General features: G+C 39.4%; 1 protein-coding gene across 1 annotated transcript; it reads right to left on the bottom strand.

Moving 5' to 3' along the window:
• Positions 1 to 4,158: 4,158 nt before the first annotated feature.
• On the bottom strand, positions 4,159 to 41,822 carry LOC136876774 (myosin-2 heavy chain). Its single transcript, XM_067150601.2, has 6 exons — positions 39,703 to 41,822; positions 32,436 to 32,722; positions 28,969 to 29,185; positions 25,599 to 25,758; positions 15,563 to 15,830; positions 4,159 to 5,262 (listed from the first exon to the last, which is right to left on the bottom strand). Exons 1-6 carry the CDS (start codon positions 41,820 to 41,822, stop codon positions 4,979 to 4,981), a joined length of 3,336 nt encoding a protein of 1,111 aa, XP_067006702.2. The 3' UTR covers positions 4,159 to 4,978.
• Between the last annotated feature and the right edge of the window lie 30,267 nt (positions 41,823 to 72,089).

Below are 72,089 nucleotides of genomic sequence, written 5' to 3' on the forward strand. Positions count from 1 at the left end.
TTGTAACAGGAAGAATGTCTTCTTGAATTTTGGTTTCGCGCCTGACTCGGCTGGCTGGCTGTCTGTCTGGCTGAAGTAGGCCTACCGGTAGTGATCTCCCAAACATGCGCTTTTAACATTTCCAGACAGTCGCATGCAGTGCAGTGCTCATTTTGTCAGTAGTGTGTATAATAGTGATAAATACATATCAGTGACATATGTACAATTCTTGAGGGCAAGTGTATTTCGTTTGTGTGGTTCGGGAGTTCGTGCTCGTGCGTGGGGATCTTAGTTCGAAGAAAATGTGCAGAAGGATCATGGCGTGGTTAAAGCGAATCAAACGGTCTTCGGATAGGAAGTTGTTTTTAAATCATACCTCAAGTCCTTACCTCGTTATCTCTTAATTTATGACAGGGAGAACGTCTCGTTTGTTTACGTTTCACGAGTGACTCAGATGGCTGGCCAGTATTGATCTCCCAAACATTGAGCTTTTAAATATACTGACAGCCGTGTGCAGTGGTGTTCATTTAATCAGTATTATAAGATTGATTAAGTAAAGATCAGTGATAAATGTATAGTTCTTGAGGGCAAGTGGATTGTATTTGTTGTGTTTGTGTAGTCTGTTGAGTTGTGAGTTCGTGCTTGTGCTTGTGCGGGGGGGTTCTTAGTTCGAAGAAAAAGTCCAGAAGGATGTACATTGGATCGTCAAATTAAAAAGAAACGTTCCGCAGGTAAACTCAGGGGAAAGGAACGCAATATTATAATGAGTGCCCTGGATTATTTCTTAAAGACTATGAATGTGACTAGTGCAGTCAGTGAAACAGCTAAAGCTACAGGTTGTTCCGAAAGAACAATCTCTATGCTATAAGGAAGGAACACACACATGGTCCTTTGCGAACTCCCGCAAAAAAAAATAAGCAAGAAAGAGAAGGACGGCAGAAGAATGCAAGGAAAATTAAATATGATGAAATTGTGCAAAGTGGAGTGCGTCGGATGGTTCACTCTCTTTTATTTGGTAACATACCACCGACATTGAACGTGATTTTGAGTCGGGTAAATGGAGAAGATTTTTTGCCACGATTTTCCAAAACTATGTTGTATCGCTTCTTACATGATATAGGCTTCCGCTATTTAAGACGGGGTAATAGAGCGGCTTTCATTGAAACCGATGAAATAATTAATTGGAGGCACAGATATCTCAGGGAGATAACACGTTTGAGGGCACAAAATAAAGCTATAATTTACACAGATGAATCGTGGGTAAATATTGGGCAGACAGTGACAAAAGAATGGAAGGATTCGACAGTGAAAAGTGCACGGCAGGCCGCCATTGAAGAGGTGAGTTCGGGACTTAGGCCACCGAAAAGCTGAGGACCGCGATTCGCCTTAGTCTACGCGGGTAATAAACATGGTTTTGTTCCAAATGCTGAACTAACATTTTTATGCCATAAAAATACGGCGGACGCCCACGAGGAAATGACTGGCGAAATTTACGAGAAGTGGTTTTCGGAACAACTGTTGCCGAACACTCCCGAAGGTGCGTGATCGTGCTGGATAATGCCGCTAATCATTCCCGTAAGTTGCAACCTTTGCCGGTGACTTCTTGGCGAAAAGATGACATCGTACAGTGGTTACGTAAAAAGCAAATATCTTTTGAGGACGGGATGCTCAAGCGAGAATTGTTGCACATCGCTTCTCAGCATAGGGCTCTGTATGATAAGCAGAGAATAGATGAAATGGCAAAAGCGGCAGGTCGGCAGGTTCTACGTCTCCCGCCTTATCACTGCGAGTTAAACCTTATTGAGATGGTGTGGTGAAAAACTACATCTGGTATCATAACGTATCATTCAAGAAAAATGATATGGAAAATTTAATAACCGCTGCATATAAGAACATTACAGTGGACAATTGGGCAAATTACGTGAACGAAGTCAAGAAAAATGAAGGAGATTTGTGGAAAGCAGACGAATTACAGGACGATGTCGACGATGAACAGTTTTTAATAAGACTTTCTTCATCTTCCTGATCATCCTCAAGTTCATCTCCCGAATCCAGTTCATCCAAAGCGGGAACATCAGTCCTTGCAGTAATGATAGAAGGTGTACGTCCATTATCTGAGAGTAACGGCAGTGATTAAGGTATGTTGTATTTATTTTACCATGCTACAAATATCAATTTATGAATGAATCAACTTAAAATTACAAAATTACAAACGAAAAATGTGGAACTGTGACGCACTGTTTGAGTCACACTCGAGCGTGATCTTCACGAGTCGATTTCGCAACAGCGCGCTCCATCTACGCTGTACTGCAATTTAAGGTTGGAACGCTCTATAGCGGAAGATGTGCGACATGAGAATTATAATTCTTGAAAATTATAGTAGTTTCTTTTATGCATCGCGTATTTCCTTGATCATTTTAATAGTTACGAAATGTCGGATCAAACAAATACCGGTACATTCAATAATATTTATATTTGTGGTACTATCTAGCGGAAGTATACTTACACTAAACCTGCAGCTTTGTGAAGGGAGCAGGTATATCTAGGTGGGATGAAGGAAAAACATTGTAGCAAAAGATCTTAGAGGTCGACGCTGATTAGGAACTAATATTTAGAGGCCCCATGAAGAAACGAAGAAGAAGATACACTATAATTCCAAACATGACAAATAATTCCTACGAACTTAAGTAAATATACCATTGATATAAATATCTAATGAAGTCAGTCACACCGATAGTATGAGTAACTAAAGCCAGTTTCTGATAACCCGTACGAAGAAAGGGTACTTCTGCTAGTTATCTCTATAAAAATGCTGCTGCTAATTATTATGATGCTTGTTGTTTGAAGGGGCCTAACACCTAGGTCATTGGCGCAGATAAAAAGGAAGTTATACAACAAGGCATTGCTGTACAGAAAATTGTTCCAACCACAACTTCAAACCTACTGTCCGATACTTACCTTCCTTGTTATCCTTTGCAACGACTTCTTCTTCTTCTTCCTTACCATCATACCTAAATACATCAATTCTGTAACTGCCTGTCTATCTAGGTTTACTCTAAATATTCCAGAATTTTGTTACCTTGAGAGCGTGAAGAATTCACCATTCACTCGCGTGACTTCCCTTATAGTTATACATTTGATTGGGATGTGGATATCATCGTTGCGCGTGGAAAAACTGGTAGGTGATAATATTTCAGCTCTGAATTCTGACCAGAAAGGTTCTGTTATGTAAGGTTCAGTATTGCATGAAGTATATAAGAATTTTCGTTCTGTGTGATACATGCACTGCGGACCAGTATTTCTGCCCTCAACATTGTCACATGACGGTATTTCAAGTTGTTTAAAGGGACCTAAGATCACGGTATTTCGAGGCGCAACGAACGATATCTAGTATTCACATTAGTATTTGTTTGTATTACCGGAAATAAAAGGGTGTGACCTGTATTATAGAAGTGTTAAAATTACAAAAGTAGTCCATTTAAAGATCAGGAGTTCGTGCGCGATCAATTTCATAAACGATTGACCACACTTATTTCGGTACTTGCTTAACGTTGCAATTATTCAGGTTTTTAGTGACGAAGAGGTAAACTAGGACACGAAAGAAAAAGGCCTATGACATTATTTGTTACAGCTTCGGCATTTTCCTGGTGAGAAAATGAGAAATCACATAACCCAACGTTTATGGCTGCCGTGGGGCTCCAATTTTCACCACCTGCAGAATTCACACTAACAGCTCCACGACTCATACCACATAATATGATCATTATATGTCACAGCAGAAATCCTCTTAGTTGGTTTCACGAGGTGGAGTGAACCCCTTTTCAGCCCTCAGTCCACTTTCTGACCCCCAACTTGGCAGTTTAGATTCTGGCTCAGTTCAGTGGTATTTGAAGTAGCTCAAATACGTCAGCCTCGTGTCGGTAGATTTACAGGCACGTAAAATAACTCCTGGGGGACTAAATTTCGGCACCTCGGCGTCTCCGAAAACAGTAAAAAGGTAAGTCCAGAATTTAAATCCTTGTATGAGCCGGGAATCGAAATCGGTGTCTCCATGTAAGAGGACGATAAGCTACTGCTACACCATTGGGTTAGTCAAGTTACACTAAGTATCATTTTAGGGTTAATCAGGTTAAAATATAGTGAGATATGGGATCAAATAATACATTTTAATGTTTACATCTGTCGGTTGAAATTCATTCCAGGGAGTAGTTAATGTGAAGAAAGGAAGTGTTGTTGCTCGTACCTCGGAAGAATGCCGATCACAATGTTGCCGACCATGGAGTCCAAGATGAGTCCTTTTAATTTTACCAGACTCCTCACTCTCATAATTTCCGACCGCTTTTCTCTTTGGAACCTAGTTGTCTTCTGCCTCGGATGGAAGCTTTACGAGGCCAAGAGAGACTTACAGATTATTATGTTCCATCGCGCTTCTTGTATTAGGCCATACTTGGAGTGGTTGGTCTTAAAGGTATGGGAATGAAAACATATTACATGTTTATCGTATAATTTTTCACGTTGATTTTTCAACGTGGCTTTCAATACCGCATGCAGAATATTGATTATCAACTATTAGTTTCTGACTTCAATAGATTTATTTTATTTTTCAGTTTGGATGTTGATCTCTTTTCTGTGTATAAGGAGAATTGTTACAAAATACAAGTCCAAACTACTGTAAAACAAGTTATCTAAAGGGAACATTTGAAGTGAATTATACATAAAAGGAGGTTGCACATAATACAGTATTATCCGAATATATTACGTATGTATACAGATATTCAACAATGCTGATTAATATATTGTTCATTAGAACTGCATTGGAGTGCAAATACATCAAATGTAGGACATAATATTTTTCTGAACTGTTTGCAACTATTTTTGTTACGGTGTTCTCTCTTAATGAATACCATATTAATTTATCGTTGTTACTTTTTCTATTAATCATGGAAGAGATAAACCTTACAGTTCATCAAAGATATTTATGATTTGCACCAACCAATCCTCAGCCTTCATCCCTGGGTTGATTTTTGACGGGAATGTCTACCCAACCTTTGAACGGTACTAAAGATGCCATTTCCTTCTTTCTTGAAGCCTTCTTCCACAGGTGTTCGAAGGTGATATAGCCTGCAGCAGCAACCAGGACTATAACTAACACGATGATCATTTTGATGTTCATACACAATAGGGGATGCATGATGTAACTCAGCAAATAGCCCAGGGCCCGGCTGATCCCCAGGTTACAGAATGCTGCCTCTTCGTTGCCCAGGAACACAATACCATACATGGCTGGAGGTAGACAAACAGAGTTTGCAATAATGAATTAATAGCCTCATTAACATCATACCTTATTAACACTAGATAAATTGCCTACAAAATTATATCTATTATATCTATCAAGTTTTAGGTTAATTCAACATGTCGGTCAGTATCTCTCTAGGGGTCTTGGTTTGTTCATAAACGTCAACTTTCAATTTTACCTGATTAGTTTTCAGGCGGTCAGTATGGGATAATTAATAACTAATGGGATACTAATCAATTAAATCAATGTAAAAGTTATACAGAAAAAAAATACGAAATTTATTTCATGAATTAATGAGATAATTGATTTGAAACTGATAGAACAACATTAGATAACGTCAGGGATTAAATAAGACAAAAAGAATAAGTGCCTGGAAGAGAGAGACATATACTGGATGTGGCATAAATCACTTAAAGGAAAATATGTAATGTATTGTAAAATTACTGGTTTATAGAAAAACAGTTGTTGGCCTCCATTGTTATTTAAAAATTTAAGACATTGTTCAAACACTGATTTACATAAATCTTGTCACACAAATCCCCATTATCACTAAACATGTTTTCAAATTTTTTTCAGTCCAATCCATTAATGCTATAGGTTTAGTGGATGTGGGGCAAAAATTGTGTCTTTCGATATCCTCTACACTGCAAAATCATATGACGTGAGGTCTGGTGATCTCGGTGGCCAATTGATTTTTCCTCGCCTTTCTATCCACCCTTCAAAATGATCATTCAGAAAATTAAAGACGTTTAATCCGTAGTGCCGTGTACCACTATCTTGTTGCCAAATAAGGTTGTTTTATACTGTTTCAAATACAGGGTTTTTGTTTAATTTTATGATAACTTCTTTTGTCATTCGAAGGTACCTGTTCGCAGTGAGTATCCAACTGAGAAAGTGATAAATTATCACTTCTTCGCTACATATACCTGCTCAAGCCCTAACTCCAGGAACATTTACTTCCTCTTCAATTACAAACCGGAATTTTGCTAACCAATTATGTTTGTTAACCCTTCCAATTAAACCATGCTTCATCAGACCACAAACGTCTTTTGTAAAATTTAGGATCACTTTCACTACGGACCACAAACCACACACAGAATTCACGTCTTCAATCAAGATCATCCTCATTTGGGGCGTGTAGCAATGTAGACTTGTAACGCTTTATAAGTAACGTTTTAGCATTCTCCAAACATTTCTTTCAGACAGTTGTAGTTCTTTAGAAGACCTTCTTGTTGATTCATTGGGTGATTGAATGCCTGTATTTAAGGCTCTGTATTTACTGATTTTGGGTTGGCACTGCTTGTTAAGCCAGCTACAGAACATGCCTCCTCAAACCTACGATTTAATTAAATATAGCTTGCCTGCATGGTGGCTGAGTATGTGAGAACTTTTCTACGAAAGATTGTCCTATATCTTCATAATTACGATCAATTTTCCACCTCCTCTGTAAAACAAAGACGCACTGTTCTCCGGACCATTATCAGTTCATATTGCAAGTTTCTCACACAAACGGTGAATGCTCAAATGAAGCCAGCTTGTCACTTGTTACTAACAACCCAATCCTGCCACAAATCTTTAAACAAATTTCCTTCGCTACATACAGGTTCTTCCATTACTTAATTAGTTTAAATTTGACCTTCTACAATAATGCGCAGTAATTTGGAGTGGTTAACAGACTTACGCCACACTCTATATTGGATGATGTGCAATGTATAAGGAAAAGGAGGTTTCATGTTCCAATTATAAAGCAAGATGAATAGAAATACACGTTCATGCCTTGTTTTGTAATTTATTTTCCAATTGATATAACTATAGAAGAAAATCACTATTAATTTTACAGTGAGTCAAGTTAACACATTAAAAGATGAGGAAATATAATTTTTTTTGTAGGACGACTTTGTAAGTACGGTATCCAATTTCACTTCGCGACCTACATTTCCTATCGGAAGTTGAATTTGGTTCCAACACAACTAACAGCCTTGTCCACTGTTTTAAGAATTTCCCTAAAGTCTATTACTCAACATATGATGGAGTTCTAAGTGCTGTATTTGTACAGATTGTTAATAACTTGAAGGCTAAACAATGGAAATTGAGGGGGTGGGGGTTCAAAAAACTTGACATCTACAAAAGTATAAATTTTCCGGAGGAATGTCTTTTTAATTAACTCACAAATGAAACACAGTACTTTTACAGATAATATCAGTTTAAAGGAAAGGATATAAACGAAATAGATGGTGGATATTTACATGTTCTATAAGTAAATACTATCTCTAAATTAACCCTGAAAATAACAAATTTCCACAAATGTCAATATTGCACACTTATATTATCAGTTTCTAAACTTCTTAATGAAGATTTTTAAGACAAAACTTACTATCCTTAGACATTTAAAGCATAATGTATAGTGAAAGGAATAATAATAATTCTCAGGCACTTATATGCTTTTGTTCAGATATGTTATAGATTAATTATCCAATAACATTGGTAATAACAAAGTCCTCAAAATAACAGAGTACTTCACTGATAAACACGATATTATGAACTCATATGAAGATTTTTCATCAAAATACACAGACGCTGCTTTATCCTCACCATTCTTCTGACAATCCTGGCACACGTCTACATAAAATGTTAACGCTTCTTGTGAAGACACATCGAAGTACTTCAGTAACTTCGTTATGTAAGCATTCTCTTCTTCACTAACGTGATATATGAATGTAGGATTCACAGCTCTATCAATGGTACTTGTATAAATTATTCTCGGCATAAGAACTTCAATTTCAATACCGGACCCTGGGAATGTTGTTTTAACGAACGTCAGTCACTTTGAATTGAAGTTTCTTCTTGAAAATATCCTGCCATTGATATTTAAAATCAAATATTTTTCAGTCTCTACCAATAACTAGGCACTTCCCGTATTTTCCTAATATCGCATTATATTCTGATGGTGAAGTGATCGTGTATACTCTTCGATACTCTTTCTCAACATTTCAAAAGATCTGGTATGGAGGAAAGTAACTGTGACCTCGGACGGAGAAAAATGGAGAATCTTCTTGAAAACAGTAGAATTACCTACTATTTTCATGAGAATGGAGAAGACTGTAGAATCTTTGTTATGTGAGGCGCATGAATACGAGAAGAGCCGTAGGACAAGGTTCTTTTCCTTTTCCTAAAATTTTTTTCCAATTCAGTTATGTAGTGGTTCCGTGCAAATGCGATTTCGTTTTAAATATATATTGCACCCATAAGCGACCTTTAAAAGGGCACAATATATAGGCCTATATATACCAATTTTCAGTAAGTGCAGTGTAGAAGTTCACTTTTGTAGAAACCCGTTGCCAGTGGATGTTATGTTTTGTGAAAACTCCGTAACTTCATCCACCTTTAAGTCACCAGATGTTAAGTTTAGCTAAATTTCGACTACCGCCAATGAATTCAGCTGGTGTTAATACATAGGGATACAGTGCCAATAGAGATTGGAATGCAGAATTTTTATTCTATTATTGGACAGTAAGGAATCAGTCTATCAATTCATTAGATATAAACATTCATAGATGTTGACAGTGAAAAGAAGATGATGTATGAGCCAACTATACCATACTTGTCAGATAATGGCGTATGGCCTCCTTATAGGCGTGGTTCAGGTCTTTCCAGTTGATTTGTAATAGGCGACCTGCGTGCCTTTCAGGATTGAGCCTTACGTAAGATGTATTCTAATGTTGTATAGGGCACAGACACCCAGTTCCCGAGCCAGAGGAATTAACGAATGAAAGTCGAAATCCCCGACTAACCCGGGAATTGAACCCGAGACCCCTTGGACCGCCTCAAGACCAGCGTGCTAATCATCTAGCCATGGAGGTGGACATTAATTCGTGCCCTCGTCCCTAAATAGTGCAGCTATTTTGAGGCGAGGTATAGGCTATATACCTTCATAACCTTTTGCCAGCCCTCCTAACAGTTTTAAAAGTTTGGAATTATCGGGAATCAAACCCAGGACACTCATGACAGCAGCTAATAGCACGTATCGTTACACTACGGAGGTGGACATTTACAGATGAATTTATTATCAAATATCTTAAAGTGATCGCTTTAAATTTTGGCGAACTACAAAGAATTATTTATTAAAACGTATTCAAGATATTGTGACCAGAATTACTGTATAATACATATTGTAACCATTCTCAAGAATCATTTTCTCATGTACTAATACGAAGTCTATAGAATTATTTTCTAAACGAATTTTTATCAGCTTGTCCTAGGCATTTCTGAGGTGACTTGAGCCTCCTAGGCTCATTTTGGTTTTTCTTGGGGGTTTAAAACCGAGTGCCGTCCCTTACACCATGTAAATCATCAGATGAAAATTATATTCCAGGATCGACCTGGATTTGAGCCTCAACCATCCAGGTGGACAGCCAGAAGCTCAGGATCGACCAGGATTTGAGCCTCAGCCATGCAGGTGGACAGCCAGAAGCTCAGGATCGACCAGGATTTGAGCCTCAACCATCCAGGTGGACAGCCAGAAGCTTAGGATCGACCAGGATTTGAGCCTCAACCATCCAGATGGATAGCTAGAAGCTCAGGATCGACCAGGATTTGAGCCCCAGCCATCCAGGTGGACAGCCAGAAGCTCAGGATCGACCGAGATTTGAGCCTCAGCCATCCAGGTGGACAGCCAGAAGCTCAGGGTCGACCAGGATTTGAGCCCCAGCCATCCAGGTGGAAAGCCAGAAGCTCAGGATCGACCAGGATTTGAGCCTCAGTCATCCAGGTGGAAAGCCAGAAGCTCAGGATCGACCAGGATTTGAGCCTCAGTCATCCAGGTGGACAGCCAGAAGCTCAGGATCGACCAGGATTTGAGCCTCAGTCATCCAGGTGGAAAGCCAGAAGCTCAGGATCGACCGGAATTTGAGCCTCAGTCATCCAGGTGGACAGCCAGAAGCTCAGGATCGACCGGGATTTGAGCCCCAGCCATCCAGGTGGAAAGCCAGAAGCTCAGGATCTACCGGGAGTTGAGACTCAGCAATCCAGGTGGAAAACAAACAGCTCATGATCGATCGGAATTTGAGCCTCAGCCATCCAGGTGGAAAGCCAGAAGCTCAGGATCGACCAGGATTTGAGCCTCAGCCATCCAGGTGGAAAGCCAGAAGCTCACGCTCGACCGGAATTTGAGCCTCAGCCATCCAGGTGGAAAGCCAGAAGCTCAGGATCGACCGGGATTTGAGCCTCAGTCATCCAGGTGGAAAGCCAGAAGCTCAGGTTCCACCGGAATCTGAGCCACAGCCATACAGGTGGAAAGCCAGCAGCTCAGGGTCGACCGGGAGTTGAGACTCAGCCATCCAGGTGGAAAGCAAGCAGCGCAGGATCGACCGGGATTTGAGCGTCAACCATCCAGGTGGAAAGGCAGCAGCTCAGGATCGACCGGGAGTTGAGACTCAGCCATCCAGGTGGAAAGCCAGCAGCTCAGGGTTGGCCGGGATTTGAGCCTCAGCCCTCCAGGTAGAAAGGCAGCAGCTCAGGATCGACCGGGATTTGAGGCTCAGTCATCAAGGTGGAAATCCAATAGCTCAGGATCGGTCGGAATTTGAGCCTCAGCCATCCAGGTGAAAAGCCAGCAGCTAACCCATTAAGTTAATCAATCACTCCTTGATGAAAAGGCAGTATCTTTCATAACGACTCGTCCTGTACTACCGTTCTATTGTGTCCCTTTGTTGTAACCTCTGGGTTTGTTAAGCTTAAGTTATAACGATGGCCTGGATTGAATACCTCGTATCCATTATTTCCCTTAAGACTGGTCACGTCTTCCAGCCACATTTCGGTATGCAGTCCATCAGAACAATGTTCCTTGGGTTTATTTTTCTATGCTTGCGAGTAAACGAAAATGAACCTTATAAAAATTATACTATCTTAAGGGAAATCATGGTTAGAAAAAACTTTGTGAGATACGAGGTATTCAATCTAGGCCATCGATAAACTGATTTCTTCACTGTTGCACGTCACATGCCAACATTCTAAGCTAAACTAACCCAAGTCCCTCATTTCGAAGCTCTATTTGAATCCAATTTATAGTGACGGATTTAATGCATCTAACCAAATGACGTATGAAGTGCGTAATTTAACTGCAGAAAATATGAACCTGATTGGAACTCGATTTTAATGACATATTAGTACATTATAATATATTGTTTCCTTGAGTTCATGTTTTAATCCTAGGCCACCTTGGTTAACATTTCCGTCTACGTGGCGTGTAAGATTACATTCATAGCCTACAGGACTCTGTGGTGCAATCGTTATTTGGAGAATTTTGGAACTTCCAAATAATCAAATATATTTTCTCGCGTTATGTTTAGCATCTTTACAGTTTCGGTTCCTACATCAATATTTGGAAATGAAGTAGGTTAAATATGTCTAATTTTATGCTTTAAAGTGGCTAAATAATATACACAAGTATAACACCCATTCAGTGTCGTTAGGTTACTTTTACGAAGAATGAAACTAAATTGAGGACATTACTAAAGATGAATATATATATATATGAGAATAAACACCTTATAACTGCTACATTGTGGTTATTATTGAAATATTTCATAAATTACGGATCGGAAGATGTCTCTTCACTCTACTGAGTGTGTTGGCTACGCGGCACATTTGGAATAACAATTAGCTCACGTTCAAGAGGTGATGGGTTCCAACCCAGGCATCGGCAACACGTGAAATGGTTTTTCAAGGTTTCTTTCATTCATATCAGCCAAATGCAGGTACCTGTACCTTAGTTAACGCCGCGGCCACATCCTTCCAGTACAAGTGCTTTTTCATGCCATAGTGATGCTTAAGTGCAACGTTAAACCGAAAACAAGGAAGCAATCTTTTAGTTTTACAATACGGAATGTCGACATTATAAACTTACTCACGGTTCTTAAAGTTTAACGTGGAATCGCACCTTGCATACGCCCGGATCAAATCACGTCCTCCTTCGTGAGAAGGCGGGAAATTAACCACGCTCTTATGATGACCCTCGACTTTGAACCACTAGTAATACCCTATTTTTTAGGCCAGGCCTTGATTGTAATGTATCAACCGAGTTCAAAGAAAGTTCTTTGAGAGAAAGAAGGACTCAAATAAGAAATACTGTAGATTTGGCTTACAGAACATGAAAAGTGTATCTAGCACCTTGAGTGCCACATTAGCAGTAAAAGGAATTTCCATCCAGGCCATTCTCTTTTTTTTTATTATAGAGTATAAAATAGTGCATCTTATTACAAAAATGTACATTTTAGTCATCTTGGGGCAAATTTGTAGCCATAACATTGTGTTGAAATTGTAGTGACACATTGGTCTCACGCGGCCACTGACACTACCTTCCAGCTGTATAGGCTGCGTGAGACCAATGTGTCACCACGTATCCTAGCACAGTTCTCACCTCCGTGACACACTGGTATACGTCTGTCTCATTAGCTCATGAACTACTAAAGAATAAAATTCATATCTTTGGAACATTAACATCTAATCAAAAGGATAATCCAACCGATGTTACTGAAAGGAAGTTAGCAAGAGGAGAGACAAGAGCCCATGAAAAAAACACTGGTGTGGTTGTTCATAAATGGCATGATAAAAGAGACGTGTTAATTTTGACAGCTAAACACACTGGTGAGTTGGTCACTATTCAGAGGAGGGATGGTGAAGTGCAAAAACCATGGAGTGTTACAGAGTATAACAAATGCAAACCATACATTGATTTATCAGATCATAAAAAGAGCTATAGTACTTCCATGAGACGGGGAGTAAACTAGCTATAGAAATACTGATCGGCACAAGTATAGTAAATGCCATCTATATTTACAATCAACTTGGGCATGAGAGTATATCTGTTACCTAGTTCAAAGAGGACATTGTTGAACAGTTAACATGTACCAGTACCGGTATCAAAGATTTTCACATTCCCCCACAAGTACCAGAAGAACAGGTATTACCCCACCGACTGGAGGATGTAGGCTGACAGGGAAGACGGAGATTCAGTAAGTGTTATGAAGAGATCCATCGGGAATCAGGAAGGCAATATGCCATGAGGAAAACTCCACAATCATAGTTCAAATGCCCAGCTTGTGAAAAATTCTTGTTTGGACTGTTTCTTCAAAGTGCGCAGATTTGTAGTGTGATTGTGAAACACAGTTTGAATTATATTTTTTCAGAAAGTCTCATTTGTTATATTTTAAATTCGTATGCAAAAAGTGTACCAATTTGTGGTGTGATGGCGAATGAGACAAAGTTACAAATATTTTTTCTAGAAAGTTCATGTAATTTTATGTCCTATGTTTTAAATTCGTCTATAGACCGTGATATGAGACAATGAATAATGAGAACACTATACAGTACAATCTTTTGTTATATGTACACATGACATGATCTGAAAAAAAATAAAGTCATCAAAATTTATTTATTGTGGTTGATATATTACAGTGTCCTACAGGCTACGTGGTGCCACATCGGACTCGCAAATGAACGGGCCAAGAATAGATTCATGACGTACTGGCCACCTACTTTCATTTAACATACGTTTACATGTCAAGTGTGATGACAGTATGGCACCACGGGGCCTGGGACTTGGAGAGTGCGCGTGACTCCACAGCGGACTCACGCAGCCCGAATGGCATTAAGCTCTGTGAGTCAACGTTGGTCTCACGTGGCACTCAAGGTGCTAGGCACAGGGGAATAGATAAAGTATATTATTGAAAATATTATCTTACTATGTTGCACAGTTCATACGAAGGCATGTTCCATAATAATAATAATAATAATAATAATAATAATAATAATAATAATAATAATAATAATAATAATAATAATAAACTAATTCGAAGAACTGATGAAACAGCCCACTAGGTCTTTGAAGTGTCAAGATAGCTGCTCAGTCATATTGCCTGCAGGTACAAGGAATGCCTTATGGTCTGCATGAAGCCATACACGGACATATTGCTTGGCTTTTACGGCCTGGCTCGCTGCCTATCGTATCAGACAGCTCTTCAATTAGCCTCATTCCATCACTCATTCTAAAATTAGAATCCATGGACTGGCCGGGAATCGAATCCGGATAATAATAATAATAATAATAATAATAATAATAATAATAATAATAATAATGGACGTATTTACAATCTCATTTAGGCAATTGAATAGTGTTGTACTTCTGTTTACTACATAGCAGTTTCGGTTGTTGCTTGGGTTGATAGCGTTTGAATGTGTTTTATAGTTACAAATCTAAACCATAAACTTTAGATACGTTAAACAAATCAAATATATTATTTATAACAATATCAATGAAATAATAACAATAAATTGACTACGTTCAATGGTAATTAGAGATATATTTACACCATCCTTTGTGATTCATCCGTCTGGTCTAATGATGTCTCATAAAACCACATATGTAAATTAAACCCGAAATACGTGTGCCTGTCTGTCTAACAGTCTGCCTGTCCGATTTTACCTTCAACCCACTCGGTGCATCATAATATTTTGCACACAGATTCTCAGAGGAAATTGTCACAGTATTTGCAACTTCATTTGCTAGCTTAAAAATGATTTTTATTATCAGAAAATTTTCCTATCACTTGTACCGCATGCAAAGAGGTCTTTGAGTTATTAATTAAACTGATTTCGAAGGATATAAAAATTACGGCTTACACGTCAACAACGGGAAAAAGTAGAATTCACTTGCATCGCAAACAATAATTGTTCCATCAACGACAGTTACGTTCTTCTAATGGTAACTAATTACATTGCCATACAGCTATAAGAGTTGATAAACGTAATTTTGCAATGATGGATTATATTGATAAGACAAAGTAAAAGCACAGGGTAACGTGTTTAGGGAGAGATTTATCGATGCAGTAGGGAAATGAGCCTGCTTAGTGGTAAAGTATAAGAATGAAAATAATTAGTCATCAAGTCCGCTTCCAGAGTAATCAATGAATGAAGTAGCGTATGGCTTTTAGTGCAGGGATGTGTTCTTTGAGGACTTCGGCTCGCCAGGTGCAGGTCTTTTTATCCGACTCCCGTAGGCGACCTGCGCGTCGGGATGAGGATGAAATGATGATGAAGACGACACATACACCCAGTGACCGTGCGAGGGGAATTAACCAATTTTTGTTAAAATTCCCGACCCTGCCGGGAATCAAACCCTAGACTCCTGTGACCAAAGGCCAGCATGCTAACCATTAGCCATGAAGCCGGACAGAGTAATCAATACGTGTGGTATACAGTGTTAGCAAAAGAAATAACGTGTACTCTTACCTGTTATGATTACAGTAGAAGCGTCAGCTATTCCCCAGAATCCAGCAATGACGAAGAAAACTATGCTCTCCTCCGGATTGGGTGCCCAGAACTTGAGAGCAGCAAGCACGCCCAAGTAAAGTGTGAAACATACTATCATCAGCGGTAGTCGACCAACTACTCTCACAGCAAAACAGCCCAGCAGTAGTGTGAAGCACAGTAGGAGTATCCCGTAGCAGATCATGACGTAGCCAATGTAAGGGATACCCCAGGCGCATGAGATATAACCCTGTAAGTGTATCACAGCATATGTAGAACATACCACATCTTTTACAGCGGTATATGAAAAAAACAGTTTATATTTGTTAACATTTTGGGAATATTTAGTGGATTTATCTCTCCGTTTTAAGGTATTTACTGATGAAACTCTAAAAGAAGCCACTCGTCACCTGTTCCAGTTCATACGTTGTTACGAACATGTTAGAAATATGTACCTCAGTGATGTGCTTACAGGAATCACTAGTCGATGTTATAGACCATAGGTCAGTTGGAAGGTATAGTACGTGGTTTACTACACTCATTGTAACCTCTTGGATACGCTTGTCTGTGCTGCATATGAAATAAGAAACAGCTGAGCAAAGACAACTACCGTCTCTCCTGATGAACACCACATAATGAGAAATTTCTAGCTCATCATTAAATAAACATTTTCTCAGGCATCTCTCATTTTCTTCCGGACGGAACGAGATGAGTGGAGTTGCCAACTACTTCAAATCAGACTATGGTCTGCCTAGCACAATATAGAGAAAGCAATGGGAGGAGACATGAATGCCATCAAGCGACATAAAGCCTATTATAGCAGGGTGCGAGTTATCCTCGCTACAAAGCGACCTATCATTACATTTTGTGCTTTCATCCCCTTATTCTGAATGTTTCAAAAAGGTTACTTATGACCAAAGCAGAACCTCTATAACAAGTTTCAATTTCAGCTGTTTGGTAGTACCACCCGAGATCTTGTGATGAATGATTGAGTGAGTGAGTGAGTGAGTGAGTGAGTGGTATTTCGCATTTACAGATATAGATATGTTTATTCATTTTTTATATTCATATTTTCTAAGGTACACTGTACTGCTGGATGGAGAACCACTGGTGGTGACTGACGTGTTAAAATACCTCGGATATAATCTTCTCTACTGGTACAACAAGAGATGCTGACGTCATATATCCCGTTAGTAAAAAAATAGTAATTAAATTAGTTTTCTTGCACTGTTCAAATTGATGGTTTCGGCACAGAATAATGCACAGCAATTATTGTATGTTTCGGCGACATGAATGCTGTAATAATCGAGTGTGGTCACTCCGACAGACTGACTTGCAAACATTGATATACAAAGTACGCTGTTTAAAGCTGCAGCTTCTACATACACGAGAAATTACATTCCTTCAGTATATACGCGGCATGCGCCTAATGCATCTCATTATATCCAGCGCACGGTGGTTATTGGGAAGCAGCTTCGTCAGTGTGGTAAATGAAAATCGAATCCCTGCTGTACATGGAACAAGTGGCAAAAGATCTGACACAAAACAGGAAGCAATACGGACTAAAAATGTGATGCTCTTTGATCTGATCACTCTTTGGGAGTATTAACATTCTCAACAGTACATGTACATACATGCATTATCATTATAGACCGTTTTGCCTTTCAGCGTTCAGTCTGCAAGCCTCTGTGAATTTACTAAACGTCTCCACAATCCTCTATTTGCAACTAGTACTGTGGCCTCATTTGGTTCTATACCTCTGGCTTACATGTACTGACATTTTAAGCAAGCCAGTACATGTAAAACCAGAAAATAATGTTCTATTCATAGCTGTGTTAACAAAGATTGAGCGGTTTCGTGACAAAGGAAGAAAATAATAATGTAATTGAAAATTTCATCTGTAATGCCGATAAGTAGATAGCAGGTAGGGACCCTCTTTGAAGGCAGCCGTACCCAGAGAGTGGTGCCCCTGCCTGTATGAGTCCCAGAGCACACTGACCGGATGTATAACGTCTGTTATGGGTCCCACCTCCGAGTTACGGGTGAAAACCTCAACGGAATTTATGGCGTAGATGGTGGACTTCGGTACGGTCGAGATGGGGGAAGAGACAAGCCCGGACTCGAGGATAAATACGAATTCGATTTAAAGAATCCCGGTATAAGTGGTCTCCCTCTACAAAGGGCCAACAGCCTCTAAAGGAGGGTGGATGAGCTGGTGGAGAAAAGGGCACTCTCTTATCCTTGGGGTGAGAAATCACCCCTAAAGGCGGATGAACTTATTGGAGGTCAACGGCATAGGATGCGGAAGTTAACGGGAAACCACCGCATTAAAGATTCTTGCAGTATCTCTACTCCAACTGGACAAAATTTATTTATATGGCTGTTCCTGAGAAGAAATTCGATTCCGGAGTAATACACCCACATTCGGATCTCCGGGTGGGCGCTGTATCAGGAGAACATTGCCATATGAAGACTGAGCGGTATGGGAAGAAGAAGACATCTGAAATGTTGAGGATTGGTGATTGGAATATCAGAACGATGAACGAGAAAGCTAAACTGGAGAATGTGAAGAAGGAAATGGAGAAATACAACAATATTTTTGGATTATGTGAACTGCGATAGGAAGGAGAAAGAGAGCTTGTATCTGGAGATTACAAGTAACGGAGGAGAACACAGCGAAGGAGGTTAGGACTATTGTATAGAAAAGTTCTAGATAGAAGTATAATTAAGGAGATGTCTGTAAGTGATAGGATACTGGCAACCAAGGTGCAGAGTGAGCCTTGTGATGCACTGATCATTGAAGTGTATATGCCTACAACGGATGCGGACGAGGAAGAGGAAGACCGGATTTATGAGCAGATAGAAGAGGTGTTTGAGGAGAATGGAAGTAGTCCAGTAAGAATTCTGATGGTGGGAGATTGGAATAGTGTACCTGGTAGTAGAAAACAGAGTAATGTGGTCTGAGATTATGGGTTAGAGAGAAGAAATGAAGAGAAAAACTAATTGATTTCTGCAAGAGCTTTGACCTTTGGATAGTTAACACCTGGTTTAATAATCATAAACCGAGGCAGTATATATATGAGCCCTGGTGATGCATACAGATATCAGACTGATTTCATTATACTCAATCAACGGTTCAAAAACCACATCAAAATGACTCAAGCATTCCCTGGGTCAGAGCAAATACTGACCACAACTTGCTAGTTGCAGTTATAAGAAAGCGACTGAAACATATCAGAGGTAAACACCCTGGAAGGAAGTGAGACGTAACAAAACTGAAGAATGAAAATGTCGGCACTTATATAAGAAGGACTGAAGAAAAGTTGGAAAACTCGAGAATGAGTATGGATATATCACAGGAATGGCTTACCAATAGGACTGCAGTAGTAAAAACCTTAGAAAAAGAAGTAGGTAAAGTCGGAATAAAAATCAATAAAAAGGAATGGATAACGAAGGAGGTGTTAGGTAAAATAGATGAAGGCAGAAAATGGAAAAATACTCCTCAGATGAAGGAAAAATACCATACAGAAAACTGAACAATGAGCTGAGATGGACAACTGATAAGGACAGCGAAGAATGGATGAAAAACCAATGTGAAGAAATAGAAAAGTTGGAAAAGGAGGGAAAAATAGAAAAAAAGTATCAAACAGCAAGGAGCGTGATGAGGATATATCCAAGGAAGATAAGCAAGCAAGGAATAATGAACAAAGAAGGAAAGATGACATAAAGTTTAGAAGAAAGTAAGGAGGTTTGGACGGAATATATAATAGATCTATATGATCATCAAGCTGATCATGGAACAATGAGACTGGAGAATAAGCAGGTTTGTGACGAAGAGTCCCGAGGATCAAGGATAGAAAAATGAGAAGTTGAGAAGTCAGTCCAGGACCTAAAGGAAACGAAGGCGATCGGCTGTGACCAGATACCATCTAAAGAATTAAAGGCTTTAGGAAATGGAGAAATAATTTATATAGTTTATATGTTATGTCACTAAGGCATTGATCAAGACAGTGCTAAGAAGAATAGAAAAGAAAATAGAGGAGAATATGGGATATGTCCAGTTTGGTTTTAGATAGGTAAGAGGAACCAGAGATGCAATCGGATGCCTAAGGATGATTGCAGAAAGGATGTTAGAAGTGAATAGGGAAATGTATATATGTTTCATTGACTGCGAAAAAGCGTTAGAATGAGTGAACTCGTGTATTATGATGAGGATTCTGAAAGATATTGGTGTAGATTGCAGAAGACTGATAAAGGAGTTTTATAAGGATCATAAAGTGATGTTTAGAGTAGATGAATATGAAAAAAATAGAAGAAGTGGGTATCGGAATAGGAGTGAGACAGGGATGTTGCATGTCACCCGCTGTGTTCAATATATGTGCAGAAAAACTTTTACAGAAGGCCCTGGAAAAAGCAAGAGGCGTTGTAGTAGTGGGTGGAGAACCAATGACGACCATAACATACGCAGCTGATGAGGCGGGATTAGCGGAACCAGAACTATGTTACCAAGCCATTCCAAATTTTAGACTGATCTTAATTAACAAAAAGGAGCTCACAGAATATGGTGAACATCGGAAGAAATTTTTAAAACTTACAAAACTCACTGCGGTCACCTCTTAATTATTTGTTATAGTGTAATTCATATTTTCACTTAATTTTCGTTGCTGTATTACTGTTAGAAGAAATTTCCATTCAAATACTTTCAGTTGTTAATAAATAGTGGGTATATAGTCGAAACAAACGTCATATTCGAGACTGATGTGACACAGCCAGTAGAAGTTGACAAAGAGATAAAGAACGCATACAATTCGTGTATCTCCTACTGCATGTATTAATGGATATCACCTTAAGAACATATCTTCCATGCCGGGACGAAACCTCCTATGTGATAATATCTTTGGAAATATACAGACCCGCAACACATATATTATGAGGAGCGAGAATGCCTTGACAATATTGCACCTTAGATGACAGAACCTTACCGGCCAAAGTTCTAAGCTAAAATATCCCACATAGGAGGTTTTGTCCCGGCAACGACGATATGTCTTTCTTTTTTAGCTTCTCCAGTAAACCCTGAATCAACAATGATGTTCTCCACATCGTTTCCCTTTTAGCATTAAAGAAATAAATCTATATAATTTTATAAAAAATCAATATAATTTTATACTATCTGCACTTCATGTTCACGCACTCAGTGTGATGCAACCGCAAATCGTTCTCTTTGATATTACTATTTCACTTTATCCATAACCTCTGTTAGATATTCATTTATATACTTTCTGTGGCATTCTGGGTCCTTATGGTCACATGGAACTTGAAGCATATTAACAAAGAATGAGTTTTTCAACGTTATTGTGACACGGCTGTCATTTGTGTTGCTTCGTAGGCTTGACGTGCGTCCTTGTGTGTCCTTGCATGTGAAGCCCTGATAATAAGTGCGGCCACGTTTTACCGCCCACAACTGAACTCAGCATGCACATATCCACATTTACTTGTTAATTTGACTGGAACTAGTGTGGCGAGAAACACATTAGAGCTCTGGTTCCTATTTTCAATGTTGAATCTTTTCGCATGAACCGAACATCCTAAATAGACCGGAAAAGATATTCACGGACTCTATAAGAATTTTAAGCTATTATTTATTCTATATTAGCATGATGGATATAACCCTACATAGGGAAAGGCCACCACAGTTCGTCCGTACGCATCCATCAATCGATTCCTAATTTAACTTTCATTTCTGAACTAAATAGTAATTACGAATTTTGTTTATACGAAAACACACACATTTTCCGCGTCCACTCTACAAGCCATTATAAATTAATTTAACGACTGCATAGAACCTAAGCTTAATTTCCACAGTGGATTGGTGTAGTTCTATATCCCGATCTTTGAAACCAAAAAGAATTGAGTCCCCTTCGTCTCCCCGTGATTCTCTCACCAACAAAAGCAGGGCGCATTATTCCATACGATAACTTATTCTCCACCTTTCTCCTCACGTGACTCCACCACCATAGCTTGCTCGTACGCATTTATCAATCGATTCCTAATTTAACTTTCATTTCTGAACTAAATGAAAGAGTGGCAAGCAACATTTTTGATAAAACTGAACTGTCGGTGCCATTTGTTGAGGTTTATGATAAGCTACCAGTAAACACTGGAAACTTGCATAGAAACACATTCAAGTGGCACATTGCAAGTGACTTTCATCTTGTTGCCCCCAACAGTTCTTAGAAACACTCGGAGCAAAACAGTGTCAAGCAACCAGGAGACCCAGATTACCATGGATTGTAGGAGGAAGCTTGTGTTTTCGAGTGATTCTGAAGAATATCTCAGTGATCCTGATGTAGACGCTATCTTCCTCACATAGCATGTGAAATTTCCTCTCAAAGCGGAAGTGAGGTAAGTGTTGCTTGGCATTATTTTGACCATAACTAAAGTTTCCTCCATTGTTGCTTGGGTTATGTAACTTATTAAGTCATTAGGTTATGTTTTAGGAACCGTTATAACACACTCTTGGATCTATAGCAAGTGGCTTTTTCAGTTTAAAGTTTACTCAAGTTAGTTTAAGGCCTTTGTTGACCAACATTCGCAAATATTCATTATGTGGCTTGGCACTATATTGCTCCAATTTTAAATCTGTTGCTGTCAGTCATCATTTTTCTCAAGAAAGGTTACATTGTCACTTGCGACCAGAGGTTTATACGAGTTAATAGAAAAACTAGTGCATAATGTTGCAGCACTCTTGTTAAAGTGTCGCTATTAGTTACATAACAGAGGATACAACTTGGGTATTTCTCGTACTAAGACTTGGTGTTTTGCACTGTTTAGGATATCCTGGATCATTCAAGGATACCTTAACATTCGCCTGAGAAAGGCTCGAATTCTAGGAAAAGAAATAGACGTATTAAGATCAAGATGAATAAGAAGAGGCGAAACGAAGGAAGAGACTATGTAGCGCGTAAGACCGGAAAAGTTGTTCCAGGAGCAAAAGTTGGAGAGCTATGTCGCTGTCCCCTGAGATGTTTTGAACTTGATGAACAACAGATATTGTCAATATTTAATGGGTTTTGGGATCTCGCTGATTTTGATAAGCAAAATGCTTATTTAGTTGGATGTATTGGAGCTATTCCTGTAAAACGGAGATACAGGACACCTGAAGGAGAGCCAAGCTACGGAAAATGTGGACATACAATGTAGGCATTCATGACTGTGGTAAAGACTTAGTGTGCATGTTTTTGTGGGATGAGAGTATTGTAGGAGAGGCAGTGACGAAATAGGTAGTGCAGTTTTGAAGCATCTGAAAACAAACGCCGTCGATGCTAAAAAGCTTGTGATTTTTTTTGATAACTGCGGGGGCCAGAATAAAAACTGGAATATAATGGCACTCTGGCCTTATTTAATTCACACTAAACGATTTAATGAGATCGAACACTGGTTTTTAACATCTGGCCACACATTCTTGCCATCAGATAGAGACTTTGTAAAAATTGAGAAGTACCAACGAAATCAACCGCCTGTGTACGACGCTGCCGACTAGAAATGTATCGTTCATGAATGTGGGAGAAAGAAGAAAGAAGAAGTTCAGTGTGACAGACATGAAACAAGACGACTTTTATGACAAGGCAGCATTAAAAGTTGGACTCCTGAACACCAGTAAAAAAATATGTGTAAGTGGCATGGAATTTAAATTCACAGACGTAATTTGATCAAATTTGAAGCAAGTAATCCATGGCTTATCAAACTAAAAACAAGAGTGAATATGGATTTTGAAGACTGTAGCGTGCGAAAAAGAAGCGACACCACAACGTTGAGCTTGAAACGAAAGTACACTACTGTGCGAAAAATAAAGAAAAATAAACTGCAAGATGTGTTGAAACTCCTGGACTATGACCCACCTGTCCATCACCAGTTTTATCTCAGCTTGATTCCTTATTCTGAAGACACTAATGAAGCTGAAGAAGTGTAGGAAAGGAGCAGCTGATCTTTTAGTTTTAATATTATCATTTAGACTTTCACGGCCCATGTAACTATTCATGAGTTGTATTTTTGGGCTTATGCCGTGTAAATAATTATAAACACACTCAACGTTTCAAAAGGAACGTTGCCTTTCTTCATCAGGAGACAAAAGAGAAGAGAAACGACGTATTGATGGTTGCTAGGAGAAAGCAACAAGAAAGCTTCAAATGGTGCCCAAAGATGTAAAGGGGACGCCATTTTGGCCCAATGCTAGAGACAATGAATAGTAACAGCAAAGCATTACTCTCTAATGGTTCTGATTATAGGTAGCCATGATTCACTGAGGTTGTAACCTGTATCGCGGTTGAAATTATCTGGATGTTTACGTATTTCAACCGCCTCCCTGATAATTCTTGAGCGATATTGCTTTATACGGGCAAGAACATCCACTTCTTGGAACAAGACATCATGACCAGGTGTTAGGGCATGGTCAGCAACAGCTGATTTATCAGGTTGGTTGAGTCTGATACATCTGGTATGTTCTTTGATGCGAGTACACACCGTTCTCGAAGTCTGCCCAATATAAACCTTGCCACAAGTACAGGGAACTCTGTAGATACCAGGTTGTTGTAATTTAGGCAAACTATCCTTAGTTGGTCGCAGGAGGTGCCTAATCTTAACTGATGCTCCAAAAACAGTTCGTACATGGTACCTACGTAAGATTTTAGCAATACGATCCGTCGTGTTATGTATGTAAGGTAGGTAAGCAGTTCCTTTTACATCTTTTTTCTTAACAGACGTCCGATTATGTGCCGATTTCAGAACCCTTGAGATCAAAGCTCTGCTGTAACCGTTGCTCTCAAAGGTGGTTCTCAAGGTGTTAATTTCCTCTTGTAGATCTGACGCTTCACAAATCCTCCTGGCCCTGGTAGTCAGAGTTGTAAGGATACCATGTTTCTGGGCAGGGTGATGGTGAGAATCTGCATGGAGATATCTATTGGTGTGTGTAGGTTTACGATACACGCTGTGTCCTGCAGATCCATCCTCTTTCTTGGTGACGAGAACATCTAAAAATGGTATCTTGCCGTCAGATTCCATTTCCAAGGTGAAACAAATGGAAGGGTGCTGGCGATTAAGGTGATCCAGAAAGTGACCAAGATTGTCTTCACCTTCTGTCCATACGACGAACGTATCATCCACAAATCGCCATATTTTGAAAAGAACATCATAGTTAAAAGATACAAACAGACCTTTTTCCGTGATGGGTTTATGTTGATTTATTTACATTTCTTTTCATGTCCAGTTCTACCCCGATTTCCACTGCTACCAAAATAAATATTATTGGTGGAAATGTTATTTTAATTGAAGATTGGTGTTAGTTTTCATTTCTGATTAAAATAGTTGAAATATCAGACATTGTTTCATTATCATAAAATAATATTCCTAAGACAAGTGGGACTCCCATTGGGGCATTAAAGTGCCAAGCCACAGTATTCTGTGACGTGGTATTAAATGTATTGACTTTTACTCTACAAATAGCAGCCCAAAAGAAATTATGCCTGAAAATCACATACAATGAATATTACTGATCCTTTCAAAGCTATTATTACATCATTCCCGTCAATGGTACGATTTCACGATTTGAACAAACTTTCTAACTGCTCTCCCTTAAAGTTAAGAAAATGTTGCTTGGCACTCTTTTGCCCCGACACCTTCTAAATAGTAGTTACACAATTTTACACGACGTCCAAGATATCGTGTCATGGTGATAACCAACATTTTAACATCAACGATTATACTAATTATCAATCTACTCGGATAATTGCATTAAAACAGGTGCATTTGTTTAGGTTACAATGGAAAGGAAATAAAGAGGATGTGTGATGTTAGTCTAAAATCATTCAAAATAGCAGATACAATGGCAAAAAAACCTATGTTCTATATATGAAGCACTCTAAAATATTAGAAATATCACGCTTGCAAGAAAACTGAGATTGCATACACGTTTATGAATTTTCTTGGTAAATGTATTAGTGATCTCTGGAGCGCTTATACTTACGTAATTAAAGTCCGCCTCCAAGAAGCCTTCAGATACACTACCAAGGGCGCTGACTGGTATAAGTAGCAACTGGTAAGGGTTTCCAAGATGTTTAACGCTGGAAGCTAACAGCTGACAGCCAGAGAAGCCCCTCTTCGTTGCACGTTCATTTTCGTTGTACCTGAAAAACACGCAAGCAGGGATTGAAAACTGGACAGATCATAATACCTAATACTTGAATGAACTCTCAAAAGGCTAGATTAGCAGTGTGATTGAAGCTAATTCATCTTGATGATCTTCATGCTACCCATCCTGCATCATGCTACTGTTGTGTGTCCTTACTATTTTCAGTATAATTAGCGTCGGGATATGCATCTCCTTCAATACTCTTATGAAGAATGTAATTTAAACTAGAATATACGTTATTTGAAAACAGTTATTTCAATGAGAGTAGAAAGGATGTATGTACAATTTTACGGAACTATTACAGACCATGATAACCAGGAGACAAGCCATATACAGTGGGCATAATGAATCATTTTTACTAAATGACAAGAAAATGCATTGGTACAGAAAACTTCTTAATCAGCTTACCCTCCAGGGTTGGTTTTTCCCTCAGACTCAGCGAGGGATCTCACCCCTAACCGCCCCAAGGGCAGTGTCCTGGAGCGTGAGACATTGGGTCGGGGGATACAACTGGGGAGGATGACCAGTACCTCGCCCAGGCGGCCTCACCTGCTATGCTGAACAGGGGTCTTGGTGGAGGATGGGAAGATTGTAAGGGATAAACAAGGAAGAGGGAAGAAAGCGGCCGTGGCCTTATGTCAGGTACAATCCCGGCATTTGCCTGGAGGAGAAGTGAGAAACCACGGAAAACCACTTCCAGGATGGCCGAGGTGGGAATCGAACCCACCTCTACTCAGTTGACCTCCCGAGGTTGAGTGGGCCCCGTTCCAGCCCTCGAACCATTTTTTTAAATTTAGTGGCAGAGCCGGGAATCGAACGCGAGCCTTCGGAGGTGGCAGCTAATCACACTAACCACTACACCACAGAGACGGGTGGTACAGAGAACTACGAATTGAAATTCACAAGAAAAAAAATACGGAGCTGACACATACAGAGAATAAGTTGAAATTCACAATAGGTAAAAGGTGGAATCGACAAATGCAATAACATTATATGTGAATAGCAAACATCGAATTTCAGTAAAATCCCTTGAATTAAACGTTAAAAATCTACAGGAAGAAGGGCTTTTTCATGACCAAACAGAAAGTCAAAAATCATTAATATTCTCTGAATGCACCCTGGTATAAAATATGTTGGTATTTATAAAAATGATAGGTAAGACAACCATTAACAATTCGTCGTGAAGGTGTTAATAAAAAGTTTTAGTTCGTTTTGTTTTATTTTGGAAAAAGAGCTGGACGGAATTTGTCGTAACTAGGCATTTAAGTTCAGAGATAGTCGGGTGGTGCTCTAGGCAATATACTATTTGTTTAGCAGCGGACCGATATTAAAGGGGCTAAAGCAGGAAGTGTCAAATTTCTTCAGTAATATAGGGGAATCCAAAAACTGTACATAGGAAAAGTTGCATAAAATATAATTTCCCATCTCGTGGGTTATTATATTTTCCACAAATTTCCAAATATCTCAGGAAATGGTAATTGCATTTAAAATGTCTATATGACAAAAATATACATAGTGTATCCGGGAGGATGGAGGACGGAAAATGGATCAATTTGAGATAAGGAACAATATACCGGAAGCTATCGAGTCAAAAGTTAAGCAAAATTCTACTCTTTTAAGACCGTTTACTTGCACAAGCAGCTCCAATTACAACAAATGTTCGAAATGGCGTCGCCCTGTGTCAATACAGGCATGGTATCGTCGTATAAAGTTCCGTCGTACCCGTTCGAATATCCCCCTGTGGGTGGAGGCGGTAGAATAACACCCACGGTATCTCCTGCCTGTCGTAAAAGGTGACTAAAAGGGGTTCCAGGGGCTCTGAACTTTCGAGCGTGGGTTGGCGACCACGGGGCCCTTAGCTGAGTCCAGGCATTGCTTCCATTTACTTGTGACAGGCTCCTCACTTTCATCTATCCTATCCGAACTCTCTTGGTCAACTCTTGTTCTTTTCCGGCCCCGACGCTATTAGGTTTGCTAGGGCTAGGGTGTCTTTCATTTTCATGCCTTTTGTGGCCCTTGCCTTCCTTTGGCCGATACCTTCATTTTTCGAAGTGTCGGATCCCTTGAATTTTTTCCTCTGATTAGTGTTATATAGAGGATGGTTGCCTAGTTGTACTTGCTCTTAAAACAAAAATCACCACTACCACCACCACTCGTTTGAACAGCGTCGCAGGTAGCGAGATTTCTTGCCAAGAGATCCTCTTCAGTCTCGAAAGGTGTTTCATAGCCATGGATTTTCACATGACCCCACAAGAAGAAATCACAATTATCAGATCTATTTTTGCTATACCTTTTGACTGCCGGCCGCAGTGGATAAGGCGTTGGTCTACTAATCCCAAGTTAACGGGTTCAAACCCGACTGAGGTCGGTGTCTTTTAAGGGTATATAAAGGTGGTAATCCCATGTCGTTGGCTTGCGGCACGTTAGAGAACTACTGTGAAATGCAATGTTGACACCCCAGCGATTGTTTAGATCGGGCTGACGTTAAACGACTTGGATTATTAAAAACTTTTGACTCAAACGTTTCCGGACTAAGACTCCTTATGTCAAATTGATCCCCGTGTTGATCTCCATCATCCCTGAAAGTTAGTAATATCATCACGGATACACCGTGTATAAAATGTAATTTCCAGTCTTTTATATCAGGGCCTCTCAGGGTGCATGCACTGTTCACGGTGCAAAAGACGACTTTGCTTGGTTGACCAGAGTGCAGACCCTCACTCCTCGATTTGTCTCGCTCGCTCCGCCTGTCCCCCTCTTCCTCACTTGCTCCGTAGCGCTCCAAATCCAAGCCGAGTTGAGCCGAGCTTAGCCAAGTAGCCCAGAGACGAAGCGTTGGTCCAAGCCGAGCCGAGTGGAACCGATGCAATGTGCACAGGAACTCTGCACCTCAATTTGCACGCGTGAGATTTAGGGCGTTTGAGAGGCCCTATTTTATATCGTATATATTTTACTGTGTGAGGCTTTAATAATGGAGAAATTAACGAATTTGATCTCACTCTTATCCTCCTGCATAATCGCACGATCGGAATAACACCATCTGGGCCTACGGCAAGGAATTTCATGTCAATAGAGTGATGTCTAATTAGATTCTCCTGCTAACGCTATGTGAGTTATTCACAAACCCGTCAACAACGGGTGGTACAGATACTACTGTAGTTAATAATTGGGGTGAATATATTTATGAAGGAATTCTGGTTTTTACCTGGTGAGAGAGTCCACACCTAGCACCAACACAGCTGCTGCCACGAATATCAAGGCCAGTAGAATTCCCCAGATAATGAATAATTGCTGATCAGGAGGTCGCAAAAGATTCACGTTACTCTTCGTCAACGGCGTATCAGGACAGAAGCTAGCACCACAGAACTGGGTCAGTTCGGTAGACACAGAAGTATGTGACGTAGAGCTTCCAGTCAGGAGTACTGCAAAGAGTTAAGATAAATATATTCTATTGCTTTGGGGATATCGGGTCGTGTTACAATTAACTGTTGTACGCTCACGCATTTCAATCTTGCCACCAAGATTAATCGGGTATTTAGCAGTTTCTATGGCCTTACAAATGATTCTTGGTGTAAAATGTTTCTCCTTTCAAATGACAGATGTTGCATCAAAAATTATTTCTTTGCTGCGCGAGCAATACCGCGTATCTGACAATGCTAGTCCTATTTTCGTTGTGTTCATTTTCCTACGCTAAAGTGTAGAGGAAAATGAACCTTATACTGCAGAAGTGCGTAAATACGTCTTGCAAATATACATTCTAATTGTGCGGTACGGTAAGGTTCATTTTCCTTTACACGTAGGTATAGGAAAATGAACACAATGAACATTGTCCAGATGGACTCCATGTCCGTTTTTGGCTGGGAAGCATGACCAGTCTGGTAAAGACGTAAGTGACTGCGATTTCCCCAAGCCTAGTTGCTACCTTCCTATGTATTTGTCCATCATAAACAAGTCCACAGGAACAAGGAATCATAAATATTCAAGCACAGCCTAAAATTCATAGTTTACAGTACGATTGATTGATTGATTGATTGATTGATTGATTGATTGATTGATTGATTGATTGATCGATTGATTGATTGATTGATTGATTGATTGATTGATTGATTGATTGATTGATTGATTGATTGATTGATTGATTGATTGATTGATTGATTGATTGATTGATTGATTAGCAGCTTACCAATTACCAGGAGTGAGAGGGACCAAGTTTTAGCAGCAAACACAAGTGTGCTTTTCCTTGAATTGTTTCCTAGATAGTATGTTCAAACCCCACTGCCGGCAGCTCTGAAGATGGTTTTCCGTGGATTCCACTGTTCACCCCAGACAAATGCGTGGGCTGTATCTTAGTTAAGGCCACTGTCATTTTCTCCCCACTCCTTATACTTTCCTATCCCATTATCATGTATATAGTCCTAATCCATGAAAATGTCAGCGTCTTGGCCTTGTGTCTCCGCAGTACCTGGTTTGATTCCCTGCCGAGTCGAAGAATTTTATCTTAAACGGTTTATCCACGTGTTCGGGGATTGAGTGCTTGTGCTGTTCCCAACCTTTTTGCAATTCATACACTACACAACACTATCCTCTATCACACTAACACGCAGTTCTTCGTACAACTGCAGACATCGCCCACCCTGGACGGAGGGTCTGCAGTACAAAGGCTGAACTGGAGTGGTAATAGCCACATGGAGTTGCTATATACAAGTGTATGGGACTGATTGCGAATAGTAATCTTAGAATCAGTGAGTAGATGTGACCAACACGTACGCACACGTGGGCACATAACCTCGTACTCTGTATACAGCCAAGAATTCTGTCGTGGCTCAGATATTTAATATTGAAGAAAGTATTATTGTACGTAAATGCTCAGGTAAGAAAACTAACAAGAATGTGCTCTATCCCGGTGAACTTAAATGGTAATTCACTGTTTTTTTGTCTGTTGATAATTTATTTTATTATTTTTACTTTTGACAAGGTGATTCAGAAGATAATATCCTAGTTCCATCTGCAAGGAAATACGATCGAAATTCATCAGCAATAAAGATAATTTTATTTACAATTATTTGACCTGTTTTAGTGACGATTAATTTTTATGGTACTGTTGTAGAAATGTTTCTTCCTCCTGACTGATTTCTCCAATTTACCATGTGGATAAAGAATATTTATTTTTTTACATTTGAGAACATTTTTGAATACCCTAGGAGGCCGTAATGAAGCGTATGAAAATAAAATAAGTTCTTATAATAAGAACGATTTAGTTATGTGAGTTCCATCGAGGAGCAGCAGAGATTTTGGAATTCTTGGTAGTAGCACGTCTAAAATAAAGCTTTTCATTTCAAAATAATCCTCCTTACGAATGACAGAAGATGACGTGGAATATCTAAAAGAAACAATTAAGCCTGCGAAAGGAAATTGAGATATGTCATAAAAGTATATGATGTGATGCAATGTCGTGCGGCCTTCGGAGAGGCCTGATGCTGGTTTATTGTTGACGCATATGGTGTTACTCGACACGAGTAGGCTATGTGCCGACACCGGCTTTATGACTGTGATATTTATGTGTAACAACCTTGTAATTCTTATAGAGAACTGTGGAACATAAGAAACTATTTATTTTTATATGTGTTTATTTATTTAATTTTTTATGTCATGCCTTCATCTGTAGCGAAGTTAGGACTCACAGCCCTTTATTACACTTAACTGTATACTACTGAACATAACCTGCAGAAGAAATGATGAATTAACAGCCGAAAATCCTTATCACGTTCATGCTTTCATTCATACTAACATTCTCACAACATTCTGATATACAAGAGGTAATATCGACAAGGACACTTAAAAGAGACTAAAGAGGTGCAATTTTTAACACTAACTGGAAGGGAATTCCATAGCCTTGCACCGAGCAATTGAAGAGCGATGGAGTGTAGATGAATAATGCTCAGGTATTGCAAGTATAGAAGTCGATCGTGTGTTATGTTCTTGAGAGGAGAAGCGGAAATTAAACTGTGAGGATAGATACCAGGGTTTTCATTTATGCAACGGTCGAATTAAAAAATTGCAACGTGCAGTAATCGTAGTTTGTCGATTTTAGTGAGGGAGACAAGAGGTGAGAATTACTTGAAAATATAAATCTAATAATGTACATGAGTAAAGCCCGGATTGATATGCAGTAACAAGTTAGATTGAAAACTAATTTGGTTAGTAGGAAGTGTCGGCTACCCTCTCGTCCATAAAGTGACAAGAGTAACATAAACTGTAGGGATTCTGATGGGCCGTACCCCTAATGTTTATGCAAAATCTGCAGCATAATTGTTCTGAAGGTAGACTATACTTGTTACTCACTTCAGTAAGTTTGCATTCTAACCTATTAATTCATAAAAGTCCAGGCTCTATACATGAGTTATTGCTATCTGTAGTTTCAGTATTGGTTCCATGGTGACATCAGCATTTACAACATCATAGTAATTAAGTATGTGAAATATGAGGGTCTGGATAAGGTTAGTTTTCATGCTGTGGCGAGTTTTGAGACAGTGAAGTAACAAGTGCAGCTATAGAAACTAGATGGCTATAGAAAATTACGACTATTGTGGTCGGTGTTCATACTCCATTATTTCTAGTTTACTCAACATTTTTATTTTGAAAATTATTTATTACTAGGTGCTCGTGGCTTACCTTGAGCTGAGATGAGGTTGCCCCATACTAGTGACATCATGTATAGGAAGAAGAATATCCCAAAGAACAGCATCATTGTAGTCTCCTTGTCCACTCCAGTCACAGTCATGTAGGTTTCGGCCATCACACTAGCGTAAGTTCCCTGTGCACAGAAGAGAACTCCTGCGCCCATTCCTGCAGCTGCAGATGTTGGTAGGAGCGTATAGAATTTGGGATAGAACTGTGCTACAATATACGGTGCGAACAGCAGGCACGAGGTTACCATGGAGCCTTTACAGCCTAGCCACCTGGAAGTAAACACCACATAATATGTCCAGCAAGGAGGGAAATGTTTATTATGAGTGGAATTAAAATATTTTGGAGGATAATATCAATGCGATAGTATTTATGGGACGCACGTCCCGAAATGCAGAAATAACAAAAAGCAAAACAAAGTCACCTCCGTACAGGCCATGAAGGCCTTGGAGTAAAGGCATCCACCATTGTTAACCTCGGCACGTGATGGGGTAGAGTGGTCAGCTCTACTCCCGGCCGCCTTAGCCCCCAGAAAATAACCCGGTACTCATTTTTGGTGTAGGCTGAGTGAACTTCAGGGCCATATGCACCTCCGGAAGTGGAAATCTCGTATCTTATATTTTACGACTTCCTGGCGGCGATTCGAACCCACGTCCTTCCGGGCGAACCGAGCACGCCTTTACCGCCTCGGCCAGGCAGCCCCTCAGAAATAAACACCAGCAATGAATTATTCTTCCTGATAGCCAAATATGGAAGCCATTAAGGTTATTTACGTGGAATGTAAATTTCCTTGATATATCGAACATAAACTTTATACACACCATTTAAGATGCCAGTTACGCTTTCTACATTTGAACAGAGCTGTTCAGAAACTGATAAGAAAATTAATTGAGAAAGTTCAACTACAGAAAGGTATATACGTACACACACTTGAGAAAACTTTTCTGATCTAGTGAATCGCACCCCAGAATTTAGGTTAAGAAAGTGAAGAAAATGGATTTATATTTCATTAAGTGTGAATGGTAATCTGAAAACTTTATGTATCATACAAATAAGCAGAACAGTTTTAAATACACTCCCGAGAAGAATTATACCGCCTTCAGCGTATGTGCTAAGTTCTTCAGTATTACGCCTACAAATACTTTACATAGTTTAAAATCAATAGGTCACCTAATTGATTACTGGTCCATCACCTATATGGTAGAGAAACACTGATCATTGAATCTGACAAGTAGGATTTCTAAAAATGACGTTAAATCAAAACACCCACACAGGGGAACACGGTTATTATTCTTTCAGTCTAAATATCCAAGCTCTTATTTATGCCCAGTTACTTTACGAACATGCTGCATACCATCCTTAGGGTACAAGAAATACCTGCGCTTTATTTATGGATGTGTTGTACATTACCCTACTGTGATCAGCGTGTTTTTCACCTGTTGATGTAATTCGATAACATCGACCCATCGTGCTCATACTTGTTTACTAAGGAAAAAGTCTGGTGACTGTTCTGATCAGGGATGTTATCGGGTACACTGAGTCGATCTCTAGTGTATCAACTCACCTTTCTTCGGCAGGTACCAAGATAAAGCTTGAAAAACGACACTGGTCAATGCTCCCTTCATTTATTAATGTCTCAAAATGAGGAAATTTTATATGAGTCGTAAAGTAATAATCATATTCCATAATTAAAACATATACTATGGTACTACAGCATTGACGGACCTTGATCTTCAACCGATCCCTGCCCAGCGCGAAGGCCTGCAGGTTTCGAGGATCAATGCAACAAATCCTCTCGGTCAAAATTATTAGCTTTCTAGACCGCCAATACTAGTTACTAGATAATTAGTATTGATATTCGTTTATATTTATCAGCTTATTCCATTGTGACGATCAAGTCTGTGCACCTATTTCAAATGGGAAATCACTGCACTGCGTGTGATAATATTATTGTGTATATATAAATTTCGTAAAAGTCAGTTTTGTGTATTAACATTCCTGAATAATTAAATAGTTTGCTTTTAAACTCTGATTCAGATAAGATAATCAATCTTCGAATGAGTCCTGGTGTAATGATAGGTATTTAAATAAGTTCTCTGTTAGCTGAGCTGCGAACAGCATAGTATTCTATGAAGGACACAGAGTGAGTGATAACGAGTCACATGTTAAGACAAGGCCAGGACAGATACTTTTGAAATTTGTTCAAAATACAACACACTTCACACGACTGTTCTGCCCTGTAGAGGTATCTTATGTCCATTTGATGACAACCCGTACTTCACTCAAAACGGACGCTGTGAGAGTCGAAATTCGAAAATTCTCAGTATACAATTTTTGACGTATGAACAATGCTTTTAGGAGATTACATTTAATAATTCGCATTTGCCTTTTATAAAACGCCGTTTCTGAAGCGATTCATTTTTGACGTTCTTCTATTAAACCGAAGCTAATTTTGAAATTAAATTTAAATTTAAATAAATTTAAATAAATAAAATGTATCAAAATATAAATTTCTTTTCTTTTTCTAAAATATCTATAGATAAAATTTTGGTTTCTGCAATTGGCGTGGTTTATAACTTCACTGGGCTATAATCCTTGCTATCGTTGCTATAAAACTTGTCAGAGTCACTGCGACGTAAGACCAGTAGCAAATATTCAATGTTACCGCCATTCGCTCGGCTAGGTCACGTTATGGTTATCTGAAAGAGTGGTGTAGGATTTTAATAAAAATTGTGCGCAGTTCACGAATAATGCATTGAATATATATTCTACAGTATATAAGAAAATATTTTTAATTTCTTACGGCCTGATGATTACGAGTTGCGTGAGAAGTAACGAATGTAAAAATTACAAACCATATTGTTAGGAACTCACAGATAGCGAGTACACGACTTAAAGATTACGAATTATCCGTATATAGCTGGAAATATAATTTCCATATATTTAAAGACCTTGGCATTCTACTTATTTTCTATTTATTTATCAAATTGAAATTCTCTCGTTTATTTCCAACGCTGAAGCTTGGATATATCATCTCTGAATCCGGTACATTAAACTAATTGATCTAGCTGTAATATGTGATACACTTCTTGTCTCCTACCGGGAGTTTTCCTACCTTATATTCATTATTAGTATTCCAAGTTCTGTTAAATTATATACCTACGTCATCTTCCAAATGTTAAAATGATTTCCAACAATAATCAGAGCCTCCAGTTGGAATTTAAGAAAAATATATGAGTTATAGCACCTTAGTAGCCACACCACCGTTAACTCCCTTGTGTTCAGTTTCAAAGCCACTGTACATAAAGTGCACTTTAATGAAATTCAAGAGAGAAAACAGCTTTCTGTATCAAATACCAACTTTAAAGATGATTTCGAATAGCTAAGTTTTGTTGTATTTGCTTCATTTAATGGTTATAGACGCCTCCTTTATCAGGGCCTTGTACTTCAATGCGTGGAACTAATACACAGCATGAGTTAATGTGATTTTGAGGAAGGTTTTTTAGTAAAAAGCTACACTTACTAGAGTTTACAGTACCGAGCTCGATAGCTGCAGTCGCTTAAGTGCGGTCAGTATCCAGTATTTGGGAGATAGTGGGTTTGAACCCCTCTGTCGGCAGCTCTGAAGATGGTTTCCCATGGTTTCCCATTTTCACACCAGGCAAATGCTAGGGCTGTACCTTAATTAAGGCCACGGAAGCTTCCTTCCCACCCCTATCCCTTTCCTATCCCATCGTCGCCATAAGACCTATCTGTGTCGGTGCGACGTAAAGCAGCTTGCACAAAAAAGAGGTTAGGGTTGCTTAAGAATCTAAATACGATTTACTATCATATCCGTACTGCACTCAAAACAGACAATGTGAGAGCGAGCAGGGTTTTTAGGATATTACTGTTAATAAATTGCATTTACATTTCAGATAAACGGCGTTTCTTAAGCGATTCATTGTTGAGGTTCTTCTATTAGATTGAAGCTTACTCTGAATACCCTACATCACTAAAATTAAATTTCCCAATGTTTAGATTTCTTTTATTAAAATATCTAGGATAGAATTTCAGTTTCTGCATTGACGTTTATTACAATTTCACTGAACTGTAATTAATTGATCATTAGTATTTCAATACGACTTTTCGAAGGGCCCAAATATTGTATTGTGTAGGAAAAATGTTTTGCTACAAATTTAATTCAGTGGATCGTTCAATTAGTCAAACCCAATTGATGAAATGTTCATTGTTGTTCCTTCGCTATTTTTTGGATATAATTCATACCGTAGGGTGTATATTAAATTTCAAATGTTGTAAATTGCACTTCAGTAACTATTTCCATTTCCACTGTCGAAAAAAGATACTGTTACAAAGGTCATGTTACGAGGAGCCCTTCCGTTGTCTTGAAGGTTTCCTTGGAACTAATTTTCAAGAACACGTGTGTGTACAGACGAGTTCGATCTTCGAATTAATCAAAACAGAATATATTCGATATTGAAGAGAATGACAAAAATATTTCTACAGTCCTGGAATGGTATTTGTTGTGAATAATATGAATATTTACGCTGAACGTTCGATGTATCGCAGTATTTTTATTTTTTATTTTAGCTATTATCTATCGACTGTTAAGTGTAGCCCTCTTCAATAATGTTCCACTTTATCATAAAATGCACCTTACCGTAACACCACTTCCTATCCACTTTTTAATGCAAAAGACCACCGCTTGGGTCTCCATACGCCCTTCCTCTGTCCTCTTAGTTTCTATACAACAATTCCTAGAGTTCTGTCTATTGCGGTCTAGTGTAAGAGCAACCGAAACTTTGGTAACTCTCTCCAGGAAGTCCGTTGTCGGTGTCCTTCGCATTTTCTATCACTGAATGTTGTTATTAGCATCCGCTTCTCCGTAGTACGTTGAGTGAGCTCCAGCTTATAAGGGCTAGCCTATGTCAGGATGTGACAGATTTCTTTTTTTTTTTGCTAGTTGCTTTACGTCGCACCGACACAGATAGGTCTTATGGCGACGATGGGACAAGGAAGGGCTAGGAGTGGGAAGGAAGCGGCCATGGCCTTGATTAAGGTACAGCCAGAGCATTTGCCTGGTGTGAAAATGGGAAACCATGGAAAACCATTTTCAGGGCTGCCGACAGTGGGGTTCGAACCTTCTATCCCCCGAATACTGGATACTGGCCGCACTTAAGCGACTGCAGCTATCGAGCTCGGTGAACAGATTTTAATCCATCGGTAAGTCGTTAATGAATATGCTGCATCTCGTTAACGTTACATAATAGAAAGCTTGTGCTCACTGCAGTTAGATGTAAAACTAAAGTAATTACTAAATGTGAGTGAAAAGTTCATTTAAATTAACCATAATATATTTCGCATTTTATTTTTCTTATTCTGGATATGTTTCATGCCCAAGTGGCTTAACAGAACAGTATTCATTAATATCTTATTCATGTACAGACCTATTTTCCCTAATTCTAACATGAAATTGCATTACAATATTTTCAAAAAGATTTTTGAAAACAAAGTTTTATTTCAATTATCATAACTAAATTGATAAAACAAAATAAATAAAAACAAATCTGACTACGAAGAGACGTGATATAGGATTTTGGGCTTACGCCTTGTCAAGAAAATAAGGTATAATTCTTTACGTTTCGCAAAGATCCTTGCTCTGCGTCATCGGAAGAAAATCTCGACTGTCCACGAGAAAGGCTTCTTAAACAATGAACCTTTGATATTTAGACGTTATAATAGAAGTGGAAATGGTACGTTCATTCGCCACCAGATGGCAGCTCGGACGCGGTACAACGCTAGCGTTCGAAGCGGTAGCTGACGGAACCATCAGATTCAGTCTAGGTCACATAACATAACATAACATAACATAACATAACATAACATAACATAACATAACATAACATAACATAACATAACATAACATAACATAACATAACATAACATAACATAACATAACATAACATAACATAACATAACATAACATAACATAACATAACATAACATAACATAACATAACATAACATAACATAACATAACATAACATAACATAACATAACATAACATAACATAACATAACATAACATAACATAACATAACATAACATAACATAACATAACATAACATAACATAACATAACATAACATAACATAACATAACATAACATAACATAACATAACATAACATAACATAACATAACATAACATAACATAACATAACATAACATAACATAACATAACATAACATAACATAACATAACATAACATAACATAACATAACATAACATAACATAACATAACATAACATAACATAACATAACATAACATGTGTATGTAACATATGACATTGACAGGTGTATGACATTGACACAAGCCCGGAATGAAACATCTGGCCATAAGGAACGTACGGATTTGGAAAACACCGAGACGAAAAAACAATAGTGAAGGGACAGGGAAGGGAACTACCCACGAAAATCCTTAATGGCTGGCAACCAGTTATTACTTAATTAATAACCAGTGTCCCTGTTGAAATTGTAAGGATTTCTACGTATTTCCAAAGCTTCCCGTATAATCCTGGACCTGTAGTGTCTAATGTGGGTAAGAGCTCGAACATCTTGGAACATGACATGACCCGACGATAGAGCGTACTCAGCTATTGCTGATTTGTCTGGCTGGTTGAGAAGAACATTACGTTCATGTTCCTTGATACGGGTACCAATGGACCGGCATGTTTGGCCAATGTATACCTTACCGCAAGTCCAGGGAATTTCGAATAACTATACTAGTAGAACGTACTCGTCGTTGACAGCCAATAATTTGAGATGTCCACTTTTGTACATGACCGAATTTTGCACACATTGGACTTTATTTTTTTATAGGACTAGGCCTAACCATTTGTCATTTACTTTGGTATTTAGCTAATGAAACGCGTGCAAGTTCAGTAAATACCTCCATATTGAAGGCTGCCATTTAAATATGGTTAATTACTACAAAATTAGAATAGACTTGTACTGTAAACAAATTTCAACGTATTAGGTTGTACTCAGTACAGTACTCATTGTAGAGATCCCTCAACATTCTGATTTCGCGTCGGATGTTCTTACCATTAAGCTATGGCGGCCTAGTGCATTTCTGTTATGTTGCGAAGGGTCTGTTAGAAGAAAGGTGTTTTGAGACTGCATATTGAATTATTTATGTTAATAAATTACATGTTCAAACTTAGAAAGAAATCTGGACAATATGAGAGTACTTACTTGGTTATTATGACTGGTAGAAACATGTTGGATACCATCAGAGTGAAGTAATAAACCACCAAAGACCAGGATCCGAGACCTCGCTTGGAGTTGATAGAGCTCTGGAACGCTTGAGTTGTGTTAAAAGCCGTGAAAAGGATCATGAAGGCCAAGCTAATGAACACAAGATTCTTCAGTATTCTCCACTTCTCTGATGGGGGATAAATTCGTATATTCAAGATATCATCAGAACTCTGAGATATGAGTTGACTTCTTGATCGATTTAATGTTGAAAACTGCTCTGAATCATGTCTCCCTGTTCTCGAAGATCCCTTACTCAAATCTATATTTCTGCTAACTGACTTTAATATTCCTAAATCAATTCCATTTATGGTTGAATTTATCGTTCTTCTCTCGTCAGTATTATGATTTATTGCAGAAGATACATTTTGGACATCATTGTAGGATAATGTACTCGTATCCTTAGATTGTTGTGACGTTTCACGTACCTTTCTGCCCTTTAATTCTGGCTTTCGAGCGAGTTTCTCAGCATCTGCGACCGATATTCTGGGATAATCTTGCTTTGTCGCCTCAGCTGACTTCCCCCTACTAGGCGAATCATCACCTATCTTGAAGGTACTGCTTCGAGTCCTAATGCTCCCATTGTTGCTCAACCCTTCGCTCACACCTGAAGATAAGTTATCGATGGTAGCGAAAGCCTCCTTTATTTCCATGTCTAAGTCATCAAAATCTATTTCTAAATCATTAGACGCTCCTTGACCAGCAACAGACATGTCATCGTCATCATCGAGGTCAGTAACTTGAATATATATCCTTCTACATTCCATATCGTCTGTTGGAAAATGTTCCGTTTCTTCAAAATATTCATCTTCAGTGTAGGCGCAGTATAGTGGCAAAGTGTGAGATTCAGGCTCGGTTCGTTGAATTTCAATTCGTGACGATTTACGTTCTTCTATGAAAGCTTCAGCCCTTGCTGTTACCTTTAATTCATTCATATTTATGCTTCTCCTGACATCATCGGACTTCTGATTTGTAGATGTTTGACTGTCTGTTTCCTCTTCATTCTTTTTCTTCCTTCTGTCAACAGTATTCCTACCGTCTTTATGGGTGCCAGTGTTACGTTTCAGAGTTCCTTCATGTTTGGCAGATTCTTTTCCTGTTAATTCACTGTCCACTTGCTTTGCATTAATTTCGTTTCCTTTTGCTTTATCACCTTGCCCATCATGTTCGTCATGCAGTACAGAACATTGAGTTGCTATGTTTTCCTTTTCTGTTTCCGGTATGGTTAACAGATCGCTTTTCCTCCTTGGTCTTGTATTAATATGTACGTTAAGGAAATTATTTCTCTGCTCAAGATTTTCCCTGTTTCCATCTTCAAGTTTATTATTATTTTCAAGTTTCATATTCTCGGTTTTGGAGTAATGATTTGCATCACTAGCGCTCTTCCTTCTAGGTTTTACTTCACTGGCATCACTTACTGAGGCGTCTTCATGCTTATATTTCATCTTCTCCTTGTCGGATTGTTGCTTAACATCAGTCGTACTCTTTCTTCTGGGATTGAAAACACTAACGTTTCTTACAGGAGGGTTCACATGATTATTCATCTCCACTCCATTATCAACATATTCTTTTATCAGTTTTACTTCATCTTCATCAGGAGTGTTCTTCTTTATACGTTCTACTTCACTGCTGGAAGGAATTTGACCATCATTAGTCAAAGTCTCTGAAATCGCTGTTTCTTCAAGCTTTACCTTCTCTTTGTCAGAATGAACTTTTTCATCATTTACACTACTTTTTCTAGATGGTGTTTGCTTATGATTATTTACGCTTGTATTCACATTATCATCTTCACCTATTTCTACTTTGTTAATATTCTCATTTCTCATATTTTCGTCATTGAATTTAAGGTTTGTATTTTTTTGTGCAGTATCATTGCTTATGTTACTGTCGGAAACAGCAAGATCAATGATTTCTTTCCTATTGTCCACAAATACATCACCACTGTCATAATTATTGTCCAATTTATCTTCAAGAGGGAGATCTCCAGGTTTGGTAATTTCATTTAAATTTTCTTTCACTTCATTTTCCCTACGGACAGATTTTCTGCTATCGCCGTCCATGTTTTCTTCTATACTAACAGCAACCAAACCTTTAGGTAGCTTCTTGTCAGAATTAAATGACGCTCTACCAAATTCAGTGCAGCGTCTCCCGATCTCAGCAAAATCAAACTCATCTCCCATGTCATCTAGGTCAATTTCCACTACATCATGCTCTTGGCTATCATCATGATCAAAAGGAAGTTCATCCTTGAATGATGGAGATATTTCGTCAGTTTCGATCTCTTCCTTTGAATGACTTTCCTCAAGTGACTGGTTGCCTTGGTCAGATATGCGGTTCGTGTCTTCCTCTCCGTAATGTGACGCACCCGTAGCAGCTTGACTAACTTGCTGCTCAGCTGCACTTCCTCCAGTAAGCACTGTGCGTGGAATTTCATTTTCACTTCCTTCCATAAATTTACTGTTCAAATTCTCAGTTTCCTTGAGTGTAGCAGACATACTCACACGAGACAATAATCCATCACTTATGTTATATCGCACTGCTATGAAATAACACAACTACTCAAAATGAGATCACAGTAACGTTCATTAATTAAATGGCCACAAACTGATTTTGAGTTCTGTTTCACTGATATAATTAGGTTGTTTGTCATTAACAAGTCTTGAGATATTTATATTATACACTATCCTAGATTTGTCTTACATTATCATTAAATACTATGATCAAACCTGGACAAATACATTTTGCGAATGACAGGTGGAAAGACTGACGGTGTTTGCCTGGCAGCTAAAGAGACCTTCCTGTAGAACTGTAGGGCACCTATCCAGTGCAGAACTGGCCTCTAACTATAATTACCTGATAACCGTGTGGCAGTGAATAAGCGCCCAGAAGGTGGCCTGTCTGATAAGTGGATAGTTACGTCTTCACAAAGGAAATCCAGAAAATCGCCAACCAAGTGTCCTCACCACGTAACAGCTGAATTTATTGGAATGATTACGAACATTATTATTCTTAACAAAATAGTGTCTGAATCAATAATACGCCAGGATTCAATCTTAAAATGCAATTGATTCGCACGAAATAGTTATAAGCATGCGGTACTGCTTCTTTACTTTGGACTTAATGACCTTGAAGTTTATTCTCTTCAAAATAAAGGGAGGTGGATGTTTTTATGAATTAATGTCAGAGGCTTGAGACATACATTCATATTCGTGTACTGTAAATGTATATGTCTGATAAATGTGCTTCTGTGGAGTCAAATTAATGTTCGCAGCAGCTGTCATTAGTTCGATCTAGTACTGGAATTGATGCGTCATACTTTAGAGAAAGCAACATTTAAGCATATCTCTGGAGTTATTTTGGAGTGAAACTTGAGATAATTGCTGTCAGATTTGAAGCCCAAATCTTTCAACAATGTAGTTTCCTAGTCTTATCGTAAGCATGTGTTCATCATTTTAGCATAAATAGCAGTCTGATAATCTGTAAAAAATAATAAACCTCTACAATCACTAAACACGTGCTAATGTACGAAATGAAAATGTAAAATTTAACATGAGCATTACGATTAGGTCCACCCCTGTCGTGTAGTGGTTACTGTGATTAGGTGCCATCCCCGGAGGCCCGGATTTGATTCCCGGCTCTGCCACGTAATTTGAAAAGTGGTACGACGTCTGGAACGGGGTCCACTCAGCCTCGAGAAGTCAGCTGAGTAGAAAGGGGTTCGATTCCCGCCTCAGCCATCCTCAAAGTGGTTTTCCTGGTTTCCCACTTCAGAAAATGCTGGGATGGTACCTAACTTAAGGCCACGAACGCTACCTCGCCTCTTCCTTTTCCGTTCCTTCCAATCTTCCCATCCTACAAAAGGCTCCTTTTCAGCATAGTAAGGGTGTCCACCTGAGGGAGATACTTGTCCTCCTTCCCAGATGTATCTCCGACCCAAAGTCTCACGATTCAAGACACTGCCCTTGAGGTGATAAAGGCGAGTTCCCTCGCTGAGTCCGTGGGAAAACTTACCCTGGAAGGTACACGGATTAAGAAAGAAAGAAAGAAAGAAAGAACTAGGATTAGAAGATATCTTTGTATCATTGGTTCTTTATAGTAATATTGCAAATTAAATTAAATCACGCATTAAACAATAAAACAAATTACGTGAAATAAAATATTACTAGTAAGTATATCAAACGAGAAACTACGAAAATGAGGAAAGACATGGCTATTTAAAAGAATACATACAGGAGCAACGTAAAAACACATAATATTTACAAGCGATCGTATCGCAATTCGCATAAAATTTACAAATAAAAATTAAAATATTCCCTTTCAAGTGGTGTAACGTAATTTCGGCAGAGTTCTTCAGAAATTTATACAAACATTATAAAATATAACTTAAAATATTATCTTACTATTAGTGAAGCAAAATAGTCACGATGCATGAACACAGAAATTCACAAACGTTCTGAATACAGTATTTCTAGCACGATTTTCAGCCTATTGACGAACTACTAGCTTAACATGGCATTCATAACAAAAACACACAGAAACTGAAACAAAATTTACAACACACTAATGTATTTTCTTGAAGTATGCTATTTTTCTCTTTCCTTCTTCTTTTTGTTTTGTTTTGGGAACGCTCTATGACTTCCGCAGGTAAAGCATTCAAACATCAATTTCCCGATTTTTAGACGAAAATTGATTATAGTTGGTTTTCGGTGGCCTTACTTTTACTTTACTATCAAGATGCTGTGAGCAAACAGTCAAGTTAAATAATAGAAAAACTATTCGAAAGATAGAATAAAAAGCAAGATGTAAAGGTGATCACGTCAAGCAATTGATCAGTAACAAGAATGAAAGGTAGAAAACAGTGAAAGAAATGAAATAAATAATACAAATAGATAACACATGGAAGATGTCTGTTAGTTCATCATCCCGAAGACTGGTAGGATCCTCAACTATCACCACCGAAGGTTATGCCGTTATAGGGAGACTGCTAAACGAAATTAGGCGTAGTAGGCAAATGAGGCGTGAAGTAGTTTGCCATTGCATTCCTCACTGGTCCAGAAGGTGATATTGCACCTCTACTGACCCTCTGAGTGGAACTTTTCATATAACCCTCAGATTCGCGAGTCGTGATCCGAATTCCATTACTCAGCACCACTCATGTCTCAGTAGCTTTCATCCTATCACAGCCATATAAATAAAACTGGGCAGGTGTGGAAGCTACATTTTTCCTAGTTTGTGCCAAGACATACATACATACATACATGCATACATACATACATACATACATACATACATACATACATAATAGTTTCGTGTGGCTATTTCTAGCCGAGTGCAGCCCTTGTAAGGCAGACCCTCCGATGAGGGTGGGCGGCATTTGCCGTTTGTAGGTAACTGGGTGTTATTGTGGTGGAGGATAGTGTTACGTGTCGTGTGTGAGTTGCAGGGATGTTGGGGACAGCACAAATACCCGGCCCCCGGGTCACTGGAATTAACCAATTAAGGTTAAAATCCCCGACCCGGCCGGGAATCGAACCCGGGACCCTCTGAACCGAAGGCCAGTACGCTGACCACTCAGCCAACGAGTCGGACTATACATACATACATACATACATACATACATACATACATACATACATACATACGTAAAACATCATTATAGATCGTTATGCCTTTCAGCGTTCAGTCTGCAAGTCTCTGTGAATTTACTATACGTCGCCACAATCCTCCATTTGCAACTAGTGCTGTGGCCTCATTTACTTCTATACCTCTTATCTTGAAATCGTTAGAAACTGAGTCTAACCATCTTCGTCTTAGTCTTCCTCTACTCTTACCATCCATAACAGAGTCCATTATTCTCCTAGGTAACCTATCTTCCACCATTCGCCTCACATGATCCCACCACCTAAGCCGCTTTATGCGTACAGCTTCACCCATCGAGTTCATTCCAAACTTAGCCTTTATCTCCTAATTCCGAGTACCCTCCTGTCATTGTTCCCACCCGTTTGTACCAGCAATCAATGTCTGTTACTTCTAACTTATGAATAAGATATCCTGAATCCACCCAGCTTTCGCTCCCGTAAAGCGAAGTTGGCCAGGAAACAGACTGATGTAAAGATAGTTTCGTCCGAGAGCTGACTTCCTTCTTACAGAACACTGCAGATCGCAATTGCGAGCTCACTGCATATTAGCCTTACTGCACTTTGATTCAGTCTCACTATACTACCATCCTGGGAGAAGACACATCGTAAATACTTGAAATTATCTACTGGTTCCAGTTCTGTATCTCCAATCTGACATTAAATTCTGTTGAATTTCTTACCTACCGACATCAATTTAATCTTCGAAAGGCTATGAAACAGATAACAAATAATTATATAAGACATGTACATACTAAACATTCATCTTATAGTAAAATTCTACTGTACATATTTGTTTATATTTCATTATTTTGAGCATTTTGTCAGTTATATATATAACCACCGTGATATTTTGCTTGTTTCCCTCGAATACGGTGTATGGCTTCCTACGGCTTGATTTGATCATCTGCCTAAATACGATTTGAAAGTTATCACTCACCGAGCGAGTTGGCAGTGCGGTTCGGGAGACGGTGGGTTAGAATCCCACCATCGGCAGCCCTGAAGATGTCCCGTTTCCACACCAGGCAAATACTAGTGTTGTGCCTTAATTAAGACCACGGCCGCTACCTAGTCCTTTTCCATCCTTCCGTCTCCTAAAACCTTCGATAAGTTACTGCGTTGTTAAAGGTTATCACATGATAAGATGGAAGAATTGAAATTAGTATGAACCTCTAACTAAAAACATTGAAAAACTTGGCCTTTGAAATAACCATGAAAATCACTTGTATTTAGTTCAAATTCATCTAATCATCACTTTCCCTTTCCTGACCTTCTTCGCAACGTCTCGCCGTTGGTACATTGTGTGGATTCGGTCTGGTTTTACGGTCAGATTCCCTTCCTGACACCGACTTTAGGTGAAGAGATGTATTCGCTATTACAGTACGTGCTTCGCCGAGCAAGTGGTTGCGTGATTTGTGCCACTTAGTTATCACGTGGTATTCGGGAGATAGCGGGTTTGATCCCCACTGTCGGCAGCCCTGAAGACGGTTTTCCGTGGTTTTCCGTTTTCATACCAGGCAAATGCAGGGCTGTACCATAATTAAAGCTACGGTCACTTCCTTCCCCTTCCTATCCCATCGTCGTCATAAGACCTACCTGTGTCGGTGCGTCGTACGCAAATTGTAATATACATAATATTTGTTCTGTGGTGGTTGGTAGTGTGTTGTTTTGTGTGTAGTAGGAGGTGTGTATTAAGAAGTTTTAGAGCTACAGGAATTAATCTTGCGAGGTTAATTCTCCGACCCGATCTGGAATCAAACCCGGAGCACCCTGAAATGAATGGGTACGTTGGGCCTTCTAGCAAGTGACGACCTCTAACAGGCCAGAAGATGTATTGCGGTGTTCTGAGGTGCGAAAAGTATCAGAGAGGAATGGCCGTGGTACAAAAGGAACTGTCCCCTCATTCGCCGCAGTCCGGAGAATGGGAAAACACAGAAATCCATTGTCAGTACAGCCCACTGCCTCCCGAATGCAGAGCTGTAACGACACGATAAAGCCATCGCAATTGTTAGCCGTAGCCACCCTACTCGGAGTAACGTAGAAACTACTACTGCTACTAACATTTTTTAATTTCCTACCATGATTGGGTAATGTAGAAGGGGAAGGTGGGTTTAATTTCATACCGGGACAGCGTATGGTGGCCTTCATAGACAGTAATGCCGTCTCTCAGGCCAGAGAGATTTGTTTCGGCGATGTGATTTGAGGATAAGGTAAGAGGGACGCGGCCATGTCTTACATTAGGAATTGTCCCAGCATTCGCATTAGCCCATGAGAATTGATAACCACGGAAATATATTTTCAGGACAGCCGATGAAGCGGGACAGCCCCTTTCCCCACCCCTTCCCTCCCAAACGTACACCTACAAGGCTAGCTAAAACAAGCCTCTGTTAAGCCGAAGCTTACTTTACTCGGTCAGGTAGACGACGACTACTACTACTACTACTACTACTGCTACTGCAGCACAGGGTTTCCTTCTACATGGTAACGCTGTCTCTCAGGACAGCGATACATTTATATATTTATTTATTTATTTATTTATTTATTTATTTATTTATTTATTTATTTATTTATTTATCAAGTGGTGATTTTTGAACTATTGGCCTCTCTCTTACACTTAACCACATACAAATGTCCGGCTCCATGGCTAAATGGTTAGCGTGCTGGCTTTTGGTCGCAGGGGTCCTGGGTTCGATTCCAGGCAGGGTCGGGAATTTTAACTTTAATTGGTTAAATTCTTTGGCACGGGGGCTAGGTGTATGTGTCGTCTTCATCATCATCACGACGCGCAGGTCGCCTACGGGAATTAAATCAAAAGACCTGCATCTGGCGAGCCGAACTTGTCCTCGGACACTTCCGGCACTAAAAGCCATACGCCATTTCATATATTTTTACCACATACAAATGTTATATTTTACAGCACTGATTTTAAATTTCGTGGTAATCAACTACAGTTAATCAAATAAAAATGAGCAAATCAGACAAGGAGTAAAAATAGTCGTATTTATTACGATTATTATTAATGAAATATTATAGGACAATTACGGAATATACATTAACAGAAAATGTCAAATTAATACGTAAAGAATTATTCTACTAAGTAGCTTTAAAAGAAACCTTCTAATGTGAGGCAAAATGAGATTAACTCTATGTTACAAACTGAGTTCACTAAGAACCATGTTACTATGTTATCTATTCCCAGGAACAATGCATAATCTTAAATGAGAAGAGTAAAACTTAAATGGGCTAGCCTAAGAAAAATTTAATATATTTTTTTTTTGGTTTCATTCACACGTCAATCACTCTTACAGTACATTCATTCAAGTTAATTGTATGTACGGTAGGCTGTTTTAAACGCTCTAGACGAATAAGAGTTTTTAAATTCTACCGTGATCATATTTCATAACCTCGAAGCAGTGTCCAGGAAAGAATGGCTGTAGGTATTCGTTCGATGTGGTGCTATTTCAAGCAGAGATCTGGAACGAGTATTCATTTCGTGGAATGAAGAAAGAAGTCTAAAATTGGATGATAGGCGGGGCTTTCTGTAGAAAGCAACTAGAAGATGAGTGTCTTTTGTTGGGTTTTTCTACGGTCGTTTAAAGATAACCAGCCTAACGTTTTGCAATATGGTGTTATATGATCATCGTGGAAAGCTGATAGGCATGAGTTCTGGAAACGTTGTAATTTTCCTGCTTGGTCACAGGTTAGGTCAATCAATACACAGTCACAGTAGTCAAAGATTTTACATAGAAGTTGTTTGTGTAAGTTTTAATTTATGATCCAGGGGGAAAACATTCATAAGACGCTTTATAAGATAAAGATTGCACGAAGTTTTCTGCACACATTAGTTATAAGATCATTCCATACCAGAGTCTCATTTCAGGTGACCCCATTTTAGGTGCAACCGACGGTGATGACCATTTCCTCATCGTCTCCCGAATGCAAAATCTTGGAGTATGGCACTTCAGTATCATGGATGGTAATTGGAGAAGGTGCTTGATTATTATTTAGAGCATAGTAATGTTTAGTGTCCAATTTGATTCGGTGGAGGAGATGTTCTGAGGAGGTGATGAGATTGGCAGCCGTGGCTTACTAGGAACTGTCCCGGCACTCGCCATAGTGCGGGAGAGTGGAAAACAAAGGAAAACATTCTCAATACAACCGATGGTGAGAACCAGCTACTCATCGTCTCCCAAACGTAGAGCTTTAGAGCCACGGTAGAACTCACGAAGAATATTCGTGAATGTAGGTAACTCAATCAGAAATGTGTTTCACATGTAGGAGTGTAACCTCTAAAGTGCTCAATGGACATCATTTCTTGGGTATATTTTTCAGAAGAGTCCCCTTTGTTATGAGACATTTGACAAGAAGTTACATTATTTTTCCAAGTCATTTCAATAGTGTGTTACGAGCCTGACGTCAGATTAATATTGTCACTTAGGCCTTTTCTCCCTCACTCGATTTCTGACAAAGAAAAACTTCCCGAACCCTCATTAATTGCTAAAAGGGATTGATATATTTCAAACGATCCTGTTATAATAATTCAGCCCATACCTATCTTAGACTGGGAATACTTCCTTCAAAACCATATGTTTACTCAGAGAATTATTTAGTTCAGGAGTAAATCATATACAATGTCCTGCTGCATTCCTGAAACACGTCTGATAGCCTGTGACTTGAATAGTATCAGTTCTTATGAGATAGTGCTAAAAGAGTCCTCTGGTCTCGTATGAATGATTGAATATTACTCCTTGATTTAATTTCGGATTTTCGAGAAACCTAGCAGTCAATTAGTATGCCCTGTGACTAAAGGAAAGCAAAATTTGACGGTCAAATACTGACATTTGTGTAGCGTTAAGATAACAGAGATCTAAAAAACTTACGGCCACAGAATTCATGAAAAGAAGTGAAATATACAGTGTGTTAAGCTTGGTACCACATGATTAAATAGATTATAGCTTTCTGAATTAAGAAGTTAATTACGTGCCTAGAGGTTCAAAATAGAAATATACAGAACAATACTGGAGTCGGATATTGAAAACTGCATGGGAAAAGTACGCTCAGGAAATTCTTTTATGAAACTGTGATCCCTGAATCAGTTACTTAAATTTGGCATTCTCTTTATTAGATGAAATACATCGCAGATTGTCAACATGTTTTTAATTATGTACAATGTAGGAACGGAATGCTGCACCATAAGAATAAAATTAATTAACTCCATAAATATGACTGCCAGGTGCGACCAGTTGAAAAGCAAGTGGGTATTTCTCCCACTGTGACTGCTATTTACTATGAGGCAAGAGGTTTCTAAAATATGCACAGTTTTTATGCACAAGTATTTCTGATCCACCCGCGACATTAAAAATGTAGCAGCTAACTTATCCATTCCCCAATATTAAATTCATTAAAGCCAATGCCACTAGATTATATGTTACTAAGTTTCCATATAATATTTAATTCTGATATTTTAAAATATATTACACATCTGTTTTATGGGGAGTTCGCCAGTGATTCGTGTATAATTAAGAGTGGACGTTTTCAATATTACTTATTAACTTTATCATTTTTAAAACAATGCTCGACAAATTATTTAAATATCTTCTAAATGACACCATGTCCAACTCGTTGGCTGAACGGTCAGCGTACTGGCCTTCGGTTCAGAGGGTCCCGGGCTCAATTCCCGGCCAGGTCGGGGATTTTAACCATAATTGGTTAATTCCTAGGGCACGGGGGCTGGGTGTATATGTTGTCTTCATCATCATTTCATCCTCATCACGGCGCGCAGGTCGCCTTCGGGCATCAAATAGAAAGACCTGCACCTGGCGAGCCGAACCCGTCCTGGGATATATTGACACTAAAAGCCATACGACATTTCATTCAATGACATAAAGTAAGTTGGATTTTATTTCATACCTGTTTGTGAAAGAAGATAAATATGTACATCATCATTGATCAGACCTTTAAAGAACTGAAGTGATGGATTCATATGTTTACTATTATCTGAAGTACCACTGTGAAGTCTTTTGTCCCACAGGAAGCAAGGGGAAGGCGCATTAGACCTTTGTTTCGGTTTCAGGTGATGGATTTCAGGATATTATTGCTACTACTGTAATTATTACTATTACCATATCCAGATTTTATTGTCATGTGCAGGATGCATGGTGAAATGAATGTTCAAAGCTTGAGTTTAATGTAAAATATAATTTCAAGAGGAACCCACTCCTCTCCGAGTTCGAATACAGGTCGAGAAAGCAGACTGCACTTGATATTGTTGAAACCACAAGACAGTGCTCACATAGCGTGTTTGATATTAGTTGCTAGTTGATAACGTTGTCCATTCACAATTGGGTTGTGCAAACAGTATATTGTCGTTGCCGGGACAAAACCTCCTATGTGATATATTTTTGGAGGTATACTATCCTGCAGCACATACATTATGAAGAGCGAGAATGCCTTGACAAAATTCACACAATATTGCACCTTAGATAACAGAACCTTACCGGCCAAAGTTCTAAGCTAAAATATTTCACATAGGAGGTTTTGTCCCGGCAGCGACGATATGCTTCTCAATAGGAAGATGACCTACGAGGAACAGAAGTTACGTTGAGGAAAGGGGTCATCGTAAAAGCTCAGAAAATTATCGAAACAAATATTTAACGTCCAGCATAAGCAGCGAATGAAGAACGGGTCACTGTACTGTTCAAACAACTTTCTTAAATTATTTGTTTATTTTATAGCTTTTAGTGCGGGGAGTATCTGAGGACATGTTCAGTTCGCCATTTCTGTAGCTGTGTTTCCCGGACCACACCATGCCATGGGGATTAGCTACATTAGCTACATGTGAGGAAGATTTTTTCCTACTTGTCTAACGTCGCACTAACGCATCAAAAGTTTTCGTTGAAAGAAGGACGGGAAAGGGCTAATATTGGGAAGGTAGCGTCTTCAGGGCTGCCGACGACGGTATTGGAACCTACTATTTCCCGAATGAAAGCTTAGCTGCTCGACAACTACAATCGCTTCACAAATGTATACTATTATTCTAGTCTTAAATCGAATACATTATTTCGCAAGTTTTGTATTAATTAACAGTATCTCACGGTACAATTCATGAGTCTTTCAATCAACACTTTATTCAAATTCAAATTCTCATGTAGACACAATATCAATACAAAAATAAAGGCTTCACAATGACGGTATCCATTTTTGTAAGAATCTGAATTATACGAGAAACGTATACATTGTTAAGGCTTTCACAACGACTCCGTATTTCAAGAATACGCATTCACTGTTTTGCACTTTCAATGCAGTTTATAGCTTGTTTCAAAACAAATAGTGTAGATATTTCGTAACTTTCCACCAAATTAATAATCATTTTGCCTCAACCTACTGAAGATATGTACGTTTCTCATGACGAACTTCATCCGTGGAGAGTCTGTAGCTTACGAATTCAACTAGAAGGAGTAAGAACGGAGCATCTGCATCTTACGGAGCTGAGGTTAGTTTGGCGTGGAACTAGTCCAGCATACTAATCACTGAGTGACCAAAATAGACAATAGATGTGCAGGTTATGCAGATTACGATAACCATATGGTTTCGATCAATCATAAAATGAATTATTGGAATATATTACTCAAATATATTTCATATCTGGTCGAAGATTCATTTAACTTGGAGATGCAGTAGATAAATGTCTACTTGATGAATTTACCTACAAAACTTTCCATCAACACAATTTAATATTAGTTGGGTATTTCTAAATATCTCATCTCCATGTATGTAGGTATTCTGTGTCGGACAGAATGAACAACGTTAAGACGTCAAACGAGTATAGAATGTGTTGTAAAGTTTGAAGACTAACGTGGGACTTCCCGAACATCAGGATTGCACATAAACGATTCATTTATACTCACCGATATGGAATATTTACTATACCCGTGAAGCTAAATGCTCCAGTAATACCATTACAACGGACTACAGACATTACATCCCAGGGAATCACTCATTGTGGAATACCTCTAGCAGACACACTTAATGAGACACTCGGTTAGTTCTTGGTGCTGTGTTTACGGCATAACTGGTTCAATCACGGTTGAGGTTGTTGGCTTTGAGATGGTTAAAATGGGACAACTCCACGTTGTTGGCTTCCGACACATTTAAGAACACATGCGGGACTAAATTTTGAGGTCCAGGGTCTCTCAAAATGTATTGAAGGAACGTTAAATGAATGATATTATTATTATGATTATCATTATTATTATTATTATTATTATTATTATTATTATTATTATTATTATTATTACTACATCCCTAATAAATCATGGATCACAACTGAGTGTGGCATTGCTTCGACCCACTAATTCCAGACTACTTGTCATTTTCCTTATCCGACCTCCTTTGCTTCTTAATGACCTTGAAGAATTTATTAAGTTTGCGATCTTGTGTATCTATGCCTTTTACACTTTTATTAGCTCCTACATTTTCTCATGTTCCGACGAGTGTACAAAATATTCCAATATTCCAATATCCGGATCTGTTGATGTGAGGAATAATTTTATTTTCTCGGCTACTTCATCAATGATCACTACCACCACCGCAGTACTTTAAGTGAGTAAAAAGGTATCCGGAAAATTGTGAAATTAACGAATTTATATTCGAAAATTCTTAAAACGTAATGATTTTTCATTGTTATTAGATCATTTCTTTGCAAGCATCATAACTAGTAACTTCTGAACGAAGATTGCGTTCGGTTACAATATCTGGTATAGCTACGAGTTTAATTATTATTCTCATTGTAGCCCATGTCTTTCCGATGGTAGTGAGATATTTACCTCCTCGGACCATTGGTAGGCAATGTGCATCTCCACTTCATAATTTGTCACTCTCTGCCCATGATTAACTATAGCTATAGGAACAATTATACACTGACTGACAGAGCAAATGCAACACCAAGAAGGAGTGGTCAGCACTTTATGCCAATTGCAGGGTAGACTGACGTCACTGAGGTATGCTCATGATGTGAAATGCGCCGCTGTGCTGCGCACGTAGCGAACGATAAATGGGACACGGCGTTGGCGAATGGCCCACTTCGTACCGTGATTTCTCAGCCGACAGTCATTGTAGAACGTGTTGTCGTGTGCCACAGGACACGTGTATAGCTAAGAATGCCAGGCCGCCGTCAACGGAGGCATTTCCAGCAGACAGACGACTTTACGAGGGGTATGGTGATCGGGCTGAGAAGGGCAGGTTGGTCGCTTCGTCAAATCGCAGCCGATACCCATAGGGATGTGTCCACGGTGCAGCGCCTGTGGCGAAGATGGTTTGCGCAGGGACATGTGGCACGTGCGAGGGGTCCAGGCGCAGCCCGAGTGACGTCAGCACGCGAGGATCGGCGCATCCGCCGCCAAGCGGTGGCAGCCCCGCACGCCACGTCAACCGCCATTCTTCAGCATGTGCAAGACACCCTGGCTGTTCCAATATCGACCAGAACAATTTCCCGTCGATTGGTTGAAGGAGGCCTGCACTCCCGGCGTCCGCTCAGAAGACTACCATTGACTCCACAGCATAGACGTGCACGCCTGGCATGGTGCCGGGCTAGAGCGACTTGGATGAGGGAATGGCGGAACGTCGTGTTCTCCGATGAGTCACGCTTCTGTTCTGTCAGTGATAGTCACCGCAGACGAGTGTGGCGTCGGCGTGGAGAAAGGTCAAATCCGGCAGTAACTGCGGAGCGCCCTACCGCTAGACAACGCGGCATCATGGTTTGGGACGCTATTGCGTATGATTCCACGTCACCTCTAGTGCGTATTCAAGGCACGTTAAATGCCCACCGCTACGTGCAGCATGTGCTGCGGCCGGTGGCACTCCCCTACCTTCAGGGGCTGCCCAATGTTCTGTTTCAGCAGGATAATGCCCGCCCACACACTGCTCGCATCTCCCAACAGGCTCTACGAGGTGTACAGATGCTTCCGTGGCCAGCGTACTCTCCGGATCTCTCACAAATCGAACACGTGTGGGATCTCATTGGACGCCGTTTGCAAACTCTGCCCCAGCCTCGTACGGACGACCAAGTGTGGCAAATAGTTGACAGAGTATGGAGAACCATCCCTCAGGACACCATCCGCATTCTTATTGACTCTGTACCTCGACGTGTTTCTGCGTGCATCGCCGCTCGCGGTGGTCCTACATCCTACTGAGTCGATGCCGTGCGCATTGTGTAACCTGCATATCGGTTTGAAATAAACATCAATTATTCGTCCGTGCCGTCTCTGTTTTTTCCCCAATTTTCATCCCTTTTGAACCACTCCTTCTTGGTGTTGCATTTGCTCTGTCAGTCAGTGTACAAACAATTCATTTCGTGAAATTACACTATTGGTGGCTTATGCCAGACTAAGGCAGTGCTGTAGGGAAATGATCAGTAATTTGAAGATGGCGAACATGCACAAGATGTCTTTATTTTATTTCTTTTATTGTTTCAAAGATCCCTTGAGCTAATGCTCATATTGGGACAGTACATGAACGAGCTGGTACAGTTGTAATTTTAAAGGGAAATTAAATTATTGATAATACAGAGCTGATAAACATTTAAAATAATTTAAATCTTAAATACAACATTTTTCAAGGATACAATTGTGTGTTTAAATGTTTATATAAACAGAAACATATACTGTAGCTAGAAATTAAACCTGGTATTAAGTTCATCTAAACAGACTAAATCCAAGAGCATTAAGTTTTGTCGATAAGCGTTTCTTAAAATTTCTTTTGAATTTATTGAAATTATGACAAGCTTTTATCGAGTATGGAATGGAAGTAAATGCTTTTGTAGCCCTATACAGCCATACTTCACTGTATTCATTCTAGGAACATGTAAGTTCCCAGATTGCCGTGTCGCATGATCATGAATAGATGCATTACTGATGAATTTGAGTTTCATTTCTTCCCGAGACAAATTATGTATAAATTTGAAGGCAAGTGTTACCAAAGAGAATGCAATAGATAACCTAACCGGAGGAATGCCTGTTAATGGGTTTATTATTTGTCTGGACAATAAGAATGGAAAACTACAAAGGGCTCTGAATGCCTTATTTTGAAGAATTTGAAGTTCTGCAATTTAAAGTTTGAGTGAATTAATTCTTTAATGCTTTATAGCATTTAAAAATAATTTACCTCATGATTTTCTCATTGATGGTTTCATCCATTATACAATTGCTCCAATAATACAACTCAAAATAATATTTTAATTCAATAAACTTATGTGCAACATCTATCACAATAGTCCTGTGAAAGGAGTAGCATTTGTAATTCTAAATCTCAGTCATTAATGTCGTTAAGGGTTAAGAATGAAAGTAAAGCATTGTTTCATTCATCCATCTGGTTGTATTTCTGAAGTGGTTATACATCAACGGAAGTTCCACCAGCAGTTAGTTCTCAAGATAGTGGGTTCATTTCCGACTGATGTCACTGGCATGTGATGGTATTTAAATGGGACAATTAGGGCCTCCATGCCGTTGGTTTTCCGCTTTCTCATGAACAACTGTGGGACGAAATTGCAACATCTCCAAGGTCTCTTAATCTTTAAGGCAATTGAAGGGACGTTAACGTATTATTATTATTGTTATTATTATTATTATTAGGCCTATTATTATTATTATTATTATTATTATTATTATTATTATTATTATTATTATTATTATTATTATTATTATTATTATTATTATTATTATTATTATTACATACAAATATGTAAACGAGTAAAGATAACAAACATATTTTGGAAAATTTTAAATAGTTTTATTTATATTTGATATTGTTATTCATTATTTGATGCTATTTACTCCAGAGAAATACAATAAATAAGGAGTCAGGTCTCATAAAATATATCATAGCTATATACTTTTACAAGAAAAATTAGTTCTTTCGTCAACACATTCCCATTCACTATTCACATTAAACATTGTAATAGGAATAGAAAAACACCGAGTATTGAAATTAAGCCAGTGCCATGCACATAAGTGTATGTGTTGAGAATCAATATGATAACTGCTAAACTTACCTTCTAAAGAATCTAAGGAAGTGTATTTAATCGTAATCTACCTGAACCTCAATAGTGCACTGTTACTAAATTTTGAAGAGATTTCAAGCATTAACCCAGGTGGCCGATACAGCAATTCGTACATTGAAAGTGGTCCATTAAAAGAAATCTGTAATGGATCCTAGTGGGTTAACACGGGCATACCATTAGGCAGGGTACTCAGATAAATGTCCATCTGTGAAATTCGAGCGGAAGAATTTGCCGTAGGCTTCCCGCTCTCACGGCAGTGCTGCTAGCCCCTGAGTAATCGAAGCTAATCCATCAAGCTGTCCGGAGTAGTGCAGCCGAGTGCCATTAAGATCTGCCGATTTGAATAATCGAACGCTTGTCAGCTGCTCCTGTTACGGCCTCCCTCCTTCATGCTCCTTATAAACGCACTTTGCTCAGCGCGGATCAGTGACTGAAGGAAGACGGTGATCGGTTCTCGATTTAGGTTCGTACAGGTGGAGTGGGTGACGGCGATGTTGAATGAGAAGCAAGGGAGAAATGCAGGTTTTGTACGGAGTAGTCGTAACTCTTGAAACACATTTGTCTTGAAAACTTCGTGACTAAATAAACAAATGTTATGAAATATGAATGCAATAATCAACTTCGATGATAATCTTGTGTAAGCGGGTTCTATAGTTACGAGTGTATAAACATCTAGGTTGTGAGCCTTTATGTACCAGCCCCCATGGATGAGAATGCATTTATGTACAAGAATATGGACTATGTATTTTGGATGAATTTCTGTTTGTTTTCTTCCTATTCTCCTTTCTTTTTCTTTTTACGAATCTGGGGTATTTTGTGAGTTAGAAAACGCCCACAGTTTTACCTGATTGTTGATGTCGTGAACATTAGCCACGGGACCACCAGTTTTTAGTGGAATCCACACCACAGGGAGTCGAACCATGGCCTCCTCAGTCAGTCAGTCAGTCAGTCAGTCAGTCAGTCAGTCAGTCAGTCAGTCAGTCAGTCAGTCAGTCAGTCAGTCAGTCAGTCAGGACATGTTATTTTATATATAGGCTATAGATGCGAGTTATATCTTGCAAAAAGTTCGTGAAACTACGTGAGGCTACGCGGTTCAGCTTTGGGACTGGTTCAGCTTTGAGACTGATACAGTCAGCAAAGATTTGAAGGGTATACTTAGTTGGATAGGCGCATGGACTTAGACTAAACGACTTAAAATCTCAAACAACCCTACTTTCTCCCCCAAAATTTCGCTCCAAAATCTATAAAAAATGTCTCTCTTCCAAAACTTATCTGAGTAAGTCGCCAATTGAGTACCTTGAGTCGATCAAACACCTACGGCTAATCTTGGATAAACACTTCGATAATGTTTCCAGAAACGTATTTTCAGCTTTAAACTCGATACGGAGGTTCCAGAAGGTCTTTTCTCGGGTATTTAAAAAGTGGCTTGTCTGTTCGTTAGCGTTACCTCATTTTGATGTTGTTAATAATGACCTGACTGTCACTCTTGCTGATAAATTACAACGTGCTCAAAAGGCTTGTATGCGCTACATAAGCGACCTTCGGTACAATGACCAAGTCAACTCAATTTATGACGAACTTGGCTGGTTAAGACTAAAACAACGCCGTAACCTTCATGCCTACACCTTCTCTTTCTTAATCTGCTTACCCTCCAGGGTTGGTTTTTCCCTCCATGTATCCTTTAATTATGCCCACCATTCTGAAAGAAAATAATGGATATGTAGCGTGTGCTGTGTAATTCGTTCAATAACCCTAAGATATACAGGAGATGGAAAGAAAGTAGTGGAAACATACAAAACCGTGACACCCCGTTACCCACAGCAATATATTTCAACCGCTGCCAAGCCGCGTCTACGCCGGAGTTGTGGAGTTGTGGAGAAGAGTGATTGACTATTGCAGGGCCTCTCAAACGCCCAATATCTCACGCGTGCAGAGCGAGGCGCAAGAGCTCCGTGCACTGTGCATCGGTGCCGCTCGGTGCCGCTCGGTATGGCTCGGATCAACGCTTCGTCTCTGGGCTACTCGGCTAAGCTCGGCTAAGCTCGGCTATACTCGGCTCAACTCAGCCAGGATTTGGAGCGCTACGGCGCAAGTGGGGGAGAGGGAGACAGGCGGAGCGAGCGAGACAGGCGTGGGGAAAGAGAGAGACAGCGCTATTGCTCCAAATCGAGGAGTGGGGGTCTGCACTCTGGTCAACCAAGCCAAGTCGTCTTTTGCACCGTGCACAGTGCATGCACCCTGAGAGGCCCTGGACTATTGCTTGCGTTGCTATGTTGATGTTGTCCCTCTGCAAGTATACAATCTCAGTTTTAACCAAAGGAGGCAAAGCTGCCTTAGAAGTTTAAAAGCTATTTCGTTGATTTGAGTTAATATAAATCTAAGATCGACTAAAAGACCAAAACGTCAAAAGCAAAGTCATCTCCGTATAGGCCATGAAGGCCCTTGGAGGGCACTCGGTGGGCTAGAGTGATTAACTCTACGTCCAGCAGCCTATACCCACAAGAATTTACCTGGTACTTACTGTTGGTGTAGGCTGAGATATGTGCACCTCCGGCAGTGGAAATCTCGTTTCTTAAATTTCTCGCCTGACCTGTGAGTTAGCCGTGCGGTTAGAGGCGCGGCTGTGAGCTTGCATCCGGGAGATAGTGGGTTCGAATCCCACTTTCAGCAGCCCTGATTATGGTATTCCGTGATTTCCCACTTTCATACCAGGCAAATGCTGGGGCTGTACCTTTATTAAGGCCACGGCCGCTTCCTTCCACTTCTAGGCCTTTCCTATCCTATCATCGCCATAAGATCTATCTGTGTCGGTGCGACGTAAAGCGACTTGCAAAAAAAAAATCTCGCCTTTCTGACGGAGAATCGTACCCAAGTCCTTACGGGTGAACCGAGCACGCCTTTACCGCCTCTGCAAAGCAGCCCGTAAAAGATCGAAAACATTGTATTTTCATGGAGAATTGAAACAAATGTTGAAACTATGGTATTACCAAATAAACTGTCCGGCTCCATAGCTAAATGGTTATCGTGCTCGTCCTTGGCTACAGTGTCTCGGGTTCGATTCCCGGTAGAGTGGGGAATTTTAACCATCATTGGTTAATTTCGCTGGCATAAGGGTTGGGTGTATGTGTCGTCTTCACCATCGTTTCATCTTCATCACGACGCGCAGGTCGCCTACTGGTGTCAAATCGAAAGACATGCACCTGGCGAGCCGAACATGTCCTCGGACACTCCCGGCACTAAAAGGCACACACCATTTCATTGACCAAATAAACTACAATAAATCGCAAAATAATGTAACTGTTTAAAGTAGATCACACGACAAAAATGTTGGATCAACACTCCTTTACGGTGCCTGAAAATATCTTGTCGATATTTATGTCTATGTCTTTTTATGTTGAATTCTATTTATTAGTGCATATAGTAATATGACAGCCCCTTTCGATTAATTTGTTCATACGTTGACCGAATTTCAGTGGATATGGAGTTCATTGCATTAAAAAGAAAGAAGGGTGATGTGACACGACAGCAGAATGCCAGTCTTTCCGCACTGGTGCCGTCACTTCTTGCCACCTACACTTTCTGACTCATAGCTATTGGCTTGTAGGGCAACTATTTGATAAGGTTGGACTTACCATGACGTTATCGCGAGGAATTGCAAGACTTATTTATCTCCAATTTACCTTGAATGTACAATCGCTGGGAGATAAAGTGCCTGTTTCATACAAGCCCTTGAAAAGTACAGTTTACGACAGAACTGTATGAACAGTTCAATAAAGTCCGGCTCCATGGCTAAATGGTTAGCGTGATGGCCTTTGGTCACAGGGGTGCCGGGTTCGACTCCAGGCAGGGTCCGGAATATTAACCTTAATTGGTTAATTTCGCTGGCACGGGGGCTGGGTGTATGTGCCGTCTTCGTCATCATTCATCCCCATCACGGCGCGCAAATCGCCTACGGGAGTCAAATCAAAAGACCTGCATCTGGCGAGCCGAACATGTCCTCGGACACTACCGGCACTAAAAGCCATACGCCATTTCATTTTTTCATTTCAGTTCAATTAAGCAAATTAGGGTGATTAAGACGTATAAGACCTTTAATACCCTAACTTACGACAGAACTACATGAATTTCAATAAAGGAAAACACCTAAATATTGGTGATCCCTTAGCCTAATAAATTAAACATTTTCTGAGGTAGTAAGTTAACTTTCACCTTCAAGTTGGTAACTCTAGTTTTCAAATGGAGAATGTTCTTATGTGTTTTTACCATCACTCAAATAGTTTAATTATACACACTTGTAAAAGGAAATGAGCGCAATGAAGGAGTTACCGCAGGGGCACGTGAGTACGTAAAAAATATTGCGGTGGGAAGAAAACCTCAAAATATTATAGCATATCAAGCATTTATTGAAATGTGAAAAACACTTGCAGGATGCACTTACTACGATCTTGGACCAGCTGTAGCATGGGGACTGGTGGCATGCAGACTTCTGATGTTCTCCAGAGGAAAATCCTGCCACAGCTGGTGCAACTGATTCTCCGTATCTGCCGTAGTTGCCGTCCAATTCAGTCCCAAATTTTTTCATCCACCGCGTCCATACTTCCGCCATTTCCGCTGATACATTCATAGACCAAGTTATAACAAGTAACCTCCAAAAAATCCTTCACCATGGTCAAGTATCTGTTCCTGACATATCTAATGATGACCTCATATACTTAGCATACTCTCTTCGCGTGCCTAAGTACAGACCGAAATATGTAACGTTTAGAGACTTTAAAAGCATGAATTTAATACAACTGAGACAAGATGAAAATATCTGCTCCTGGTATGACATAATGATAAAGAGCGACATTGACGAGAAAGTGGAAATATTTAATTCCCATTTACATGAATTGTACAAGAAACACGCATCAATGCGTAATGTGAGAGTAACACGTCCGCCCTGTTCCTGGCTGACTACTGACGTTAAGACTGTGATGAAAGAACGAGACGCACTACGCCGACGCTATAAGCAGACTCAACTAACTGATGTATATGAGCAGTACCGTGTTGTTCGAAACCGAATTAGGCTAGTAATTCGTAATAAGGAATTTAATTATTTCCAGCATTTAAACAAAAATATTAACACTGGTTCCACATGGCGACAACTTCGGTCACTGGGTATTGGCAAACCACTTCCGAAGCATACTGATCCTGAGGTGTCCCTTGACAAATTAAATATATATTTCTCCACGGAACGTATCACTACTGACACACCGACAGTACAAAACACCACCGAAAATATATTAAGGCAACAATCTGCAGTCTGTCCTGTATTTGAATTTGATACCGTTATAGAGCATGGAGTAAGAAGGGAAATTATGTCAATAAAGTCTCACGCAACAGGAGCTAATGAAATTCCCATTTCGTGACCTACACAATCGATATTATATTGCCCATTATAACACATTTATTTAATACCTGCCTACTTCAGGCAATATCCCAATTAAATTGAAAGAAACACTCATTGTGCCAGTCCCAAAAGCTCTCACAGCACTTTCTAAGGTTCTAGAGGAGATAAAGCATAAACAAATAGTGAAATAGTTGCAAAGGACAACTCCCTATTAATTAATGCAAAGCAAACGCAAGCAATCATATTAGGACAATCTAGGCTTTAAAATACGCTAATCTTCACACAACAGCCTACTCACATGCTCTTTGGTGAAGCTATACCTTTCCAGAAGTCTGTAAAAAACCTAGGCGTTGTCATGCATGACACATTAAATTGAAATGACCTTATAACAAGTGTCTGCAGAAAGGTATATGCATCTCTTCACCCTCTAAAAATGAAACAATCCATTATTCCACATAGCATGAAAATAAAGATTTAAACTCTTATTTTTCCAATAATTTATTGCTGTGATGCCGTATTAACCGATGCAACTGTAGAACAAACTATGGAACTTCAAAGGGCAATGAACTCTTGCATACGATTTATATTCTCTTTGAACTTTTAGGACACATATTTACCCTTATTATGAGAAAGCTATCCTGGCTAAAAATCTATCAACTAAGAAATCTACATACTGCGACAATAATTTTTCGACTTCTAAACTTATCTTCACGTGAATACCTATCCTCACATTTTAACTTCCTCTCATCTATCCATGGACATAATCCCAGATCGACTTATAATCTTATGATACCGGTTAATCACCCATCTGTATACAGCCACTCATTGCTAGTGTCTGGGGCAAAGCTATGGAACACTCTCCCTGTCATTATATGAAATAACACTTCAATTGTCTCATTTAAACGGTCTTGTAGAGATTTGCTCTTAAATACGTAATCAGCTTGTATGAATGTTAGTGTGTATGAGTACGAGTATGATTTATAGCTATTGTTAGCTGATGTAAAGAGATGATATTAAGCATTAAAAATAACAATTATAATATTTTATAATATTGTTCCATTATATTATGTCGTTTCTAGAGACTGTAAATACTGTTATTTTTCCAAATCATGTGATTATGTACGGTATGTTGTGGTTAAGTGTAAGAGAGGACCGAAAGCATTAACTTCGCCACGTACAAAGGCATAAAATAAATAAATTAAATAAATAAATAAATACATAAATAAATAAATAAATAAATAAATTGCTGGTCAAGGCAACGGATACCGGTGCTATGTGAGGCCGGGCACTATCTGACTGGAAAACAGAATGGAAACAAATGGTCGCAGAATTTCCTGGATGTATAGGCGCGCTGTCAGGGATCCTTCAGCCGTAATTAGTTGGGAGTGGGAGTCGCAGTAAATGGCACCCGCACAATGACACCTCTCGTTGGGGCAGTACTTATTTATCGTATGGCTTTTAGAGCCAGGAGTGTTTGAGGATATGTCCGGCTCGCCTGTTGCAGGTCTATCTATTTGACCCCTCGGTCGACTTGCGTGTCTGGATGTGGAATGATAACGATAATGAGGTAGGGAAAGGATGAAATCCGGTTTTGGTACGTAGCCTACACCTATCAATAACACAAAGCGGTCTGCTCAAAGCTTTACGTCTCCATCCGACGGACGAATCGCCATCAACAGCGTCATATGCCCTCATTCCGCCTGAACACTACGGAGAGGTTTAGAACGGAATCCAGGCTTTTGACACGCAATCTAGTGATTGCCGGCCAACGTTCTAATGGTGAAAACCTTTTCGACCCAAGAGACTGGAACAGGATAACCATGGTGTCAGATCATATAGACTTGACGCCTTACCGCTCACAGCCACCAGGCGGGCTGTTGGAGCAGTGTGCCACTCTAAAGTGACGCGTACATCACTACGCTGGTCGGGACGTCTTCAGACTAGACATTTCGGAAATGTCGTGCTGCAGAAGTTTAAACGTGCTCGGCAATGTACGAGTCGTAATGATAGACGTCGTAATGAACGCCGCGACCACAGTTCCTTTTCTGCTAACCGTTTGGATATGATGATAGTGGACACAGGCTTTGTTGCAGGTGCCTTAAAATTTCTCTGGATGGAGCACAGAGTTCCTCCCTGCTGGTGGTTTGCCGGGGTAACATCGCCTTACAATGTAATCAGAACGTTTCTAGTGCGCCGAAATGTCCAACCTGCCTCTCTAAGTACGATGATGCGGCCTCTCTCAAACTCACCTAGCTGGTCAAAGGCTGCGTGTTCAATCAACTTATCTCTGTGGCTCACATTAGTCCTCTACGTCCACGAGTGGCACTTTTCATCATTAAATACAAATGGAACATACGTCAGCCTATGACGATATTGTGTGGCTACCTTCGTTGTACTCGCATGATTCGTTCATGGTGAGCATGTATTTTTCATACGTGAGTGTATATACATTATTCGCCTTTATACTGGGGGACTTGGCTTTCTAAATAATGGATCTGCTGGTATTCCTTGATTATAACTGCAGCCTGGTGGTTAAGTAAGATATGTGACTGATTCTTACCCGAAGAGTATATAAACTAAATTTTACTGCTTAAAAATAAAAGGAGTCAGGCCCAGTGCATCAGATAGAATAGGTACTTAAATACCCAAGCCCCTTATAGGTATATTTACTGGTATGTAAAATATCTTCTGCTAGAGAAGATTTCCGACACCTGTGCGTCGCCACAAATCGTAAAATCTAGTTATCGAAGCATAAAAGAAATAGCATTGGCTGTAAGTGTTATGATGCCCGTGAGAAAGGCCCTTCGATACAAAGACATTAATTGTTTCCGATCGCCTTTGCCCCCTAGAATTAACCTAGTATTAATTTTTGGTGAAGGCTGAGTGAACCTCAGGCCATGTACACCTCCGGATGTGGAGATCTGATTTATTAAATTTCTCCAACTTCTGACGGGGATTCGAACCCAGTGTTCAAGTTCGAAATAATTATCCGAACTTTTGTGTCACGAATTACAAATGGAACATGCGTTTTCCAGATTATACAGTGTATACAACGCATCTGTGAGTTTCCTAGAAATAATAGACTGTTAAGTAACTTCTTCCTGAAGATTAGTAAATGCAGAACTAAGAAAAAAGAAAGGTAGAGGTAAGGGAATATGCAGTCGAAACGTACGTAGTCTATAATGATTCATAAAATTATATAATTATGATTCTCTTTTGTTTCAGACCATCTACCAATTATTAGTCTACCCATTTCCATTTCTGGTGAGATACCATGTGCAGAGAGTCCTGTCCTGTAATTTATACACACCAGTTTCGAAGCGTCTATTTTTGATTAAAAATTTCTTGAGAATGTTCCATTTATAAACGGTAGTTTGGATAAGCTGACTTTAAGAGAAGAAATCCATTTTTCCCATTAGCGGGTAATGATCGCCATAACTCACCACTACACAAGGTGACAACAGTGAAAGTAATAAAAGCGCAAAAGAACTTCCAGTAAGAAAAAATGCGATGGAAACACATTTTTGTGGTCAGTCACCGAGCCCCGATATTGTTATTTGACTGTTAATATTTTCGTGAGAAGACTGCCGGTAAATACAATAGTCATACGTCCGATTTTAAAGTTCGTGTAAATCCGTATGCGGATGGAAACGGAAATCGGGCTGCGGAAGGAGAATTCTGTGTTTCGGAAGCACACGTCCGGCATTAGCGAAAACAAAAACGAAGAGCCATTAATAGCCACAAAAAGTTCTCGCCACAAATGAGTAGAAAATTATGCGGACGACACCCGTTTTGCCGGCCGGATCACCGTTGCCACTGATGAGGTAACGATGGAGAAATCCGATCCGGATGCCAGAGATGGCAAGAATGAAATCTAAGGTAAGAATTGTTATAATAGGTTTAAATTACATCTGCATGCAGTTTTCAGATTTTCTGGAAATACCTAAGGTTAATGTACGGTACTCTTAGGCTATATGTTTCAGGTTACCGAACATTTTTAGTGTACCGAAGATGCTTTTGAGTTTCGAACAGTTTTAAAAGTGCATTATTATACCACATAGTGTACCTTGTCCTTTCATGCATAATTAAGAGACGTATTTCAAACCGATTTTTCTTCAAATTAATTGTGAAAATACACTAGTAAATACGGTATTGTAATAATAATAATAATAATAATAATAATAATAATAATAATAATAATTAGTAGTAGTAGTAGTACAGTGTTCGTTGTTATTTTAAAAAACGTATCCCTTTGATTACGAGTTTGAGTAAAAAATTTCCTTCGTATTGTGTCCATTGTATGTCATATTTTGAGGACTTTTACCATTTAATGGATCATTCAATTCCCGGCCCTGATAATAACATGTTAATATTGAGAGTAAATGACATGACTTATCTACTGTCAGTCAGTTAGGTGAAGTCGTAGGAATAAGTAAGTAAACTCGTGTCCTCATCCTGAGGTGGTGCAGCTCTTTTCAGGCACACCCCCATGGAGGTGAGCTGCATGTACCATTTCAACCACATACCAGCCCTCCTGCCAGTTTTAAATTGCTGGCAGTACCGGGAATCGAACCCGGGCCCCCGGGGACGGCAGCTAATAACACTAACCGTTACACTACGAAGGCGGACGTCGTAGAAGTTACTAATGTGACATCTCTCAGTCAAATCGTAGATGGTGCAGTCGTCTCGAGAACATTTTGTTATGTATAGCCGTTCAACCTCGGAGAATAACTTCAGGAAAAAAGAAGTAATAATGTGTTTCTCATAGTCAAGAAAAAAACTAAATAAAATTGCACAGATTTTTCTCTATTTTCTTCTTTTCAAGAAAGTTTAAAAAATCGTCAGCGTGGATACGTACATCATATATACATATTATAGGAGGAAGGAGAGATCGAGGTCTGTATCTCTAAGCGAAATAAGAGCAGGGTGAAGCAAAATGTAACCTTCTCGACAAAGAAGGAGAAACTTGCTCCTATAACATATTACTGCAACCAGTTTGCAGTCAGCCGGCGTACAGAAGAGTTACAAGTGTCAAAACTTTGTAGAGCCGAATCCATCTTATACTACTACAAGGATACCAACAACCCTACACGAATAAAAGGGAAGAAGGTTGGTTGAACGGAGTACATTCCTGTGGAAAAGTTTCAGTCCTTATCATGGAGCAAAGATCTTAATAAACTTAGTGTGGAAGAAGGATGGCTGAATCAGTAAATTCTTCCCGACTTCATACATATCACTTTGATAAAAGAAACTCCTTTTGCCGTTTAATATAAGTTTTGTTAGGAGAACACTTTCTAAATAAATCATTGGTAACAAGCCTTCAGAATTGGAAAACTTTTTCTCCCCATGCAAATTGTAGGAGCCCTGAATTGGTGCTATTTGAGTTTGTACACGAGCTTCGGTTTAATCTGACGAGGGTGGAAATACATTTTATTTGAAAATGGTGAAGATTCTGCACTGTAAACAAATTAACGTGGTTGCGATTAAGTACTAAATGTTTTCATTGAATTAAATCCATAAGCCGGTTTACGCGCACAACTTTATACATAGAGTTAATTCCTGACTTAGCCATTATCCCCGTATTAAATTATTATTATTATTCTTAATTTCACAATTTGTACTTGAAAATAAAGCACGTATTTCAATACATGAAGATATGAAAGAGAAGTTAATCATAACTTACATAAATCATTATTCTCTTCGTTATAGAGGTTGCAGCGTCATCTATTTATGGTTTGTACTAAGCATTCAGGAAAGTTCTCACAATGTTGCAGGTCTTTAAAACTTCAGCCTTTTCCTGCCACATTTTGAGTGTAGATGGAGAGCTCTAGTAAAAGGAGTTTCATGGAAACGATTTGGATGGAGTACCAGTGGGAGAAAGAAGAAAAGGAAGAATTGTCACTTTTTCGTGTTTTCAGATTCTTGCTGCTTTCATACCCAGAATGAAACCTGTATTTCTGTTGTAAATTATGGTTATTCGGGATAGCGATGATAATGGGATATGTGTAGTGGTTCTTTTCGTCTGGTCTATTGTACGAAGTTGTTTAATTGTTTGTATCATGTGATCCCAGCAGCGTTTAAAATTTTAATTTTCCTGTACACTTTGTAGGGAGTTGTGAAGCAAGAATGGGGCCAGGGAAATTTATTGGTATATAACTTTAGCTACATTATTATGTCTGTCCGTGTACGATGTTGGGGCTAGGAATCTGCAGTCGCTGATGATGAGCTCAGTCGTTTCTGACCTGCTGTTGCATTTCCTGCGCTGTTCATTTTCAGTAGTCGGATTTTCAGGATACTTTTCCTATAAGGTTTTGTTGAGTTGGGTTTATCTTTGATCGCCTGATTGAATCCCTCAGTTTCTGGAAATAACTCTCCCTTAGAATGGCTTGAGTTTGAAAGTTGTTTGTCACTTACCTCATCATTGCACTGGTTGTAGTATCTGCCATGCAGTTCTTCACTGGGCCATCTCTTAGTCTTCTCCCTGTGCAGGATATTCGTATCTTATATTGATATGGCCTTCATGTAAATTCAAAGTGGTGGGGGGGGGGGCGTGGGTTTTGATCTGCTTCAACTACAGTTCTACGTATACCGTAATGTTGTCATCTGTCCGACAAAGAAAGTATTTCTTGGGTTTTTTTACTTGTTGGTGTGTAGAGCTATAACGTCAAGACTTTCTCTGCCCTCTTCTCTCCTCGACATTGCAACTCTCTCTGTGCATTAATTAGGACGCAACATTTTATACATAGTAAGCAATTGTACTTTGGTGCTTCCTAGATCTATTTTATACCAGTTTATAATACCAAATGAATGTGCCAGTGTAGGTACAGCATATGTATTGAATACCGCTGGTAGGTTGGAAACGTGAGCATAAATTTTAGGAGGAGGTGGTGTCTGTATTGAAATTTTTGTATGAGTTTTTATTTTATCGTCCCGTAAGAAACAATACCGCGTATCTGACTTTGCTCTTCCTATCTATTGTGTTCCTTAAGACTGGTCACGCCTCCCAGCCACATTGGACATGCAGTCCATGAGAACAATTTTCGATACGTTCATTTTCCTATACGGCCGTTTAAAGAAAAATGAACCTTACCGTACCACACCGCACCGTATGTTGGCATGTATTAGTTGCGCACTCCTACAGTAAAATATGTTTAAGGTTCATTTCCATTTATACATCAGCATAGGAAAATGAGCACAACGAAAACTGCTCTGATGGACTGCATATTCATATGTGGCTGAGAGGCGTGAGCAGTCTTAAAGAACATAATAGACACGAAGAGCATTGTCAGATACGCGGTATTGTTTCTTAAGGGACGTTATGAAGTTTATTTTCGATCTTTATTGATTGCTCAACGTCTAGATACGTATAAATTCAGTTTTGCCCATGCATTCTATTATCTGATCAGCTGAAATGTATATTCCTCTTTTTCACCGCTGTCCTTTCTGAATGCTGTTTATTTTGCATTTGCCTATACTAGTGTATATTCCATGCAGTAGAAATATTTTCCGTCATACTGATGAGGGAAGCCATTTGGGATCTATTTGATGCTTATAGTTTGATATCATCGATATAGATGTTTTAATTTGCGAACGTTACGTATATTCCTCTTTAATAGATATCCATACTGAGGGTCTCACATAGAGTGGGTAGGGACATAAGCAAAGCCATAGTGCCCTCAAAGTATCGCCTTGAATGATACCACTTTTTGAGTGGGATGACCACTGTTTCAGCGGTGGTGGTCATGGTGTTCGTCTTCATGACTATCTTAGTACGCTAAAGTTACATAGTTATAGGAAGAAAATTGATGAGGTTTCTTTTAACCTGTATAGTTTAAGGACGCGGATTAGCCAAATATGTTTCACCATATCAAATGCCTTTCTATAGTCAATATATCTCATCAATAGGTTGGCTTACTGGTTAGCGTGCTGGCCTTTGGTCACAGGGGTCCCGGGTTCGATTCCCGGCAGGGTCGGGAACTTAAACCATCATTGATTAATTTCTCTGGCAAGGGGGCTGGGTGTATGTGTTGTCTTCATCATCATTTCATCCTCATAATGACGCGCGGGTCGCCTACTGTTGTCAAATCGAAAGACCTGCACATGTCCTCGGACACTCCCGGCACTAAAAGCTATACGCCACTTCATTTCATCAAGAGGTTACATTGTTGCTTCTGTGTCTGCTGTAGGATTACATGATCGATTGTGAGCTGTTGCATGCAGTCTTGGCCACCTGTCTTACAGACATTTTCTTCTTTTATCAAAACTTTATACTGGAGTATATGATGCTCGTAGATGCCTTTGGTGATGACCGATGTGATGAACTTGCAGAGTGTGGACAAGGAGGTTATTTGCCTAGCGCTTTCATCCCTCCTTGATAGTATAAATGCTCGACCTTCAGAAAGAAAGTATAGTAGATTTTGAAAATTGTTAACTACCTGGGTATGTTATTATGATTTATATTATGATTATTATTATTATTATTATTATTATTATTATTATTATTATTATTATTATTATTATTATTATTATTATTACCACACCCTGGTTGGGTCGCGGGTGGGGTCAGTGTCGCACATGTAGACCTGGTCGTGTTTCACGACCGTACCCCGGACCGCTAGGGGGTATGGGAGGTAAGCACCCTGAACTTGCTTAACGATCACAGACTATGGGAGGACATTATTTGATTGTAAACCACTGAATAGGCGCTAGAGTTGTTTCAAGTTTTTATAAAAGCAGAGTTGCCTCTAAATCGTAAAGTATGTGTGAACCTCTTGGGATCGTTTATTGCAGTCTTACTGCAACTTAACTTATTGGGCGCTTGTGCCCTTAGTGGTTGGAAGTATATATATGTATATGGTATCATGGTATGTCATGTTAAGGGAAAATTGCGCTCCTCCTTGAGCCACCTGAGGTGGCGCTTTATCAATAAGTCTTATCCAGAATTACCTTTTACACGCAGACATGATGCCAATCCCATGTGAATGTATTCAAGATTGCGCGTTTTTGTTATGGTTGTTAGTGTGGTATGTTGTGTGTGAATGAAGAGGTGAATGAAAATACGCAGTCCCCGAGCCAGAGAAATTAACCAGATGCGATTAAAATTCCCCAAGTGAAATCCATTATCCTCTGACCAGAAGCTCACTACGCGGACGATTTAACCAGAAAACATAATTCCAATTATTAATTCAATAGACTGCTAATTACTCAGGGGGAATGGAAAAAGCCGGCTCCCAAAATAAGCTCTTAC

Source organism: Anabrus simplex, chromosome 1 (assembly GCF_040414725.1).
Source record: "Anabrus simplex isolate iqAnaSimp1 chromosome 1, ASM4041472v1, whole genome shotgun sequence".
In the NCBI taxonomy this organism is placed as follows: Eukaryota; Metazoa; Arthropoda; class Insecta; order Orthoptera; family Tettigoniidae; genus Anabrus; species Anabrus simplex.

Bases quoted from the DNA above. Each gene is read 5' to 3' on its own strand.
- LOC136876774 (XM_067150601.2), bottom strand. From the start codon at position 41,822: ATGGACGGCGATAGCAGAAAATCTGTCCGTAGGGAAAATGAAGTGAAA. The intron at 29,186-32,435 runs GTAAGCCACGAG...AACTCTTTGCAG, and splicing joins CAACCTCATCTCAGCTCAAG to TACTCCTGACTGGAAGCTCT. The intron at 5,263-15,562 runs GTAAGAGTACAC...GTCTACCTCCAG, and splicing joins TTCTACTGTAATCATAACAG to CCATGTATGGTATTGTGTTC.